General features: G+C 45.1%; 2 protein-coding genes across 2 annotated transcripts in view; one reads left to right on the plus strand and one right to left on the minus strand.

The window, feature by feature from the left end:
* The first annotated feature begins 7,474 nt into the window (after positions 1–7,474).
* LOC141164769 (sodium- and chloride-dependent betaine transporter-like) lies at positions 7,475–48,086 on the plus strand. Its single transcript, XM_073650308.1, has 15 exons — positions 7,475–8,164; positions 29,381–29,575; positions 29,846–29,980; positions 31,632–31,772; positions 32,840–32,921; positions 33,087–33,219; positions 33,610–33,744; positions 38,837–38,940; positions 39,105–39,229; positions 39,514–39,626; positions 40,632–40,769; positions 46,085–46,187; positions 46,592–46,692; positions 47,152–47,322; positions 47,482–48,086. Exons 1-15 carry the CDS (start codon positions 8,077–8,079, stop codon positions 47,629–47,631), a joined length of 1,914 nt encoding a protein of 637 aa, XP_073506409.1. The 5' UTR covers positions 7,475–8,076; the 3' UTR covers positions 47,632–48,086.
* A 22,440-nt stretch (positions 48,087–70,526) lies between these two features.
* Positions 70,527–72,089, minus strand: part of LOC141164770 (E3 ubiquitin/ISG15 ligase TRIM25-like) — a 3,749-nt gene continuing 2,186 nt past the window's right edge. The window contains exon 2 of the mRNA XM_073650309.1: positions 70,527–72,089. This exon is cut by the window's right edge and continues 530 nt beyond it. Within this exon, the coding sequence (XP_073506410.1) occupies positions 70,673–72,089 (1,417 nt within the window). The 3' untranslated portion in view covers positions 70,527–70,672.

Raw genomic sequence — 72,089 nt, forward strand, 5'->3', positions numbered from 1 at the left:
TAATACAGTGAACACCAGTGACATTATACACAGGAGCTCTGAATATAGTGTCAGTGTACAGGTAATACAGTGATCACCAGTGACATTATACACAGGAGCTCTGTATATAGTGTCAGTGTACAGGTAATACAGGGATCACCAGTGACATTATACACAGGAGTTCTGTATATAGTGTACAGGTAACAAAGGGATCCCCAGTGACATTATACACAGGAGCTCTGTATATAGTATACAGGTAATACAGTGATCACCAGTGACATTATACACAGGAGCTCTGTATATAGAGTCAGTGTACAGGTAGTACAGTGATCACCAGTGACATTATGCACAGGAGCTCTGTATATAGTGTCAGTGTACAGGTAATACAATGATCACCAGTGACATTATACACAGGAGCTCTGTATATAGTGTCAATGTTCAGGTAATACAGTGATCACCAGTGACATTATACACAGGAGATCTGTATATAGTGTCAGTGTACAGGTAATACAGTGATTACCAGTGACATTATACACAGGAGCTCTGTATATAGTGTATAGTGTACAGGTAATACAGTGATCACCAGTGACATTGTACACAGGAGCTCTGTATATAGTGTACAGTGTACAGGTAATACAGTGATCACCAGTGACATTGCACACAGGAGCTCTGTATATAGTGTACAATGTACAGGTAATACAGTGATTACCAGTGACATTATACACAGGAGCTCTGTATATAGTGTCAGTGTACAGGTAATACAGTGATCACCAGTGACATTATACACTGGAGCTCTTTATATAGTGTCAGTGTACAGGTAATACAGTGATCATCAGTGACATTATACACAGGAGCTCTGTATATAGTGTCAGTGTACAGGTAATATAGTGATCACCAGTGACATTATACACAGGAGCTCTGTATATTGTGTCAATGTACAGGTAATATAGTGATCACCAGTGACATTATACACAGGAGCTCTGTTTATAGTGTCAGTGTACAGGTAATACAGAGATCACCAGTGACATTATACACAGGAGCTCTGTATATAGTGTCAATGTACAGGTAATATAGTGATCACCAGTGACATTATACACAGGAGCTCTGTATATAGTGTCAGTGTACAGGTAATACAGGGATCACCAGTGACATTATACACAGGAGCTCTGTATATAGTGTCAGTGTACAGGTAATACAGTGATCACCAGTGACATTATACACAGGAGCCCTGTATATAGTGTCAGTGTACAAGTAATACAGTGATCACCAGTGCCATTATACACAGGAGCTCTGTATATAGTGTCAGTGTACAGGTAACACAGGGATCACCAGTGACATTATACACAGGAGCTCTGTATATAGTATCAGTGTACAGGTAATACAGTGATTCACCAGTGACATTATACACAGGATCTCTGTATATAATGTACAGGTAATGCAGTGATCACCAGTGACATTATACTCAGGAGCTCTGTATATAGTGTATAGTTTACAGGTAATACAGGGATCACCATTGACATTATACACAGGAGCTCTGTATATAGTATGATTGTACCGGTAATATAGTGATCACCAGTGACATTATACACAGGAGCTCTGTATATACTGTAAGTGTACAGGTAATACAGTGATCACCAGTGACATTATACACAGGAGCTCTGTATATAGTGTCAGTGTACAGGTAATACAGTGATCACCAGTGACATTATACACAGGAGCCCTGTATATAGTGTCAGTGTACAAGTAATACAGTGATCACCAGTGCCATTATACACAGGAGCTCTGTATATAGTGTCAGTGTACAGGTAACACAGGGATCACCAGTGACATTATACACAGGAGCTCTGTATATAGTATCAGTGTACAGGTAATACAGTGATTCACCAGTGACATTATACACAGGATCTCTGTATATAATGTACAGGTAATGCAGTGATCACCAGTGACATTATACTCAGGAGCTCTGTATATAGTGTATAGTTTACAGGTAATACAGGGATCACCATTGACATTATACACAGGAGCTCTGTATATAGTATGATTGTACCGGTAATATAGTGATCACCAGTGACATTATACACAGGAGCTCTGTATATACTGTAAGTGTACAGGTAATACAGTGATCACCAGTGACATTATACACAGGAGCTCTGTATATAGTGTCAGTGTACAGGTAATAAAGTGATTCACCAGTGCCATTATACACAGGAGCTCTGTATATAGTTTCAGTGTACAGGTAATACAGTGATCACCAGTGACATTATACACAGGAGCTCTGTATATAGTGTATAGTGTACAGGTAATACAGTGATCACCAGTGACATTATACACAGGAGCTCTGTATATAGTGTATATTGTACAGGTAATACAGTGATCACCAGTGACATTATACACAGGAGCTCTGTATATAGTGTCAGTGTACAGGTAATAAAGTCATCACCAGTGACATTATACACAGGAGCTCGGTATATAGTGTCAGTATACAGGTGATACAGGGATCACCAGTGACATTATACACAGGAGCTCTGTATATAGTGTAAGTGTACAGGTAATACAGTGATCACCAGTGACATTATACACAGGAGCTCTGTATATATTGTAAGTGTACAGGTAATACAGTGATCACCAGTGACATTATACACAGGAGCTCTGTATATAGTATCAGTGTACAGGTAATATAGTGATCACCAGTGACACTATACACAGGAGTTCTGTATATAGTATCAGTGTACAGGTAATATAGTGATCACCAGTGACATTATACACAGGAGCTCTGTATATAGTGTAAGTGTACAGGTAATACAGTGATCACCAGTGACATTATACACAGGAGCTCTGTATATAGTGTATAGTTTACAGGTAATACAGTGATCACCAGTGACATTATACACAGGAGCTCTGTATATAGTGTCAGTGTACAGGTAGTACAGTGAACACCAGTGACATTATGCACAGGAGCTCTGTATATAGTGTCAGTGTACAGGTAATACAATGATCACCAGTGACATTATACACAGGAGCTCTGTATATAGTGTCAATGTACAGGTAATACAGTGATCACCAGTGACATTATACACAGGAGATCTGTATATAGTGTCAGTGTACAGGTAATACAGTGATTACCAGTGACATTATACACAGGAGCTCTGTATATAGTGTATAGTGTACAGGTAATACAGTGATCACCAGTGACATTGCACACAGGAGCTCTGTATATAGTGTACAGTGTACAGGTAATACAGTGATTACCAGTGACATTATACACAGGAGCTCTGTATATAGTGTCAGTGTACAGGTAATACAGTGATCACCAGTGACATTATACACTGGAGCTCTGTATATAGTGTATAGTTTACAGGTAATACAGGGATCACCATTGACATTATACACAGGAGCTCTGTATATACTGTAAGTGTACAGGTAATACAGTGATCACCAGTGACATTATACACAGGAGCTCTGTATATAGTGTCAGTGTACAGGTAATAAAGTGATTCACCAGTGCCATTATACACAGGAGCTCTGTATATAGTGTCAGTGTACAGGTAATATAGTGATTCACCTGTGACATTATACACAGGAGCTCTGTATATAGTGTCAGTGTACAGGTAATACAGTGATCACCAGTGACATTATACACAGAAGCTCTGTATATAGTGTCAGTGTACAGGTAATACTGTGATCACCATTGACATTATACACAGGACCTCTGTATATAGTGTATAGTGTACAGGTAATACAGTGATCACCAGTGACATTATACACAGGAGCTCTGTATATAGTGTATATTGTACAAGTAATACAGTGATCACCAGTGACATTATACACAGGAGCTCGGTATATTGTGTCAGTATACAGGTGATACAGGGATCACCAGTGACATTATACACAGGAGCTCTGTATATAGTGTAAGTGTACAGGTAATACAGTGATCACCAGTGACATTATACACAGGAGCTCTGTATATAGTATCAGTGTACAGGTAATATAGTGATAACCAATGACACTATACACAGGAGCTCTGTTTATAGTATCAGTGTACAGGTAATATAGTGATCACCAGTGACATTATACACAGGAGCTCTGTATATAGTGTATAGTGTACAGGTAAGACAGTGATCACCAGTGACATAATGCACAGGAGCTCTGTATATAGTGTCAGTGTTCAGGTAATACAGTGATCACCAGTGAAATTATACACAGGAGCTCTGTATATAGTGTCAGTGTACAGGTAATACAGTGATCACCACTGACATTATACACAGGAGCTCTGTATATAGTGTACAGGTAATATAGTGATTCACCGGTGACATACACAGGAAGCGCCGGTCATCTCCCGTCTGCATCGCCACTGACCTCCGTGCGGCAGATGAACTGCTAACGGCCGCCATCTTTTTCTGAAATCCCGCGTCGCTGATTGGCCGCGGCCTGGACAGAAGGACAGACAGACAGATGGGATAAGACGATTATATATATTAGATAGTATGAGGCAAAAGATTTCACTTCTTACATTACATGAGCGATATCTATAGTAAATTCTACAAAAGCTCAGAAACCGGCGAATCCTCACAGCACACAGTGCTGACCGGACAGTATAGTCCTCCATACAGTATTATGGGCCCCCTATATTGCTCCATGCAGAATACTGGTCCCCATATAATGCTCCATACAGTATTATGGGCACCACATAGTCCTCCATACAGTATTATGGGCACCACATAGTCCTCCATACAGTATTATGGGCACCACATAGTCCTCCATACAGTATTATCGGCCCCATTTATTGCTCCATACAGTATTATGGGCCCCATTTATTGCTCCATACAGTATTATGGGCCCCTTTTATTGCTCCATACAGTATTATGGGCCCCATTTATTGCCCCATACAGTATTATGGGCCCCATTTATTGCCCCATACAGTATTATGGGCCCCATATAATGCTCCATACTGAATAATGGACCACATATAATGCTCCATATAGTGTAATGGCCCCACACAGCCCTCCAAACAAAATAATGGCCCCATATATTGCTCCATACAGTATATCATGGGCCTCATATATTGCTCCATACAGAATATTGGACCCCATATATTGCTCCATACAGTATAATGGGCCCTTTATATTGTTCCATACAGTATAATGGGCCCCGTATGTTGCTCCATACAGTATAATGGGCCCCATATATTGCTCCACACAGTATAACGGGCCCCACATAGTCCTCCATGCAGTATATAATGGCCCTCAAATATTGCTCCATGCAGAATAATGGGCCCCATATATTGTTCCATACAGTATAATGGGCCCCATATATTGCTCCATACAGAATAATGGACCCACATAGTCCTCCATACAGTATAATGGGCCCCATATATTGCTCCACACAGTATAATGGACCACTCATAGTCCTACATACAGTATAATGGGCCCCATATATTGCTCCACACAGTATAATGGACCACTCATAGTCCTCCATACAATATAATGGGCCCCATATATTGCTCCACACAGTATAAAGGGCCCCACATAGTCCTCCATGCAGTATATAATGGCCCCATATATTGCTCCATACAGTATATAATGGCCCCCATATATTGCTCCATACAGTATAATGGGCCCCATATATTGCTCCATACAGTATATTGGCCCCATATATTACTCCATACAGTATAATGGGCCCCATATACTGCTCCATACAGTATATTAGCCCCATATAATGCTCCATTCTTAAAAATATCAAATAGTCACCTCTCCCGTTCCCCGCAGGTCCGGTATACTCAGCGCGTCTTCTCACTCTGTAGTGATGTCATTGCGCTCTCTGCCCTGAGACATCACAGAGAGTCAGAAGATGCTGAAGACACTGGAGCTGCGGGGAACGAGAGAGTGTTTGAGGGGGGACCCCGATGCCAGCGAGGGCCCCATAGCGTGCTGTCGTCGTTCACCTGGGCCCCAGTACTTGAATGGGTGCACTGGGTGGTGACGCCGGCCATAGTCGTCGTGGCAGGTCAGGTCTGCGTGCACGCACCCCTGCCTCCTGCTCTTTTAAAGGGCCCGTGCCCCTAAAATCTTTTTTTTTTCCTTTTCCTTCTTCTCTCTGGGGCCCACCGGGCATTTCACCGGAACCCCGCCTGGCCAGTCCGACACTGCCTCGGAGTACAGGATAAAATCAAGTGATCCATTTTCTGTAAAAGTTTCTCTGCAAATCCACAAATGAAGGTGAAAATCACATGATTGGAGTGACTTTGAAGAAGTTATGGCCAGGAGGGCCAAGTTTCCAAAATCCATCAAACTTGTGGGATGATTTGCTTGTAAGTGGTGTGGAGCATGTAACTAGAAAGGTCTGATTGCTAAAAACATACAGTGAAAGGGAATCTTGTGGATAGAAGCAACTTATCATCAAAAGGGTCAGAGGAGGATGCAAAAATCGGACCGATGAAAAAATCAGAGGAAGATGTTGTGAATTGTTCTGACAGAAGGGGTCAGAGTAGGATGTGAAGAATCATTCTCATGAAAAAAAATCATAGGAGGATATATTTTTTTCACAAAAATGTTACTTTAGACCCAAATTTTTTTATTTTCGCAGGGGTAGCAGGAAAAAATGGACCCCAAAATTTGTTGTGTAATTTCTCCTGAGCACGCGGATAAGCACGCGGATACCCCATATGTGGGGGAAAACCACTGTTTGGGCGCACGGCAGGGTTCAGAAGGGAAGGAGCGCCATATGACTTTTTGAATGTAAAATTTGCATGAATAATTAGTGGACGTCATGTCGCATTTGGGGAGCCCCTGATGTGCATAAACAGTGGAAACCCCCCATAAGTGACACCATTTTGGAAACTAGACCACTCAGGGAACTTATCTAGATGGGTGGTGAGCACCTTTAATCACCAGGTGATACACAGAAGTTTATAACATTGAGCTGTAAAAATAACATTTTCACATTTTTTCCGCAAAAATATTTTTCTGCCCCCAATTTTGCATTTTCATAAGGGTAACTGGTGAATTTGAACCATGCAATTTGTTGTGCAATTTCTCCTGAGTAAGCCAATACCCCATATGTGGGGGAAAACCACTGTTTGGCGCACGGCAGGGCTCGGAAGGGAAGGAGCACTGTGTGACTTTTTGAACACAAAATTGGCTGGAATCAAGAGCGGACTCCATGTTGCGTTTGGAGAGCCCATGATGTGCCTAAACAGTGGAAACCCCCAACAAGTGACCCCATTTTGGAAACTACACCCATCAAGGATTTTATCAAGGGGTATAGTGAACATTTTGAACCCAGAGGTACGACACAGAATTTTATATCATTAGGTCATCATATTGAATTTGTTGTCATTAGTCTTGACCACAAGTGTTCGCTACTTGAGTTTGCATCGGGTACTCGGGTATGCACCATGTATCGCGGGTGCTCGAGTCCCCGCCCGCATGATTCACGGTTGTTGACTCCCAAAAAGAATTTATATATATAAAGGAGTGGAGGAAGGTGTGATGAATAGTTCTGATGAAAGAATCACAGGAGGATACATAGAATTGTTCTCATCAAAAGATCAGAAGAGAATAGAAAGAATCGTTTTCATGAAAAGATCAGAGGAGGATGCAATAATCTGTCTGATGAGAGGATGAGAGAAGGATGTGAAGAATTGTTGTGATAAAAGTATCAGAGGAGGATGCGAACAATCATTCTGATGAAAGGATTAGAGGAGAATATCAAGAATAGTTTTGAAGAACAGACGATCCGCATCTGAATACGACGCTGGTGATCAACATGTGCAGAAGCTCAATTAATCATTCCTGAGCATGAATGGGCTATGGCAGCGGCTCACTGTTCCAGCGCCATTACTGCGCCATTACTGCGGCCATAAAGGGGATTTTTCTCAAAAATTATCATCTACAGTGTCCAATGTCCATACAATAGTGCCACGTGTTGCCACAGTGCATAGATGACACTGACTACAGTGCACCTTGTGCCCGCCATATATCCATATACAGGGCACCACAGAGCGTGTATATAGGGCAGCGTAACATACCAGCCATTGAGTTGTCCTCCACGTATCTCCTCCTTCTTGCTGCCACTGTCGTCTCTGCCCGAGGGAGGAGGATGCATTGCCACCAAACAAGTTTTCAGATGAGCTTAGATGCCGTAGAGATGGCAGCTCCATCTGGGCAGATGACGGGTAATCTTCCAGGTAAGAAGCTTTTCTAGTATATTATATACTCAACATAAATGCCATATAGTGCTGAAATCACAGTGGTAAATAGAAGCATACAGAAAGCACAGAGCAGCAGCATGCAGTGTCTCCATAATGGCACCATATGGAGAGCATAACACCGCCATATGGTGCCTACAGTAAACTACCGCACAAAAAACAACATCTAATGTCTACATTTACTGCAAAATATAGATGGCATAATCGTAGCATCGGAAAAGCATAAAACAGTACAGTGCCTACATAGTGGTACCATAGAGAGCGGTTACCAGTACCATACAGTACGGTACCTACTGTAAAGTGCTATATAGAAAGCACATAAAAGCACAGTGCAGAGTCTACATTATACCGCCTTTACAGATCACATAGATCCTTGTAGAGCATTATCAGTACGACAATACAGAGAGCACATAACAGTACTATATAGTGCCTATATAATGGTGCCATACAGAAAGCACATAACAGTACTATATAGTGTCTTTATAATAGTGCCATACAGAGAGCACATAACAGTACTATATAGTGCCTATATAATAGTGCCATACAGAGAGCATATAATAGTACTATATAGAGCCTATATAATGGTGCCATACAGAGAGCATATAACAGTACTATATAGTGCCTATATAACAGTGCCATACAGAGAGCACATATCAGTACTATATAGAGCCTATATAATAGTGCCATACAGAGAGCATATAATAGTACTATGTAGAGCCTATATAATAGTGCCATACCGAGAGCACATAACAGTACTATATAGAGCCTATATAATAGTGCCATACCGAGAGCATATAACAGTACAATGTAGTGCCTATATAATAGTGCCAGACAGAGAGCACATAACAGTACTATATAGTGCCTATATAATAGTGCCATACAGAGAGCATATAATAGTACTATATAGAGCCTATATAATGGTGCCATACAGAGAGCATACAACAGTACTATATAGTGCGTATATAATAGTGCCATACAGAGAGCACATAACAGTACTATGTAGAGCCTATATAATAGTGCCATACAGAGAGCACATACCAGTACTATGTAGTGCCTATATAATAGTGCCATAAAGAGAGCACATAACAGTACTATGTAGTGCCTATATAATAGTGCCATACAGAGAGCACATACCAGTACTATGTAGTGCCTATATAATAGTGCCATACAGAGAGCACATAACAGTACTATATAGTGTCTATATAATAGTGCCATACAGAGAGCATATAATAGTATTATGTAGTGCCTATATAATAGTGCCATACAGAGAGCACATAACAGTACTATATAGTGCCTATATAATAGTGCCATACAGAGAGCACATAACAGAACTATATAGAGCCTATATAATGGTGCCATACAGAGAGCACATAACAGTACTATATAGAGCCTATATAATAGTGCCATACAGAGAGCACATAACAGTACTATGTAGTGCCTATATAATAGTGCCATACAGAGAGCACATAACAGTACCATATAGAGCCTATATAATAGTGCCATACAGAGAGCACATAACAGTACTATGTAGTGCCTATATAATAGTGCCATACAGAGAGCGCATACAGTACTATGTAGTGCCTATATAATAGTGCCATACAGAGAGCACATAACAGTACTATATAGTGCCTATATAATAGTGCCATACAGAGAGCATATAACAGTACAATGTAGTGCCTATATAATAGTGCCATACAGAGAGCACATACCAGTACTATGTAGTGCCTATATAATAGTGCCATAAAGAGAGCACATAACAGTACTATGTAGTGCCTATATAATAGTGCCATACAGAGAGCACATAACAGTACTATGTAGTGCCTATATAATAGTGCCATACAGAGAGCACATAACAGTACTATATAGAGCCTATATAATGGTGCCATACAGAGAGCATATAACAGTACTATATAGAGCCTATATAATAGTGCCGTACAGAGAGCATATAATAGTATTAGAATCATAGAATCATAGAATCATAGAATCATAGAATGGTAGAGTTGGAAGGGACCTCCTGGGTCATCTGGTCCAACCCCCTGCTCAAAGCAGGATTCACTAGATCATCTCAGACAGATGTCTGTCCAGCCTCTGTTTGAAGACGTCCATTGAAGGGGAACTCACCACCTCTCGTGGCCGCCTGTTCCACTCATTAATCACCCTAACTGTCAAAAAGTTTTTTCTAATATCTAATCTGTGTCTCCTCCCATTTAGTTTCATCCCATTGCTTCTAGTCTTTCCTTGTGCAAATGAAAATAAAGATGATCCTTCTACAATGTGACAGCCCTTGACATATTTGTAGACAGCTATTAAGTCTCCTCTCAGTCTTCTTTTTTGCAAGCTAAACATTCCCAAATCCTGCAACCGTTCCTCATAGGACATGGTTTGCAGACCAGTCACCATTCTGGTCGCTCTTCTCTGAACTTGCTCCAGTTTGTCGATGTCTTTTTTAAAATGTGGTGCCCAAAACTGTACACAGTATCCAGATGAGGTCTGACCAAAGAGGAGTAAAGACCGATAATGACTTCACGTGATCTAGACTGTATGCTCCTGTTAATACATCCCAGAATTGTATTTGCCTTTTTTGCTGCTGCATCACACTGTTGACTCATGTTCAGTCTATGATCTATTAGTATACCTAAGTCTTTTTCACATGTGCTGTTGCTTAGCTCTATTCCTCCCATTCTGTATATGCTTTTTTCATTTTTATTGCCCAGATGTAGTACTTTGCATTTTTCCCTGTTATAAACCATTCTGTTGGTTGCTGCCCACTGCTCCAGTTTATTTAGGTCTTTTTGAATCCTCTCTCTCTCTTCTCTAGTATTAGCTATCCCTCCTAGCTTTGTGTCATCATTATATAGAGCCTATATAATAGTGCCATACAGAGAGCACATAACAGTACTATGTAGTGCCTATATAATAGTGCCATACAGAGAGCACATAACAGTACTATTTAGTGCCTATATAATAGTGCCATACAGAGAGCACATAACAGTACTATATAGAGCCTATATAATAGTGCCATACAGAGAGCACATAACAGTACTATGTAGTGCCTATATAATAGTGCCATACAGAGAGCACATAACAGTACCATATAGAGCCTATATAATAGTGCCATACAGAGAGCACATAACAGTACTATGTAGTGCCTATATAATAGTGCCATACAGAGAGCGCATACAGTACTATGTAGTGCCTATATAATAGTGCCATACAGAGAGCACATAACAGTACTATATAGAGCCTATATAATAGTGCCATACAGAGAGCACACACCAGTACTATGTAGTGCCTATATAATAGTGCCATACAGAGAGCACATAACAGTACTATGTAGAGCCTATATAATAGTGCCATACAGAGAGCACATACCAGTACTATGTAGTGCCTATATAATAGTGCCATAAAGAGAGCACATAACAGTACTATGTAGTGCCTATATAATAGTGCCATACAGAGAGCATATAATAGTACTATGTAGTGCCTATATAATAGTGCCATACAGAGAGCACATACCAGTACTATGTAGTGCCTATATAATAGTGCCATACAGAGAGCACATAACAGTACTATATAGTGTCTATATAATAGTGCCATACAGAGAGCATATAATAGTACTATGTAGTGCCTATATAATAGTGCCATACAGAGAGCACATAACAGTACTATGTAGTGCCTATATAATAGTGCCATACAGAGAGCACATAACAGTACTATATAGAGCCTATATAATAGTGCCATACAGAGAGCACATAACAGTACTATATAGAGCCTATATAATGGTGCCATACAGAGAGCATATAACAGTACTATATAGAGCCTATATAATAGTGCCGTACAGAGAGCATATAATAGTATTATATAGAGCCTATATAATAGTGCCTTACAGAGAGCACATAACAGTACTATGTAGTGCCCATATAATAGTGCCATACAGAGAGCACATAACAGTACTATTTAGTGCCTATATAATAGTGCCATACAGAGAGCACATAACAGTACTATATAGAGCCTATATAATAGTGCCATACAGAGAGCACATAACAGTACTATGTAGTGCCTATATAATAGTGCCATACAGAGAGCACATAACAGTACCATATAGAGCCTATATAATAGTGCCATACAGAGAGCACATAACAGTACTATGTAGTGCCTATATAATAGTGCCATACAGAGAGCGCATAACAGTACTATGTAGTGCCTATATAATAGTGCCATACAGAGAGCACATACAGTACTATATAGTGCCGATATAATAGTGCCATACAGAGAGCACATACCAGTACTATGTAGTGCCTATATAATAGTGCCATACAGAGAGCATATAACAGTACAATGTAGTGCCTATATAATAGTGCCATACAGAGAGCACATAACAGTACTATATAGTGCCTATATAATAGTGCCATACAGAGAGCACATAACAGTACTATGTAGTGCCTATATAATAGTGCCATACAGAGAGCACATAACAGTACTATATAGAGCCTATATAATAGTGCCATACAGAGAGCACATAACAGTACTATATAGTGTCTATATAATAGTGCCATACAGAAAGCACATAACAGTACAATGTAGTGCCTATATAATAGTGCCATACAGAGAGCACATAACAGTACTATATAGTGCCTATATAATAGTGCCATACAGAAAGCACATATCAGTACTATATAGTGCCTATAATAGTGCCATACAGAGAGCACATATCAGTACTATATAGTGCCTATATAATAGTGCCATACAGAGAGCACATAACAGTACTATATAGAGCCTATATAATAGTGCCGTACAGAGAGCATATAATAGTATTATATAGTGCCTATATAATAGTGCCATACAGAGAGCACATAACAGTACTATGTAGAGCCTATATAATAGTGCCATACAGAGAGCACATATCAGTACTATATAATGCCTATATAATAGTGCCATACAGAGAGCACATAACAGTACTATATAGAGCCTATATAATAGTGCCGTACAGAGAGCATATAATAGTATTATATAGTGCCTATATAATAGTGCCATACAGAGAGCACATAACAGTACTATGTAGTGCCTATATAATAGTGCCATACAGAGAGCACATACCAGTACTATGTAGTGCCTATATAATAGTGCCATACAGAGAGCATATAATAGTACTATGTAGTGCCTATATAATAGTGCCATACAGAGAGCACATACCAGTACTATGTAGTGCCTATATAATAGTGCCATACAGAGAGCACATAACAGTACTATATAGTGTCTATATAATACTGCCATACAGAGAGCATATAATAGTACTATGTAGAGCCTATATAATGGTGCCATACAGAGAGCATATAACAGTACTATATAGTGCCTATATAATAGTGCCATACAGAGAGCACATAACAGTACTATGTAGTGCCTATATAATAGTGCCATACAGAGAGCACATAACAGTACTATATAGTGCCTATATAATAGTGCCATACAGAGAGCATATAATAGTACTATATAGAGCCTATATAATGGTGCCATACAGAGAGCATATAACAGTACTATATAGTGCCTATATAATAGTGCCATACAGAGAGCACATAACAGTACTATGTAGTGCCTATATAATAGTGCCATACAGAGAGCACATAACAGTACTATATAGAGCCTATATAATAGTGCCATACAGATAGCACATAACAGTACTATATAGTGCCTATATAATAGTGCCATACAGAGAATATATAACAGTACAATGTAGTGCCTATATAATAGTGCCATACAGAGAGCACATACCAGTACTATGTAGTGCCTATATAATAGTGCCATACAGAGAGCACATAACAGTACTATGTAGTGCCTATATAATAGTGCCATACAGAGAGCACATAACAGTACTATATAGAGCCTATATTATAGTGCCATACAGAGAGCACATAACAGTACTATATAGTGTCTATATAATAGTGCCATACAGAAAGCACATAACAGTACAATGTAGTGCCTATATAATAGTGCCATACAGAGAGCACATAACAGTACTATATAGAGCCTATATAATAGTGCCATACAGAGAGCATATAACAGTACTATATAGTGCCTATATAATAGTGCCATACAGAGAGCACATAACAGTACTATATAGTGCCTATATAATAGTGCCATACAGAAAGCACATATCAGTACTATATAGTGCCTATAATAGTGCCATACAGAGAGCACATATCAGTACTATATAGTGCCTATATAATAGTGCCAAACAGAGAGCACATATCAGTACTATATAGTGCCTATATAATAGTGCCATACAGAGAGCACATAACAGTACTATATAGAGCCTATATAATAGTGCTATACAGAGAGCATATAACAGTACTATGTAGTGCCTAAATAATAGTGCCATACAGAGAGCACATATCAGTATTATATAGTGCCTATATAATAGTGCCATACAGAGAGCACATAACAGTACTATATAGAGCCTATATAATAGTGCCATACAGAGAGCATATAACAGTACTATATAGTGCCTATATAATAGTGCCATACAGAGAGCACATAACAGTACTATATAGTGCCTATATAATAGTGCCATACAGAGAGCACATATCAGTACTATAAAGTGCCTATATAATAGTGCCATACAGAGAGCACATAACAGTACTATATAGTGCCTATATAATAGTGCCATACAGAGAGCATATAACAGTATTATAAAGTGCCTATATAATAGTGCCATACAGAGAGCATATAATAGTACTACGTAGTGCCTATATAATAGTGCCATACAGAGAGCACATAACAGTACTATATAGAGCCTATATAATAGTGCCATACAGAGAGCATAACAGTACTATATAGAGCCTATATAATGGTGCCATACAGAGAGCACATAATAGTACTATGTAGTGCCTATATAATAGTGCCATACAGAGAGCATATAATAGTACTATGTAGTGCCTATATAATAGTGCCATACAGAGAGCATATAATAGTACTATACAGAGCCTATATAATGGTGCCATACACAGCACATAACAGTAATATATAGAGCCTATATAATAGTGGCATACAGAGAGCACATAACAGTACTATATAGAGCCTATATAATAGTGCCATACAGAGAGCACATAACAGTACTATATAGTGCCTATATAATAGTGCCATACAGAAAGCACATATCAGAACTATATAGAGCCTATATAATAGTGCCATACAGAGAGCACATACCAGTACTATATAGTGTCTTTATAATAGTGCCATACAGAGAGCACATAACAGTACTATATAGTGCCTATATAATAATGCCATACAGAGAGCATATAATAGTACTTAGTAGAGCCTATATAATAGTGCCATACAGAACACATATCAGTACTATATAGAGCCTATATAATAGTGCCATACAGAGAGCACATAACAGTACTACATAGTGCCTATATAATAGTGCCATACAGAGAGCACATAACAGTATTATAAAGTGCCTATATAATAGTGCCATACAGAGAGCATATAATAGTACTATGTAGTGCCTATATAATAGTGCCATACAGAGAGCACATAACAGTACTATGTAGTGCCTATATAATAGTGCCATACAGAGAGCATATAACAGTACTATATAGTGCCTATATAATAGTGCCATACAGAGAGCACATACCAGTACTATGTAGTGCCTATATAATAGTGCCATATAGAGAGCACATAACAGTACTATATAGAGCCTATATAATAGTGCCATACAGAGAGCACATAACAGTGCTATATAGAGCCTATATAATAGTGCCATACAGAGAGCACATAACAGTACTATATAGAGCCTATATAATAGTGCCATACAGAGAGCACATACCAGTACTATGTAGTGCATACATAATAATGCCATATAGAGAGCACATACCAGTACTATGTAGTGCCTATATAATAGTGCCATACAGAGAGCACATAACAGTACTATATAGAGCCTATATAATAGTGCCATACAGAGAGCACATAACGGTACTATATAGTGCCTATATAATAATGCCATACAGAGAGCACATACCAGTACTATGTAGTGCCTATATAATAATGCCATATAGAGAGCACATACCAGTACTATGTAGTGCCTATATAATAGTGCCATACAGAGAGCACATAACAGTACTATGTAGTGCCTATATAATAGTGCCATACAGAGAGCACATAACAGTACTATATAGTGCCTATATAATAGTACCATACAGAGAGCATATAACAGTACTATATAGTGCCTATATAATAGTGCCATACAGAGCACATAACAGTACTATATAGTGCCTATATAATAGTGCCATATAGAGAGCACATACCAGTACTATGTAGTGTCTATATAATAGTACCATACAGAGAGCACATAACAGTACTATGTAGTGCCTATATAATAGTGCCATACAGAAAGCATAGCAGTACTATATAGTGCCTATATAATAGTGCCATACAGAGCACATAACAGTACTATATAGTGCCTATATAATAGTGCCATACAGAAAGCATAGCAGTACTATATAGTGCCTATATAATAGTGCCATACAGAGCACATAACAGTACTATATAGTGCCTATATAATAGTGCCATACAGAAAGCATAGCAGTACTATATAGTGCCTATATAATAGTGCCATACAGAGCACATAACAGTACTATATAGTGCCTATATAATAGTGCCATACAGAGCACATAACAGTACTATATAGTGCCTATATAATAGTGCCATACAGAGCACATAACAGTACTATATAGTGCCTATATAATAGTGCCATACAGAGCACATAACAGTACTATATAGTGCCTATATAATAGTGCCATACAGAGAGCATATAATAGTACTATGCAGTGCCTATATAATAGTGCCATACATAGAGCACATAACAGTACTATATAGTGTCTATATAATAGTGCCATACAGAGAGCACATAACAGTACTATATAGAGCCTATATAATGGTGCCATACAGAGAGCACATAACAGTACTATGTAGTGCCTATATAATAGTGCCATACAGAGAGCACATAACTGTACTATATAGAGCCTATATAATAGTGCCATACAGAGAGCATATAATAGTACTATGTAGTGCCTATATAATAGTGCCATACAGAGAGCATATAATAGTACTATGTAGTGCCTATATAATAGTGCCATACAGAGAGCATATAATAGTACTATGTAGTGTCTATATAATAGTGCCATACAGAGAGCACATAACAGTACTATATAGAGCCTATATAATAGTGCCATACAGAGAGCATATAATAGTACTAAGTAGAGCCTATATAATAGTGCCATACAGAGAGCACATACCAGTACTATGTAGTGCCTATATAATAGTGCCATACAGAGAGCACATAACAGTACTATATAGTGTCTATATAATAGTGCCATACAGAGAGCATATAATAGTACTATGTAGTGCCTATATAATAGTGCCATACAGAGAGTATATACCAGTACTATGTAGTGCCTATATAATAGCGCCATACAGAGAGTACATACCAGTACTATGTAGTGCCTATACTGTATAATAATGCCATACAGAAAGCACATAACAGTACTATGTAGTGCCTATATAATAGTGCCATACAGAGAGCACATAACAGTACTATGTAGTGCCTATGCTGTATAATAATGCCATACAGAAAGCACATAACAGTACTATGTAGTGCCTATATAATAGTACCATACAGAGAGCACATAACAGTACTATGTAGTGCTTATATAATAGTGCCATACAGAAATGGACAAAAGTGTTGCCACCCTTGAAATTGTTACAGAAATTGAAGTATTTCTCCCAGAAAATTATTGCAGTTACACGTTTTGTTATATGTACATTTATTCCCTTTGTGTTTATTGGAACAACACAAAAAAAAATAGAAAAAAAGGCAAATTGGACATAATTCCACACAAAACCCTAAAAATGTGCCAGACAAATTTGTTGGAACTTTTCCAAAATTGTGGGTAAACAACTTTGTTTCAAGCATGTGATGCTCGTTCACACTCACCTGTGGCAAGTAACAGGTGTGGGCAATATGAAAATCATACCTGAAACCAGAGAAAAAGAGGAGAAATTGACTCTTTGCATTGTGTGTCTGTGGGTGTCACACTAAGTATGGAGAACAGAAAGAGGAGAGGAGAACTGTCTAAGGACTTGAGAACCAAAATTGTTGAAAAATATCAACAATCGTAAGGTTACAAGTCCATCTTCAGAGATCTTGATGTTCCTTTGTCCACGGTGGGCAACATAATCAAGACGTTTACATCCCATGACACTGTAGCTAATCTGCCTGAACGTGGATGGCAGAGAAAAATTGATAAAAGGTTGCAATGCAGGATAGTCCAGATGGTGGATAAGCAGCCCCAATAAAGTTCCAAAGAAATTCAAGCTGTCCTGGCTCAGGGTGCATCAATGTCAGCGCCAACTATCCGTCGACATTTGAATGAAATTAAACGCTATGGCAGGAGACCCAGGAGGACTCCACAGCTGACACAGAGACATAAAAAAGCTAAACTGCAGTTTCCCAAAATGTATGTGAGTAAGCTAAAATCCTTGTGGGAAAGCGTCTTGTGGACAGATGAGACCATGATAGAGCTTTTTTGTAAAGCACATTATAATACTGTTTACCAAAAATGGAATGAGGCCTACAAAGAAAAGAACACAGTACCTACAGTCAAAACTGGTGGAGGTTCAAAGATGTTTTAGGGTTGGTTTGCTGCCTCTGGGACTGGGTGCCTTGATTGTGTGTAAGGCATCATGAAATTTGATGATTACCAAAGGATTTTGGGTTGCAATGTATTGCCCAGTGTCAGAGAGCTGGGTGTGTGTCCTAGGTCATGGGTCTTCCAGCAGGACAATGACCCCAAACATAATTCAAGAAGTCCCCAGAAATCGATGAAAACAAAGCGCAGAAGAGTTCATTTTCATCCTAAAATTGCTGTGGGGAGAAGGCGCCTTCAAATATGAGAGCAGTTTGCAAAAGAAGAGTCCAAAATTCCAGGTGAGAGGTGTAATAAGCCTGTTGATGGTTATAGGAGGTGATTGATTGCAGTTATTCATTCCAAAGGGTGTGCAAACAAATATTAAGTTAAGAGTGTCAACAAATTTGTCCAGTCCATTTTTGGGGTTTTGTGTGAAATTATGTCCGATTTGCCTTTTTTCTCAGTTTTTTTTGTGTTGTTCTAATACACACAAAGGAAATAAACATGTGTATAACAAAACATGTGGAATTGTGATAATGTTCTGGGAGAAATACTTCATTTTCTGGAACAATTTCAAGTGTGCCAACACTTTCGGCCATGACTGTTGTGATAATGTCACTGACAGAGTGCTGGATGGAAGATATGTTTCACTGAGACTATTAGTTTCAGTGATGTGAAACCTGAAAGTTTTCTCCAGCATGTTAAGAGCTGAGAGGGTTAATCAGCCATTTTGAAAGGGCTTGGTTTTTTGTGAATGGCCATAGTGCGAATGGGAGGCCATTCAGCATATCTCTACCCCAGCCTTTTGACTCAGGTGGGGTTCAGTATCTGGAAGCCAGCTCCAGAGAGAGGAGCTTGTGTTTTGTGCTAATCTGAACCGTGTGTTTTGCTAACCCTGAGTGGCCGGACCCTGGCAGGTGCAAGGACTATGCTGGACATTTTCTTTTGTTTTGCCGTTATGCCAGAAGGGCCTTGTTTATTTTTATGAGTTCTATATTGGTTTTAATAAACCAACAATTTAAAGAGACAACATTCCGTGTTTACTGCCGTGTGCAGCCGAGTGAGCCGATCTACCACAGGTGGTGTTAGAAGTGTGGGCAGCGTTCCCAGCGAACACGTGTCACTGCTACAAGAGGGACTACATGTCCTGGGTGAAGGTGGCAGTGAGCCAGGAAGCTGAGTCAGACAGCATGGGGAACCTTATTAAGCACCTTGTGAAAGCTCAACAGCAGCAACAGCAAGCCCAACAGCAGCACCTACAGCAGCAACAAGACCAGTACTGACAACATATTGAGTTGCTCACAGAGGAGGTTCATGGGAGGCCAGCAGCCCCTCGCCAAGTCCAGGTGGTGACGACACATATGTCCGGAAGGTGGTAAGACGAGTGATGCAAAAAATGACCCCGGGAGATGATGTGGAAGTCTTTTTGACTGTGTTTGAAAGGATAGCCGAGTGGGAGAAGCTGCTGCAGGAGTAGTGGGTGGAGGTGTTGGCCACCTATTTAACTGGTGAGCCCCAGAAGGCTTATTATGACCTGGCATCACAGGATGCCCAGGAATATTCCAAACTAAAAACTGAGATACTTGCACGCTCACGGGTGACTATGTCTGTCCGAGCTCAAAGGGTCCACTACTGGGTGTATTGCAGTGATAAACCCCCTCGCTCCCAAATGATCGATCTGCTGTATCTGGTACAGAAGTGGTTGCAGCCGGAGTCCTCCACCCCAGATGGTAGAGCATGTCGTTATGGACAGATTTATCCACTCCTTTCCCAGGCCGGTGCAGACCTGGCTTGCCCAGGGGGACCCCCGAAATGCAGGCGACCTAGTGGGCCTAGTAGAAAGGTACCAGGTGGTAGACAGGTCCCTAAGGAAGCCGGGCGTTGTTCTATCCCCGTACTGGGGTACCAAGAAGAAGCCCGAATCTCAAAAGAGGGGTAGTAGAGCCACCACTGGGGGGACTTTGAGATCCCAAGGGGTCGCTGAGGGGTTGCCAAAAGCCGCTGGTAAAGAATTGACCTGTTGGAGATGTCACGGTCCTGAACACATAGCCGCCTGTTGTCCTATGTCCTCCGAACAGATGAACTGCAGCATGGGGAGGTGCTGTTCGTATTATGCCTATCCAGCCTGCAGTGTGGACTGTCAGCCCGGTGAGGGGCCACAGGCGTGTCCCGTAACAATAAATGGGATGCAGGTGATGGGACTCTTGGACTCGGGTAGTTTGGTAACTCTGATAAGGGCCACAATTTCCCACCAGTTGATCCCCGGGAAAAACGTGGGCGTCAGCTGTATTCACGGGGATGCCAAAAACTACCCTGTTGCCAGAGTGACTATAAAAACGAATTGTGGCGCTGAGTCCCATCAGGTTGGAGTAGTTAAGTACCTGCTACACCCAGTAATAATAGTGCGGGACTTTAGCCTGTTCTGGGACTTATGGCGGAAAGCAGGCGTACCACGTGACTCAGGAAGGAGCCGGTTCCACCATAGTGAATCCCCAACGCAGTCAGAGACAGATGAATTCCCCCTGTGTGTCCTTGCCGGTGAGGACGAAACGGTGACCCAAGAGGCCGAGATTCCTGAGTTGGGGGTTTCTGGGGGGAATTTTGGTACTGCTCAGATGAAGGATCTCACATTGAAAAATGCATTTGATAATGTGTCTGTAATAAATGGGGTTGCTCAAAAGCCGGGGGCTGACACCAGGTTCCCATATTTCACACTAAATGAGGAACTGCTTTATCGGGTCACTAAACCAAGAGGGGAAATGGTAGAGCAGTTGGTGGTGCCGGAGCCCTATAGGTGTAGAGTGCTAGACTTGGCCCATTCTCATATCTTGGGTGGGCATCTGGGAGTCGAGAAAACCCAAGAGCAGGTCCTGCAGAGGTTCTACTTGCCTGGATGTCACAGAGAGATTGTTAATTACTGCTGGTCCTGCCCCACCTGTCAGCTAACTGCTCCAGTGTCCCACTTCCGAAGCCCTCTAGTGCCATTGCCTATTTTAGAGGTCCCATTTGATCGGATAGCCATGGACCTTGTTGGGCCCTTGGTAAAGTCTGCTAGGGGACACCAATGCATCCTGGTAGTGCTGGACAATGCCACTCGGTATCCAGAGGCGGTACCACTGAGAAACTCCTTCGCTAGGAGTATAGCCAGAGAGCCAGTGCATATTTTCTCCCGGATTGGCTTGCCAAAGGAGATCCTGACAGACCAGGGAACTCCTTTTATGTCCAAGGTTATGAGGGAGTTGTGTAAGGTTCTCCATATTACACAGCTCCGGACGTCGGGATACCATCCACAGGCGGACAGCCTGGTGGAGAGATTCAACAAGACCTTGAAGCCTATGCTGAAGAAGGTCGTGGAGAAGGATCGGCAAGACTGGGATTGCCTACTGCCATACCTGCTGTTCTCCATCAGGGAAGTTCCCCAGAGCTCTACAGGATTCTCACAGTTTGAACTGCTATAAGGATAGCACCCTTGGTGACTTCTGGATATAGCGATGGAGACCTGCGAAGCAGAGGTTACACCCCATCGGAGCATCATCGAGCATGTGACCCAGATGCAGGATAGGATCGCGAAGGTGATGCCGATTGTGAAGTAGAGCCTCCTTCAAGCTCAAGAAGCCCAGGCAAGGCTCTACAATCGGGCCGCAAAGCTGAGACAATTCAGTCCTGGAGACCGGGTATTGGTATGAGTACCCACGATCGGGAGGAAATTTCTGGCCAAGTGGCAAGGGCCGTATGAGGTGGTCGAGAAGTTGAATTACGTCAACTATAAAGTGCACCAGCCAGGAAGAAGAAAGTCGTACCAGATATATCACATCAACCTGCTTAAACCGTGGCTAGACAGGGAACCGTTAGAAGTTACCTGTCTGAGGCCAAGGGTCGAGGATGTCACAGTGGTAGAGACACTGTCACCGGCCCAAAAGCAACAGTGGCGATAACTGCTTCAGTGAAACCAAGACCTGTTTTCATAGTTGCCAGGGTGTTCTCAGATCATGGAGCATGAGATCTTGATGGAACCGCATGTATAGATGAACCAGAGGCCATATTGAATCCACGAAGCCCTCCGAGAGGTGTTCTCCAAGGCGGTGCGGAGAATGTTGAACCTGGGCATCATTGAGGAGTCAAAGAGCCGCTGGTTCAAACCCATTGTTCATGTGCCGAAGCCGGATGGAGAATGGCTCTTCTGTAATGACTGCAGAAAGCTAAATGAAGTATTTAAATTCGACGCATATCAATGCCCCGGGTCAATAAACTTATTGAAAGGCTAGGGCAAGCCAGATACATCACTACCCTGGACCTAACAAAAGGGTATTGGCAAATCCTTTTGTATCCAAGTGCCAAGAAGAAGACGGTTTTCACTACACCCAACAGGCGTTTTCAGTACACCAGGATGCCATTCGGTCTGCAGGGTGCCCCAGCTACCTTCCAGAGGGCTATGGACCGGATCCTAGCCTCGCACAAGAAATAGGCCGCTGCTAACATGGACAACATCGTGATCTTCAGCCCAGATTGGGGAAGGCACCTACAGAAGGTCCAGGCGATACTGAATGCGCTGAGGAAGGCCGGCTTTATCATAAACCTGAAGAAGTGCGCTATGGGAAAAGAAGAGGCGAAATACTTGGGCTACATCCTCGGAAGGGGTGAAATAAAGCACAAGTGAAGAAGGTGGAAGAAATCCAAAAGTAGTCGCAACCGGCCTCCAATAAACAGGTTCGGGCGTTTCTAGGAATTGTGGTATACTATCGGCGATTTATCCCGCCATAATATCCGCACCCCTGACCGACCTGCTTAAAGGGACGAAGACCGCAATGGCCAAGTGGCCTGCTGAAGCGGAGGGAGCGTTCCAGAAATTGAAGCTCTCCCTGTGTAAGTAGCCAGTCTTGATTGCTCCTGACTTCAATAAGGAGTTTGTGGTCCAGACGGATGCCTCAGAGGTCGGGTTAGGAGCCGTGTTGTCCAAAGAAGTGAACGGGGAGGAACATCCTATCCTCTATCTAAGCAGAAGACACTCTGCCTGTGAGAAAAACAACGCCATCGTGGAAAAAGAGTGCTTGGCTGTCAAGTGGGCAGTTGACACCCTGAGGTATTACCTTTTAGGCAGGAAGTTCAGATTAGTGTCAGACCATGTGTAACGAGTCTGGGAGGCGGAACCTCTGAGCAACTATACAAGGGGGCGGTCCTTGTAAGGAAGCGGGTGGCTCCCAGGGAAGACGGGCAGGTAGTCACGGCAAGTGACAGGGACAGTCTCTGGGTAGAAGGGCAGGTAGTCACGGCAAGTGACAGGGACAGTCTCTGGGTAGAAGGGCAGGTAGTCACGGCAAGTGACAGGGACAGTCTCTGGGTAGACTAGCAGACAGGTAGCAGGTGGACGCTCCCAGGTGAGCGGGCAAGAGTCTCTGGACGGGCAGGTGGTCACGGCAAGTGACGGCAGAGCCTCCAGGTAGGCTAGCAGGCAGGTAGCAGGTGAGCGCTCCCAGGTGAGCGGGCAAGAGTCTCTGGACGGGCAGGTGGTCACGGCAAGTGACGGCAGAGCCTCCAGGTAGGCTAGCAGGCAGGTAGCAGGTGAGCGCTCCCAGGTGAGCGGGCAAGAGTCTCTGGACGGGCAGGTGGTCACGGCAAGTGACGGCAGAGCCTCCAGGTAGGCTAGCAGGCAGGTAGCAGATGAGCGCTCCCAGGTGAGCAGACAAGAGTCTCTGGACAGGCAGGTGGTCACGGCAAGTGACGGCAGAGCCTCCAGGTAGGCTAGCAGGCAGGTAGCAGGTGAGCGCTCCCAGGTGAGCGGGTAAGAGTCTCTGGACAGGCAGGTGGTCACGGCAAGTGACGGCAGAGCCTCCAGGTAGGCTAGCAGGCAGGTAGCAGGTGAGCACTCCCAGGTGAGCGGGTAAGAGTCTCTGGACAGGCAGGTGGTCACGGCAAGTGACGGCAGAGCCTCCAGGTAGGCTAGCAGGCAGGTAGCAGGTGAGCGCTCCCAGGTGAGCGGGCAGGCTGGTCCATAAACAGACTGACAGGTGTCGGAAGGCAGACCGTCGGACCGCAGGCTTGCAAGCAGGTAAGCGGATATCAGGCAGGTATCAAGCAGGAATCTGGCAGGTGACTGGCAGGTAACAAGCAGGAATCTGGCAGGTGACTGACAGGTAACTGGTAACGGGACCTGAGGGCTGAAGCAGAGTGAAGGCTTTGCAACAACATTGCTCGGGCACCTCCATTTTGGAGGAGGTGCCTTATATATGGTGAGGTCCTCCGGCCATTGGCCGGGGACTCCTTAGGACGGCGCGCACGGCCCCTTTAAGAGAGGGGGAGCGCGCGCGCGCCCTAAGCACAGTGGCCAGGAAGCAGCGCGCGCTGCCAGCAGAGCGGGAGGAGGACGCCAGGCACAGAGCGGAGAGGTGAGGGGAACAGCGTCCCTGCCTAGCAGGAGGCAGGGACGCCGACGCTACACCATGTACCCCTTAGAAGGATAAGGGGAAGGATGGGGAAAAATTTCCGAGTTACTAGGTGGTTTCCCTAGCGCTCCAGGACTTTAGTTTTCATATTGAGCACAGGCTCGGGAAACTACATGGTAATGCAGGTTCCCTAGCAAGTGAAGGTGCAGAAAATCCACAGTTTTGGGCAGGGGGGGGGATACAGTGGGAAGAAAACGCTTGCCAAATGCAAAATTCAAACAGCTAGGGTATATAAAGAACCAAACAAAAAGAGAAAAAAAGCTAAAATAAAATATTACTTTTAATAGATATTTTAAAAGACAAAATAGTAGTCATATAAATGGACAAAGACCATAAAAAGTGTCCGTGCAACAAGGGGTAAGGGTAAGGGGTATAATAAAATAATGTCATTCAGGCTAACCCTAAATGTCCCTCAAAAAACTGAGAACCTGCTTGACAGTGGACGTTTATCACCCTAGCGAGACGGTTTGGGGGTCCCCGCTCCATGTCGGCTTTCCCTTTGTTGCCCTATTGTACCCCTGCACCAAACACACAATAAATTTAAGATAAATTTGATCAAACCTATGATCCTTTGCAGTGGTACCGCCTAAGCCACAGACAAGTACTGAAACAAATATGACAAGTGCTCCATGAATTTTAGTATCTCTTAAAGTAAAATTATAGAGATGATTCATGGTCTCTCAAAAAAGGTCAAAACGCAGTGAGCTCAAAAAAGCAATAAACAAAAGCATAGAGCGTGCTACAAGAGAGAAATGAACTTATCTGAGGGAAGTAGTAGAATGCTTTCAGGTAGGAACCGGATAGTTCAATTCAAAGTAATTGCTCTGTGGGTTGCAGCAGTGCACAGGAAAAAGTCCCAAAACGATGGCACAAGGAATGCCAATAGTTATCCCAACGCGTTTCACCCTCTCCTCATTCAGGGCTCATCAGGGGACAGATCAGGAGACACACCATAATAGGAGCATGGGCAGTAATGATGTACTTGCTGTGGACCATCAGAGCCCAAGTCACCATTGAAACGGAAATCCCCGTTCATATAGCCGCATATACGCACCAAAGGCCACCCACCAGTCAGAGCCAGGTGTCTTCACATCATGTCCGGGAAGAGCCGTCATACTCGTGTGCCCAGTAACATGATTGGCATACTTCCGCCGCGTCCCGGTGGAACGCACCTGCGCTCCAGTGACGTCACTTCGGTTCACGTCCCAACTGACGTAAACCACTGTGATGTTCGCTATATCCAAATGGAACGCAAGAGTGACGTCACATCCTCTAAAAAGTCCTACTGGCAAATACCATCGTAAGTGGGACGCAATCATGTGCTCCACCAAAATGGCAGGTCCTAGCAAGTTAGCCACAATTCTGTCTCTGAGCTCCTTGGGGAGTTCCTTTGAGCTCATGATTCTCATTTGGTCTGACATGCACTGTGAGCTGTGAGGTCTTATATAGACAGGTGTGTGCCTTTCCAAATCAAGTCCTAATTAAACACAACTGGACTCCACTGAAGAAGTAGAACCATCTCAAGGAGGATCACAAGGAAATGGACAGCATGTGACTTAAATATGAGTGTCTGAGCAAAGGGTCTGAATACTTATGACCATGTGATATTTCAGTTTTTCTTTTTTAATAAATTTGCAAACATTTCTACATTTCTGTTTTTTTCAGTCAAGATGGGGTGCACAGTGCACTTTAATGAGAAAAAAAAATGAACTTTTTGGAATTTACCAAATGGCTGCAATGAAACAAAGAGTGAAAAAAATAAAGGGGTCTGAATACTTTCCGTACCCACTGTATGTGACAATGTCACTGAGAGAATGCTGGACAGGAGATATGTTTCACTGAGACTATTAGCTTCAGTGATATGAAACCTGGAAGTCTTCTCCATCATGTTATGTCCTAAGATGGTTAATCAGCCATTTTAGAAGGGCTTGTTTTTTTGTGAATGGCCATAGTTTGGGTGGGAGGCCATTCACCATATCTCCACCCCTGGGTGTAGTCTGGGTTATAAATAGCCAGCCTTTTGACTCAGGTGGGGTTCAGTATCTGGAGGCCAGCTCCAGAGAGAGGAGCTTGTGTTTTTGTGCTAATCTGAACCGTGTGGTTTGCTAACCCTGAATGGCCGGACCCTGGCAGGTGCAAGGACTATATTGGAGATTTTCTTTTGTTTTGCTGTTATGCCAGAAGGGCTGTGTTTATTTTTATGAACTTTATATTGGTTTATGCTGTTTAATAAACCAACAAGAAATTTAAAGAGACAGTGTTCCATAGAGACAGTGTTCCGTGTCTACCTCCGTTTGCAGCCGAGTGAGACGTTCTACCACACTGTATATAATAGTGCTATACAGAGAGAACATTACAGTATTATTTAGTGCCTATATAATAGTGCCATACTGAAAGCAGATAGTAGTAGCATAGAGTGCCTTCATAGTAGCACAATGCATAATGCACATAATAGTACTATGTAGTGCTGGCACAATAGTGCAATACAGAAAACACATAAAAGCCCTGTGCAGTGCCTACACAAATGTACAAACTCCATGACAGTACAATATAGTGCCTACATAATAGTGCCATACAGACAGCACATGAAAGCACCAGTTTGCATAATAGTTCCATAAAGAAATGACATAACAGTACCGTACACTGCCTACATAATGACACCAGACATAAAGCAAGCAGCAGTACTACACACTGTCTAAATAATAGTACCATGGTATAACTATACTAGATGGTGGCCCGATTCTAACGCATCGGGTATTCTAGAATATGTATGCGGCCGACCGGGCGCAATCAGCAGAGCGGTGTTTAAATTTGGCGCCAAAATCGCTGATTGGTCGCGGCTGGCAACCGCGACCAATCAGCAGAGTGGCCTTTAAATTTGGTGCCAAAATCGCTGATTGGTTCGCGGGCGGCGGCCGTGACCAATCAGCAGAGTGGCCTTTAAATTTGCCGCCCATATAGCTGATTGGTCGCGGCCGGCGACCAATCTCGCTGAATAAGCGAACCGTATTACTGAGGACTGGGCAGCGGCGCCGTCCCTCCCTTCACACATGCCGTCGGGAGATCAGCGGGCCAAGCCGTTGATCTCCCGACGGTAGCCACATGGGGGTCAGCGGCGCCGCTGGTCGGGGTACTTATGCTGCTAGCAGCTGGGAGATGAGCGGCTAGAGCCGCTCATCTCCCGGCTGCATCGCCGCTGACCTCTGTGCGGAGCGCTGTTTAAACTTGGCGCCAATCTCGCCGGCCGCGACCAATCAGCGGACCATATTACTGAGGACCGGGCAGCGACGCCATCCCTCCCTTCACACTTGCCGTCGGGAGATCAGCGGGCCAAGCCGCTGATCTCCCGACGGTAGCCACATGGAGGTCAGCGGCACCGCCCGTTGGGGTACTTGTACTGCCGGCAGCGGGGAGATGAGCGGCTAGCGCCACTCATCTCCCGGCTCCATCGCCGCTGACCTCCGTCCCGCAGATGAGCCGCTAACGGCCGCCATCTTTTTCTGAAATCCCGCATCGCTGATTGGCCGCTGCCGGACCAATCAGCGACGCGGGATTTCCTGGACAGACAGACAGACAGATGGGATAAGACGATTATATACATTAGATAACGGCATATGGAGGCAGCATAATGGTACCATAGAGTGCCCACATAGAAGTACAGCAAAACCATCACATTGCCCCGTACTGACCCAATATGTAACAAATGAATGACTAGGAGAAACCCCTGAGGACTCCATGGCTCGGTGAAACCACACACATGGCATAAGCCTGTGCTGCACCATACAGTGCACAATAATAGTTGGGCCATACAGAAATCCTTGCAATGTCTCCTGTTACATCCTGCTGCTTAGGATGGAGATGGTGATCATCTCTTCTGACACAATTAATGAGGTGACACAATTATTGAGTGGATTACAAAGAGCCGTCATTCCTTTGTTGTGTGATGTGAGAGCCCCACCCTATATAAGATGGCAGAATATTTTAGAAGGATTTCCCCTTTAATTCACACCCTCCGTCTCTTACAAAGTAATAATTGATGTCTGACCCTTCGTTTGTGTCTTCGTCATTAGGTTCTTCGGAGGGTGAACCAGACATCAGTGATCTGCAGACGCTGCCTCCTCCGTGCCAAGAAGTCCCACCGCCTGAGCTAAAGGAACGAGGGCAATGGGGGAGCAGAGTGGAGTTTATTCTGTCTGTCGTGGGGGGAATTGTGGGTCTGGGAAATATCTGGAGATTCCCTTATTTATGCTACAAAAATGGCGGAGGTGAGAGAGAATGATTCAGTCTGATGTGAGAAATGCACAAAAATTAAACCAAAATATTTCACTCCATCCACATCCAGAGCTGTATTCATAATTCTGCAGACCACCACTTGGAATCCACCATCATTGTGCCGACATGTTCTGTAAAGGGTGCAGCAGTAACTTTTGTGGATTTGGCGCCTGACAGCAATATCTGAGTGCAGCTCTGAATGGAAACAGGAATAAAGGTTTTTATTTTATTTTTTTTAATTATTTTTCCCTTTTACTCCATAGGTGCATTTTTCATCCCATACCTTATATTTCTACTTACATGCGGGATTCCCATCTTCTTCCTGGAGATTGCGCTGGGTCAATACACTACTCAGGGACCAGTCACTGCATGGATTAAAATCTGTCCCTTGTTTTCAGGTAAATCCTGTAGGAAATGATCTTTTTAGTGTCCGTGCTGTAATGCATTGTGGGAGATGTAGTACATCATAGACAATGCAATACATCTTAAATGCAGCTTTGGTTGTGACAGGAGGATGATGTAGGCAGTCAGCGCTATATTTAAAGTGAACCTTCTGCTCCAATTTTTCTTCAAACATCTTGGTCTTCCCGTTGAACCGCTCAGTGCGGTTTAGACCTTGGAACGCAGTCAGACTGGTTTTACTGGTGCGGGATTTACTGGGTGTTATCTGCTGCTGCCTTCTCTTCCGGCTAAAAGTACATTGGGGTGTAAGAAGTAGTGTTTCACCGGAGAACCTTCTAACGACGTATCCAAAAGAGATCCAAGCAGATACTGTGGGTGCACAACTGGAATCAGAAATATCCCTTTAAAGAGGTTTTCCCATGTGGGACATATCTGGCATATCCATTGCCGTGACTCAAATATATCTAAAGAAAGGGGTTCGATTGAACAATTAGTGGAGAAGTGGCCGCGCATTCGCAGTTACCTCTTTACTGACAAGGCTCCATTCTCTAGGTACGAGTTATTTTTATAGGAAGACCACTGCTGGGAGAACGGGGTCTCATGGCAAAACCTTGCTAGTGGAACAGTGGCCTCGCATGCTCTAAAATGGGACAATCGAGTAAATGGAGAAAAACTGCTCATTCACAGCTGACTCTACCCTGTCAATGTGCAGTTGCCTCTTTACTGAAAAAACTCCATTCTTTAGGTACAGGTCATGTTTTATGGGATGTCCACTGCTTGTTAAGCAGGAACTCAAGGCATAACCTTGTTAGTGGCCTTGCATGCACAAAAATGGAAATATCATACAAGTGAATGAAGAAAACTGCACATTCGCAGCTGAGTTTACCCTGACAAAGCATTCTTTAAATGTGGTTCATATTTATTGCAAGTCCACTGGTAAGACCGGCATCTACCTTGAGATTGGAGCCCCTTTGTACAACCCTGTCAGTGGGGAAGTTACAGTATATTTGTAGAGAAAAGTAAATGGAGAGAAAAGCACATGCACAGCCTCTTCGCCACTGACAAAGCCACATTCTCTAGATTTAGGTCATTTTTATGCTGGGACCCACATCTATCTCAAGAATGGGGCCCGTAAGGAAATAGTATTGCATGCAGAAAATTGGAATTTTGACACATATAAATGGAGAGAAAAGCAGATGCGCAGCTGACTCCCTAATGACAAGACCCCATTCTCTAGATGTGAGCCATTTTTGTGGGAAGTTTAGTGATGGGACCCACATCTATCTCAATACCGGGGACCAATTGCATAATCCTATAGAGAAATGGCAGCGCGTGTGCAAAATGAAACCAGGGCCCCATTTTATGCCACTGTCAGTGGAGATGTGCACCACATTCTCGTAATAAACGAAGATCTCAGAAATGGCGCTTCCATCTATCAGAGATTTTTCAGATGGTAGTAACCATTGCTGAAGTCAAGTATTTTTCGAGACGTTTGGGACTATGAACACAACCAGGACAGAATGTGAAGAAGGACATTATGTGAATGCAATAAATGCCGGATCCAGAAGCCATTAAAAATTGTGGACACCAATCTCTCTTTGGAGAGGTCGATCTTATGTTGATTTTCTTTCTGTTCTTCTTTTGCAGGCATTGGATATGGCACCATGGTTATGTCATTCCTGGTCAATATCTACTATATCATAATATTGGCATGGTCATTTTTTTACCTTTTCAACTCATTTGTCTCCCGTCTGCCCTGGGCCAGTTGCAACAACACTTGGAACACAGGTATCTACAGCCTATCCTCCAGTCAGTAGTCGCCTGTACTTTTAGCCGAGATGTATCGCTCTCGATTAGTTTCCTTTGAAAAAAAAGAAGAAAAATTCAACTTGGACTGTGATACCTCACCCAGACCCTCTTCTAAGCCTCTTTCTCTGTCTCACAACCAACTCTCGAGGGCACTACCCTCCATCAAGGGTCCCAATTCTTATACCCCTAGACCCAATTATTAGGAATCCTAACTCTACTGTTCCCAGATCCTGATCTTATGGGCAACAACCCTCTTTGTCCAAACCATGATCTCAAGGTCTAAGAGACTTTGACTCCAAATTACTACGATATCTCTAGCATGTATCATAGATCTTACTGGCCCCAGCAATAGGTTCTCCTCTCACCTAGTGGTTCCAGTGGAGCAGATGATCCATACTCTCCTTTATTGGGGGCAAACCTCTTCAATTATTTGCTTCTCCCAGGTTCCTAAACTAATGTAGTCGTCCAACTTCATCCAGAAGTCCCATCACAGTATGGTAGCACGGACATCTTGCAGCTTCTTCTGGACCTACTGCCCAGGCTCCCTGTGCCGCTGACAGCCAAGAAAGCTGCAACATCCTTACCCGTAGAGTATCGCGAACTGAGGTTGGATAACTTGCAAAGAAAACAGAATTAGGAACACAGGACAACATGAAAAATAATGTAAATTATGTATGGGCAGAACTTGTAAACTTCCAAGCAGTTTCTAAGTTGAAGGGGTTGTCCAAGTTTCCAAAATTCTTTCAAAATGCATCTTCTACAACATTTTAAAAAAAAAGGTAAGTTCACTGGTTCTAACCCATTGCTTCATCTCTTCTGGTGGTCTTCTTGCTGCTCTGGTGGTCTCTGCCAGGCTGTATCAGTCATTTGACATAAGAATGGGAGATCATCACATCCTATTCTGGCCTGTTGCGGAGTGATGGTGGTTAGAGCCAGTGAGTTGTTTGCCTCAATCGTACATTTTGGACAACCCTACGTTCCACCAGTAACTTGGTGTTGTCTAATGGTCTTTATGGGACTATTTTAATAAATTTTCTTATTCTCAGAAAATTGTATGGAATTCACTCACAAGGAAGAAAACTGGACCCGCACCATGAACCACACAAGCCCCGAATTGGAATTTTGGGAGTAAGTCAATGACTCCTTCTGGTCCTTCTGCTCAGGCTCCCTCTGCAACTGACAGTGAAGATGACGGCAGCCTCGTCCCGCAGATTCTCACTGTAGTGACCTATATGGATAATGTATGATAAAACTTCATTACTTTAAGTGATTTACATGTCTTAATCTCGTCAGGAGACGGACTCTGGGTCTGACAGACGGCATTGATAATCTTGGATCTATTCAATGGGAGCTCGCTCTGTGTCTTCTACTTGGCTGGATCATATGTTACTTCTGTATCTGGAAAGGAGTAAAAACCACTGGAAAGGTGAGTGCAAAAAAAGTGTAGGGCATGTGATACCCAATATTAGATTACACAGAAGCTGAGCTGCAGTACCCAGGAGCAGCCACTACATGGTGCTGTTCTTCTCTCAATGTTCACATCTGGCTGGTGCTGATGATGATGGTTCGGATCCCCGAAGTCTCCGCTCACGGATCTGATCTTAATGATAGGAATAACTTAAGCTCAGAAAAATCTTTTACATTATAATCTTGGAATAAATCTTCTAGTAAAATCCTGGAATGTTTGGTCAGAACAATCATGTGCAACAAAACATTTGAGGGCGATTGTTACAACTTGCAAATTAGACTTTCCAGAAAAAAAGGAAAAATAATATTGATTTCTTCCATTTTGGCACCTCTGTTCTGCCGTCCGCAGGTTGTGTATTTTACTTCAACATTTCCCTATGTGATGCTCATCATCCTGCTGATCCGCGGCGTCACCCTGCCCGGGGCTTATAATGGCATCTTGTACTATCTAAAGCCAGATACTTCTCGACTAAAGGACCCGCAGGTGAGCAACAACCAAAACCAGGGAGGCCATATTATATGGATCCACATATTGTACTTACTATACACAATGACAGTATTATAGTAGTTACTGTATATAGAGGGCAGTATTATCTACTATATAATCGTCTTATCCTGTCTGTCTGTCTGTCTGTCTGTCTGTCCTGGAAATCCCTCGTCGCTCATTGGTCCGGCAGCGGCCAATCAGCGCCGCGGGATTTCTTAAAAAAGATGGCGGCCGTTAGCGGCTCATCTGCGGGACGGAGCTCAGCGGCGATGCAGCCGGGAGATGAGCCACGACCAATCACCGATCTTGGCTCCACATACACCGCTGCACTGATTGGTCGCTATTTAAATGTGGCGCCAAAATCGGTGATTGGTCGGGCCCAGCATCGGCGACCAATCAGCACAGCGGTGTTTAAATGTGGAGCCAAGATCGGTGATTGGTCGCGGGCAGCGCCAGCGACAAATCACCGGACCTTTGTAACACCATGCAGATACTGTGGGGACATCAGCGGCTAGGGTGTCAAGGGAGGACCGGGGAGCGGCGCTGCGAGCAGTCGCTCATCTCCCGGCTTCTCGCAGCGGAAGTATCCGCACAGGCAGCGGCGCTCCCCGGTCCTAACTAATACAATTCCGCTCCCCGGTCCTCACCAATACGATTCGCTGATTGGTCGCACTCTCCGCACGCGACCAATTAGTGATCTTGGCGCTAAAGTTAAACACCGCTCTGCTAATTGGTCGCGGCCGCTGCCCGTGACCAATCACCGATCTTGCCAACACATTTAAACACTGCTGTGCTGATTGGGCGCGGACGCCAGCCGCGACCAATCAGCGAGATTGGCGCCAAATTTAAACAACGCTCTGCTGATTCGGCACGCCAGCCGCGACCAATCAGCGAGATTGGCGCCAAATTTAAACAACGCTCTGCTGATTGGTCGCGGCCGCCAGCCGACCGCGACCAATCAGCGAGATTGGCGCCAAATTTAAACAACGCTCTGCTGATTGGTCGCGGCCGCCAGCCGCGACCAATCAGCGAGATTGGCGCCAAATGTAAACAACGCTCTGCTGATTGGTACATAGGGGGCAGTATTATAGTAGTTATATTCTTGTACATAGGGGGCAGTATTACAGTAGTTATATTCTTGTACATAGGGGGCAGTATTATAGTAGTTACATTCTTGTTCATAGGGGGCAGTATTATAGTAGTTATATTCTTGTACATAGGAGCAGTATTATAGTAGTTATATTCTTTTACATAGGAGCAGTATTATATTAGTTATATTCTTGTACATAGGGGGCAGTATTATAGTAGTTATATTCTTGTACATAGGAGCAGTATTATAGTAGTTATATTATTGTACATAGGAGCAGTATTATAGTAGTTATATTCTTGTACATAGGAGCAGTATTATAGTAGTTATATTCTTGTACATATGGAGCAGTATTATAGTAGTTATAATTTTGTACATAGGGGCAGTATTATAGTAATTATATTCTTGTACATAGGGGCAGTATTATAGTAGTTATATTCTTGTACATAGGAGCAGTATTATCTACTATATAATTGTCTTATCCGGTCTGTCTGTCTGTCTGTCTGTCTGTCCAGGAAATCCCGCGTCGCTCATTGGTCCGGCAGCGGCCAATCAGCGCCGCGGGATTTCAGAAAAAAGATGGCGGCCGATAGCGCCTCATCTGCGGGATGGAGCTCAGCGGCGATGCAGCCGGGAGATGAGCGCCGCGAGGTGCTCATCTCCTGGCCGGTACCAGCAGAAGGACCTCGACCGCCGGACCCATCTGCGGGACGAAGATGCAGCCGGGAGATGAGCGGCGCGAGGCGCTCATGTCCCGGCCGGTAGCAGCGGAAGGACCGCCGGCGTCGCTGACATCCATGCGGAAGGGAGGACCGGGGAGCGGCGCTGCGGGTCGGGATACTTCTGCTGCGAGCGCCCGCTCATGTCCCGGGTTCTCGCTGCGGAAGTACCCGCACAGGCAGCGCTGCTCCCCGGTCCTCACCAAGACGATTCGATGATTCACCGATTTGGGCGCCACATTTAAATATCGGCCGCGACCAATTGGATGTCAGCGCCGCTCCCCGGTCCTCCCTTCACACCCTAGCCGCTGATGTCCCCATAGTATCCGCATGGTGTTACAAAGGTCCGGACATTTGTGTTAAAAATCTCTGATTTTTCGCTGGCGCTGCCCGCGACCAATCACCGATTTGGGCGCCAAATTTAAATATCGGCCGCGACCAATCACCGATCTTGGCTCCACATTTAAACACCGCTGTGCTGATTGGTCGCGGCCGCTATTTAAATGTGGCGCCAAAATCGGTGATTGGTCGCGGGCAGCGGCCGCGACCAATCAGCAGAGCGGTGTTTAACTTTAGCGCCAAGATCACTGATTGGTCGCGTGCGGAGAGCGCGACCAATCAGCGAATCGTATTGGTGAGGAGCAGGGAGCGGAATCGTATTAGTGAGGACCGGGGAGCGCCGCTGCCTGTGCGGGTACTTCCGCTGCGAGAAGCCGGGAGATGAGCGACTGCTCGCAGCAGAAGTATCCCGACCCGCAGCACCGCTCCCCGGTCCTCCCTTCACACCCTAGCCGCTGATGTCCCCACAGTATCCGCATGGTGTTACAAAGATCCGGACATTTGTCTTAAAAATCGTTGATTGGTCGCTGGCGCTGCCCGCGACCAATCACCGATTTGGGTGCCAAATTTAAAAAGCGGCCGCGACCAATCACCGATCTTGGCTCCACATTTAAACACCGCTGTGCTGATTGGTCGCCGATGCTGGGCGCGACCAATCACCGATTTTGGCGCCACATTTAAATAGCGTCCGCGACCAATCAGCACAGCGGTGTTTAAATGTGGAGCCAAGATCGCTGATTGGTCGCCGACGCTATTTAAATTTGGCGCCAAAATTGGTGATTGGTCGCGCCCTGCGTCGGCGACCAATCAGCGATTTTTAACACAAATGTCCGAACCTTTGTAACACCATGCGGATACTGTGGGGACATCAGCGGCTAGGGTGTGAAGGGAGGACCGGGGAGCGGCGCTGTGGGTCGGGATACTTCTGCTGCGAGCGCCCGCTCATGTCCCGGGTTCTCGCAGCGGAAGTATCCGCACAGGCAGCGCCGCTGACATCCATGCGGCTATGGTGTGAAGGGAAGACCGCGGAGCGGCGCTGACATCCAATAGGTCGCGGCCGCTATTTAAATGTGCCCCACAAATCGGTGATTGGTCGCGGTCTTGGCCCGCAACCAATCACTGATCTTGCCGCAAAAGTTAAACACTACTGTGCTGATTGGTCGCGGACGCTGCCCGCGACCAACCACCGATTTGGGCGCCAAATTTAAATATCGGCCGCGACCAATCACCGATCTTGGCTCCACATTTAAACACCGCTGTGCTGATTGGTCGCGGCCGATATTTAAATTTGGCGCCCAAATCGGCGATTGGTCGGACCTTTGTAACACCATGCGGATACTGTGGGGACATCAGCGGCTAGGGTGTCAAGGGAGGACCGGGGAGCGGCGCTACGGGTCGGGATACTTCTGCTGCGAGCAGTCGCTCATCTCCCGGCTTCTCGCAGCAGAAGTAGCCGAACAGGCAGCGCCGCTCCCCGGTCCTCAATAATACGATTCCGCTCCACGGTCCTCACCAATACGATTCGCTGATTGGTCGCGCTCTCCGCACGCGACCAATCAGTGATCTTGGCGCTAAAGATAAACACCGCTCTGCTGATTGGTCGCGGCCGCTGCCCGCGAACAATCACCGATTTGGGCGCCACATTTAAATAGCGGCCGCGACCAATCAGCGATCTTGCCGCCACATTTAAACACTGCTCTGCTAATTGGTCGCGGATGCCGTCCGCGACCAATCAGCAATATTGGGGCAAAATTTAAACACCGCTCTGCTGATTGGTCGCGGTCGCCGTCCGCGACCAATCAACAGTATTGGCGCCAAATTTAAACCTCGCTCTGCTGATTGGTCGCGGTGGCCAGCCGCGGCCAATCAGCGATTTTGGTGCCAAATTTAAACCCCGCTCTGCTGATTGGTCGCGACCGCCGGCCGCCATCAATCAGCGATTTTGGCGCCAAATTTAAACCTTGCTCTGCTGATTGGTCGCGGTTGCCGGCCGCGACTAATCAGCATTGTTGGCGCCAAATTGCCGGCCGCGACTAATCAGCATTATTGCCGCCAAATTTAAACACCGCTCTGCTGAATGGTCGCGGCCGTGACCAATCACCATTATTGGCGCCAAATTTAAACACCGCTTTGCTGATTGGTCGCGACCGCCGGCCACAACCAATCAGCATTATTGGCACAAAATTTAAACCCCGCTCTGCTGATTGGTCGCGACCGCTGGCCGTGACCAATCAGCGATATGGTCGCCAAATTTCAAGACCGCTTTGCTGATTGGTCGCGGTTGCCGGCCGCGACCAATCAGCGATTTTGGCGCCAAATTTAAACACCGCTCTGCTGATTGCGCCCAGTCTGCCGCATACATATTCTAGAATACCCGATGTGTTAGAATCGGGCCACCATCTAGTAGTAGTTATATTCTTGTACATAGGGGCAGTATTATAGTAGTTATATTCTTATACATAGGGGCTGTATTATAGTAGTTATATTCTTGTACATAGGGGGCAGTATTATAGTAGTTATATTCTTGTACATAGGGAGCAGTATTATAGTAGTTATATTCTTGTATATAGGAGCAGTATTATAGTAGTTATATTCTTGTACATAGGGGGCAGTATTATAGTAGTTATATTCTTGTACATAGGGGCAGTATTATAGTAGTTATATTCTTATACATAGGGGCTGTATTATAGTAGTTATATTCTTGTACATAGGGGGCAGTATTATAGTAGTTATATTCTTGTACATAGGGGGCAGTATTATAGTAGTTATAATCTTGTACATAGGGAGCAGTATTATAGTAGTTATATTCTTTGATATAAGGATTCTTCTGTTTTTCTTTATTACTCCGTATACTTCTTATTTGGGTTGGATATAGATACAGTTTTGCATACATGCCTTTGTATACATTGTAGAGCTAATTTATTGTTCGTTTTTTCCTCTGTAGGTCTGGATAGACGTGGGGACACAGATCTTTTACTCCTTAGCTATCACTATGGGGTTCACCATTGGTATTGGTAGTTATAACTGCTATGATTATAACTGCTATAGGTGAGTGTACGGTGGTGATCCATCTACAGGGGCGATGCTTTGGGGGCCGCGGTGGATCAGGAGCTAAAACTTCATGTAACTTCACAGCTGTATGTCATGAAGCTATTAGAATTTCACAATAAAGTTAGTAATAATTCTTTTTCTTGTTGCTTTTATTACTGCAGGGATTGCGTCCTTTTGTGCTTCTTTGACAGTTTCACCAGCTTCTTGGGAGGTTTTGCTATTTTCTCTGTTTTGGGCTTCATGGCGCAGGAGCAGGGGGTCCCAATATCTGAAGTCGCTGAGTCTGGTAAGAAAGAATTCAACCTTTGTAGGAATCAATAAGAAACAGGATGGCCTACCTGCTATATGGCAGACTGCTTCTTTGTGGTGCACAGACTTTTTTTTTGGCACTTTATGGAGCAGGATGATCCAGAAGACTTTACTTACTGCATTATGATTGCAGCTCTGGATGTGGCTAGTGTTCAAGAGGTGCTGAATGCACGACGTATTCTTTTTCTATAAGTTGCATATGACATGCTCTGTGGAGGCCGGTGGGTTGTACGTGTGGGGTAATTATATGATTCGTTACAGGACCTGGTCTGGCTTTTATCGTGTATCCCAAGGCCGTGTCGATGATGCCGGTGTCCCAGCTCTGGTCCATTCTTTTCTTCATCATGGTGATTCTCCTTGGGCTGGACAGTCAGGTACTTTATGTGAGGGCTCCAGGTATAAAAACAAGGGTCCGAAGAGGCAGGAGTGATATAAGACCCTCATATCTATCCACTTAGATGCTACATTTTTTAAAGAGTTAAATTGCATTGATTGGCACTAGGCACAATGGCAGAAATTGCATATCCCACATTGATTATAAGCCACATGGATGTGTCTCTGTGTCTGCACTCCAGCTTTAAACTGACCTATTACCTCCTGGAAATGTTTATGAAGTAAAAGCAAATGGAAAAATATTATCTATTTCCAATATACTATAGATAATTAGAACTAAAAAAAATGCCTGTCCCTTTAAGAAAGAGAGTTGGGCTCTCAGCTGTCTCACTATTTGACAGCTGTGTGAAACTTCCCGCTCCTCAGCTGTGAGATGTCAATTTGTGGGAGAGAGACTGGGAATGCGCAGCTTGTAAATACCGAGGAGACGGTGTTATCGTCTTACTGGATGTAGTTGGGAAAGAAGAAATGTAAGATTTGTTCCTGTGTGTTATAGAGCAGTAGGAGAAGTAGGCTAGAAACAGCAACTGCGATTTTTTCACAGTTTCTCCTTAGTGTAGCTCAGATTAAACCTTTACAAGCGGCTGATAGCTACTTTTGCACAATAACTCTTTACAAGCAGCTATGTCCTCCTTTTTCAAACCAACCTTTTAGAAGCTGTATTTTCTTCTGTTATGAAAGGTACATTATACAAAGTAACATCTTACTACCAGTCTGATAAATAAAAAGATTCAGTTGTAGGTAAAATTCAGCATCCTGATTGGAGGTTTACTTTTGGTGAATTTAGAATAATAGATGACTCAATTCTCCCATTGCATTCTATGGACCAGTGAGTCGACAAAATGGCAATATCCATCTCAGCAATCAAACTTTAAGTAGAACTTTATTGGCCGTTCCTAAGGACTTAGAAACAATTTAGCATTGTGGGAAGTCGTTGGATCTTTCTGCTTTAGATAAGTTTACACTGACATTTTCTCTTGTTACAGTTCATCTACGTTGAGGCTCTCTGCTTGTCCATCATTGATCGTTATCCCACAGTCCTGCGCAAGGGGTACAGAAGGGAGATACTTATCCTAATTATATCTGTAGTTTGTTTCCTGTTCGGTCTGCCTATTGTTACTCAGGTGATTCACTTATCATCGCCAGTCTACACACTGATTCCCTTGTTTTGAATCGTTTCATGTTTTTTTTCATGTTTCCTCTCATGCTGCACCTACTCTCTAGAAAGTTTATACTGTCAGATTTCCTCTCATGCTGCACCTACTCTCTAGAAAGTTTATACTGTCAGGTTTCCTCTCATGCTGCACCTACTCTCTAGAAAGTTTATACTGTCAGGTTTCCTCTCATGCTGCACCTACTCTCTAGAAAGTTTATACTGTCAGATTTCCTCTCATGCTGCACCTACTCTCTAGAAAGTTTATACTGTCAGGTTTCCTCTCATGCTGCACCTACTCTCTAGAAAGTTTATACTGTCAGATTTCCTCTCATGCTGCACCTACTCTAGAAAGTTTATACTGTCAGGTTTCCTCTCATGCTGCACCTACTCTAGAAAGTTTATACTGTCAGGTTTCCTCTCATGCTGCACCTACTCTCTAGAAAGTTTACACTGTCAGGTTTCCTCTCATGCTGCACCTACTCTCTAGAAAGTTTATAATGTCAGGTTTCCTCTCATGCTGCACCTTCTCTCTAGAAAGTTTATACTGTCAGATTTCCTCTCATGCTGCACCTACTCTCTAGAAAGTTTATACTGTCAGGTTTCCTCTCATGCTGCACCTACTCTCTAGAAAGTTTATACTGTCAGATTTCCTCTCATGCTGCACCTACTCTAGAAAGTTTATACTGTCAGGTTTCCTCTCATGCTGCACCTACTCTCTAGAAAGTTTATACTGTCAGATTTCCTCTCATGCTGCACCTACTCTAGAAAGTTTATACTGTCAGGTTTCCTCTCATGCTGCACCTACTCTAGAAAGTTTATACTGTCAGGTTTCCTCTCATGCTGCACCTACTCTAGAAAGTTTATACTGTCAGGTTTCCTCTCATGCTGCACCTACTCTCTAGAAAGTTTACACTGTCAGGTTTCCTCTCATGCTGCACCTACTCTCTAGAAAGTTTATAATGTCAGGTTTCCTCTCATGCTGCACCTTCTCTCTAGAAAGTTTACACTGTCAGGTTTCCTCTCATGCTGCACCTACTCTCTAGAAAGTTTATAATGTCAGGTTTCCTCTCATGCTGCACCTACTCTCTAGAAAGTTTATACTGTCAGATTTCCTCTCATGCTGCACCTACTCTAGAAAGTTTATACTGTCAGGTTTCCTCTCATGCTGCACCTACTCTAGAAAGTTTATACTGTCAGGTTTCCTCTCATGCTGCACCTTCTCTCTAGAAAGTTTATACTGTCAGATTTCCTCTCATGCTGCACCTACTCTAGAAAGTGTATACTGTCAGGTTTCCTCTCATGCTGCACCTACTCTCTAGAAAGTTTATACTCTCAGGTTTCCTCTCATGCTGCATCTACTCTAGAAAGTTTATATTGTCAAGTTTCCTCTCATGCTGCACCTACTCTAGAAAGTTTATACTGTCAGGTTTCCTCTCATGCTGCACCTACTCTAGAAAGTTTATACTGTCAGGTTTCCTCTCATGCTGCACCTACTCTAGAAAGTTTATACTGTCAGGTTTCCTCTCATGCTGCACCTACTCTAGAAAGTTTATAATGTCAGGTTTCCTCTCATGCTGCACCTACTCTCTAGAAAGTTTATACTGTCAGGTTTCCTCTCATGCTGCACCTACTCTAGAAAGTTTATACTGTCAGGTTTCCTCTCATGCTGCACCTACTCTAGAAAGTTTATACTGTCAGGTTTCCTCTCATGCTGCACCTACTCTAGAAAGTTTATACTGTCAGGTTTCCTCTCATGCTGCACCTACTCTCTACAAAGTTTATACTGTCAGGTTTCCTCTCATGCTGCACCTACTCTCTAGAAAGTTTATACTGTCAGATTTCCTCTCATGCTGCACCTACTCTCTAGAAAGTTTATACTGTCAGGTTTCCTCTCATGCTGCACCTACTCTCTAGAAAGTTTATACTGTCAGATTTCCTCTCATGCTGCACCTACTCTAGAAAGATTATACTGTCAGGTTTCCTCTCATGCTGCACCTACTCTAGAAAGTTTATACTGTCAGGTTTCCTCTCATGCTGCACCTACTCTAGAAAGTTTATACTGTCAGGTTTCCTCTCATGCTGCACCTACTCTCTAGAAAGTTTACACTGTCAGGTTTCCTCTCATGCTGCACCTACTCTCTAGAAAGTTTATAATGTCAGGTTTCCTCTCATGCTGCACCTTCTCTCTAGAAAGTTTATACTGTCAGATTTCCTCTCATGCTGCACCTACTCTAGAAAGTGTATACTGTCAGGTTTCCTCTCATGCTGCACCTACTCTCTAGAAAGTTTATACTCTCAGGTTTCCTCTCATGCTGCATCTACTCTAGAAAGTTTATACTGTCAAGTTTCCTCTCATGCTGCACCTACTCTAGAAAGTTTATACTGTCAGGTTTCCTCTCATGCTGCACCTACTCAAGAAAGTTTATACTGTCAGGTTTCCTCTCATGCTGCACCTACTCTAGAAAGTTTATACTGTCAGGTTTCCTCTCATGCTGCACCTACTCTCTAGAAAGTTTATACTGTCAGGTTTCCTCTCATGCTGCACCTACTCTCTAGAAAGTTTATACTGTCAGGTTTCCTCTCATGCTGCACCTACTCTCTAGAAAGTTTATAATGTCAGGTTTCCTCTCATGCTGCACCTACTCTCTAGAAAGTTTATACTGTCAGATTTCCTCTCATGCTGCACCTACTCTAGAAAGTTTATACTGTCAGGTTTCCTCTCATGCTGCACCTACTCTAGAAAGTTTATACTGTCAGGTTTCCTCTCATGCTGCACCTACTCTAGAAAGTTTATACTGTCAGGTTTCCTCTCATGCTGCACCTACTCTAGAAAGTTTATACTGTCAGGTTTCCTCTCATGCTGCACCTACTCTAGAAAGTTTATACTGTCAGGTTTCCTCTCATGCTGCACCTACTCTAGAAAGTTTATACTGTCAGGTTTCCTCTCATGCTGCACCTACTCTAGAAAGTTTATACTGTCAGATTTCCTCTCATGCTGCACCTACTCTAGAAAGTTTATACTGTCAGGTTTCCTCTCATGCTGCACCTACTCTAGAAAGTTTATACTGTCAGGTTTCCTCTCATGCTGCACCTACTCTAGAAAGTTTATACTGTCAGGTTTCTTCTCATGCTGCACCTACTCTAGAAAGTTTATACTGTCAGGTTTCCTCTCATGCTGCACCTACTCTAGAAAGTTTATACTGTCAGGTTTCTTCTCATGCTGCACCTACTCTAGAAAGTGTATACTGTCAGGTTTCCTCTCATGCTGCACCTACTCTAGAAAGTTTATACTGTCAGGTTTCTTCTCATGCTGCACCTACTCTAGAAAGTTTATACTGTCAGGTTTCCTCTCATGCTGTACCTACTCTAGAAAGTTTATACTGTCAGGTTTCCTCTCATGCTGCACCTACTCTAGAAAGTTTATACTGTCAGGTTTCCTCTCATGCTGCACCTACTCTAGAAAGTTTATACTGTCAGGTTTCCTCTCATGCTGCACCTACTCTAGAAAGTGTATACTGTCAGGTTTCCTCTCATGCTGCACCTACTCTAGAAAGTTTATACTGTCAGGTTTCCTCTCATGCTGTACCTACTCTAGAAAGTGTATACTGTCAGGTTTCCTCTCATGCTGCACCTACTCTAGAAAGTTTATACTGTCAGATTTCCTCTCATGCTGCACCTACTCTAGAAAGTGTATACTGTCAGGTTTCCTCTCATGCTGCACCTACTCTCTAGAAAGTTTATACTCTCAGGTTTCCTCTCATGCTGCATCTACTCTAGAAAGTTTATACTGTCAAGTTTCCTCTCATGCTGCACCTACTCTAGAAAGTTTATACTGTCAGGTTTCCTCTCATGCTGCACCTACTCAAGAAAGTTTATACTGTCAGGTTTCCTCTCATTCTGCACCTACTCTAGAAAGTTTATACTGTCAGGTTTCCTCTCATGCTGCACCTACTCTCTAGAAAGTTTATACTGTCAGGTTTCCTCTCATGCTGCACCTACTCTCTAGAAAGTTTATACTCTCAGGTTTCCTCTCATGCTGCATCTACTCTAGAAAGTTTATACTGTCAAGTTTCCTCTCATGCTGCACCTACTCTAGAAAGTTTATACTGTCAGGTTTCCTCTCATGCTGCACCTACTCAAGAAAGTTTATACTGTCAGGTTTCCTCTCATGCTGCACCTACTCTAGAAAGTTTATACTGTCAGGTTTCCTCTCATGCTGCACCTACTCTCTAGAAAGTTTATACTGTCAGGTTTCCTCTCATGCTGCACCTACTCTCTAGAAAGTTTATACTGTCAGGTTTCCTCTCATGCTGCACCTACTCTAGAAAGTTTATACTGTCAGTTTTCCTCTCATGCTGCACCTACTCTAGAAAGTTTATACTGTCAGGTTTCCTCTCATGCTGCACCTACTCTAGAAAGTTTATACTGTCAGGTTTCCTCTCATGCTGCACCTACTCTAGAAAGTTTATACTGTCAGGTTTCCTCTCATGCTGCACCTACTCTCTAGAAAGTTTATACCGTCAGGTTTCCTCTCATGCTGTACCTACTCTAGAAAGTGTATACTGTCAGGTTTCCTCTCATGCTGCACCTACTCTAGAAAGTTTATACTGTCAGGTTTCCTCTCATGCTGCACCTACTCTCTAGAAACTTTATACTCTCAGGTTTCCTCTCATGCAGCAAAGATTCTCTGGAAACTAGATTTACCCCTTTTTTATTCTCTGCCGTTTCTACAACATTTGCTTGTTTTATCTAAAGGAACATCGGCTCCATTTATCATTCTTTTTTTAGTAAAAGTTTTAGTTTTAGGCATCTTTACTTTTGTGCCAAATTCATTATGGCTTTTGTGCCATTTTCAAGCTCATTTTTCAGTCCTGGTAATTTTTCGGGTTTTCTCGAATTGTTTAATTATCCAGAGGTTTTCAGAAAAATTCATCATTTGCAACTTTCTGAAATGTTTTTTTTCCATCTGTCTAAATTTATATTTCTACGTAGCTGAAGACTAACGTCGCACTTTTTTCAAGGCTCTTGAAAGGATCTGTAAAAAGTCTCAAAAGAGCAAAATGAAACATTTAAATTTGCACAAAATTCAATGAAACTCTTGCACAATTTTGAAGAATTTGGCACAAAGTTCACACCGGGGAAAACAGAAAAAAAGTCAAAAACATGCCAAAATAATGAAAGTGGTGAATCGGGGCCGTAGTCTTCTCTGTCCTACAAGGTATTGGAAGTAAACCAGTATCAGCCACCGATCCCTGCCATGATACAACCCTCTATGTTTTACAGGGAGGGATATACATATTCCAGCTCTTCGACTACTTTGCTTCCAGCGGTATCTGCCTCCTTTTTTTTGGGATAGCTGAGTGTATCTGTATAGGATGGGTGTATGGTGAGTATTAATACTACCCAGGTACCAGTATGGTCAGGGGCCAGGCAAGTCAATCTTAGTGCCGAGGGTCTTCATGAAGCACCCAGCTAGTGGCCAGGCTTCATGGGATGTCATCAATTTCACTATATAGCGCAATTTTCTAGTATTGTAGCAAATAGTACAAACAATTGCAGATTTAAATCCCCTAGGGAGACAAAAAAAGTGAAAATTGAAAACATAAAAAATATTTAAAAAAAAACAGCCCCCATATGGCCATGTGGACAAAAAATAAAAAGTTATGAATCTTGGAAAAAAATTAAATAGCGCAAAAATGGAAATGAGGTCGATGAAATCCACATACAAAATATAAAGATTATTAATTTTTAGTTTTAGCCGTGTATTGATTTTTAACTTTATCTTTGCAGGAGCAAATCGCTTCTATGACAACATCCAAGATATGATCGGGCACCGCCCGTGGCCCCTGATGAAGATATGTTGGATGGCTGTGACCCCGGCTGTGTGTGTGGTAAGAGGCAGCAGTCTTGTAACTTGCCCGTGTGCCTTCACCAACATAGTGAGGATGATTGACAGGAACCACATGTATGGCGGAAGTATTTGGGAGCACACTATGGGATCATTAATTAGGCACCATATGGCTATGTGTTTTGGCTGTTGAGCTGGTATCATTCTGTGTATGAAAGTATTATTTGCAACAATAGAGTGGGGCTCCTCAAAGTCATTGTGGTCCAGGGCCTCCATAGACCCTGCTCTGGCAATGATGAGGGCATGTCTGGCCATTTTCTCAGGTACACTAGATGTCGCAACCTACAGCACCCACAATAGTGTTCATCACCCATGTCATTAACCATAAAAAATAATATACTAGGGTTACAGAGTCAAGATTAGGGGTGGTGTCAATATTTCAGAAAACTCCACCCCCGAGGAGTCACTTTCCTGATTTTTGATTGGTTCTTTTCCTCTACAGGCAACATTCCTCTTCTCATTAATCAGATATGTTCCCTTGAAGTACAATAACTACTACGTGTATCCACCATGGGGTTACGCCATCGGATGGCTTATGGCCATCGCTTCTATGATCTGCATTCCTCTATATGCCATCTATATAGTCCTGAGGACACAAGGGTCCTTGATGGAGGTAAAGTGTTACCATAAAGACATTGTAGTGACTGTACTTTATATAACACAAACTCTGCCTATTGCTTCACCCGTTGTATTATATTCGGTAAGCAAATGAGATAGATAGATAGATATGATTACTTGACTTGACTGATTTCCTGTACTTATTTCTCTGCAGAGATTACGTAAAGTTGTCATCCCAGCAGAAGACCTACCTCAGCCTAAAGTAAGTGTCCGTCCAACCAATACCTGGTCCATCTGTATGAAACGGACTCCCAAGACACATGATATAAGCGGTGAAGCTCCCTCACAGGACACCTGCCAATAGCTTCTGGATTTGGAGGAATTCATCATCTTGTAGGACAGGATAACGCAGGGTTATATTCCCACATCTCCGGGAGAACATCACTCTCAAGATTTGCATTTGGGGAATTGCACTCGGAACTCTCTTCATGGAACATTTAAAAGGTTCTCAGGAAATGTAATATTGATGACCAATCCTCACGTTATATCAATAATATCATCAATGGAGGTCCAACTCATGGCTTTGTGTTGCGGTTGTGGGTGGCACTGACAGTCCAGTTCCATTGACGTGAATAAGACTGAGCTTGCCGTTCCATTCATGACCCCTACACGGTGTACGGAGCTGAGCCTTCTCCAGAGCGCTGTGGCCCCTGCACTTGACTGCTTGGTTTCAGGTTACTGGGAGTCAGACCACCACCGATCTGATATTAATGACATAGTCTCGGTGCTTTGGATTAGATAAAGTCAGCTCCGACCTTAATAAGATATGTATTAATAAATTAGTGAATTTTTCACCTATTTTGGTGAGTTGTGTCATCATTTCAGTTGGTCATCTGTTACGCACACGACCGGGCAGACTAGCGTGAGCGTGATTAGTGATCCCACTGGACCATGAACCGAGGAGTGCCTGGAAGGGCGTAACTAAGTATCATCCCGATCCGACCAAGGTCACACGGATGCTCAGTCGACTCCGTGAACCAGGGAGGAACCGAGCAGAGGGACCAGGTGCTACTCCAGATCAGACCCCGGTCACAATTGTTGACCCACACTGGGGAATGCAGGAACAGGCAGGTTAGGCTGGCATACAGACAGGTTTGTACTGGCAGGCACGGCTGGTATGAAGACAGGTGGATATTGGCAGGCACGGCTGGTAAGCAGACAGGAGGGGACTGGCAGGCACGGCTGGCATGCAGACAGGTGGGCACTGGCAGGCACGGCTGGTATGCAGACAGACGGGTACTGACAGGTAGGAACGCAGGCAGGATAGGGAACAGTACAAACTGGGACACAGGAATGGAGCTGCAGGTGCGGTGGACAGCAGAGCAGAGCGAAACCGCAGATGCGGTGAAGAAGCAGAGCGGAGCAAAACCGCCAATGCGGTGAACAAGCAGAGAGGAGCAAAACCGCAGGTGCGATGAAAAAGCAGAGCGGAGCAAAACCGCAGGTGTGGTGAACAAGCAGAGTGAAGCAAAACCGCAGGTGCGGTGAACAAGCAGAGCAGAGTGGAACCGCGGGTGCGGTGAACAAGCAGAGCGGAGCAAAACTGCATGTGCGGTGAACAAGCAGAGCGGAACAGAGCAGAAGGTGCAGGCAGACAGGACAGGGCTCTGTTCACATGAACAGACAGGAAAATACAGGAAGATGGTTAGAACACAGGAGGAAGATAAGGAGGAAGGGAAAGGGGACAAGCAGAACTAGATACACACAAGGTACTTACATTGAAGTAGTGAGTGGACACAAAACTCACAAACAGAAGTACAGAGACAATGAGTTGGAGTTAGATGCAGGTTCAGACACTGCAGGAAAAGGGAAGGTTCGGACATAGAGACAAACAGGTAACAGGCTAGGACACTGTTCAGACAGGAACTGAACCGGGAACAAGATACAGCAGAGGTCCCCAACCGCCGGTCCGCGGACCAGGACCGGGCCGTTGGGGTTTTTCAGCCGGTCCGCGGCGCCGCTGACAGCTAGCTCCGCGGCCCTGCGCCTGGTCAGAGCTCGCTCTGTGTGGATTTATAATGTTTTCTGCCATAGCCGTGACAGCTCGCAGCTCCCGGCAGAGAACATTATGCAGGACGGGGTGGGGCGTCGGGCGGGTCTTAGTGACGCAGCCCTCCACAGCACAGCATGGTACCTGTTGTACGTCACGGGGCGGGTCTTAGTGACGCGGCCCTCCTGCACAGCATGGTGTGTTCCTGACGGGGTGGGGCGGCAGGCTCTCCTCACTGACACGCCCCAGCAGAACATGTTATGTGGGGCGTGCTGGGGCAGCAGACTGGCTTCAGTGACGCGGCTCCCGGTACCGGTGTTCAGTGTGTAGCGCTGCTAAGCAGCAGCGCTGTATACACTGACGCTCAATGTACAATGCTGCTACTTAGCAGCGCTGTACACCGAGGTCCCACCAGCATCCTCCCCATACAGCTCCACCCCTCCATAACCCCACCCCCATATGACCAAAGCCCCGCCCCCACCCCCACCGGGCCATGGAAAACTGGTCTTGCTTAAAGCCGGTCCCTGGTGCAAAAAAGGTTGGGGACCTCTGAGATACAGGAACGAGCCTGGGAACTCAGCCCCCAGGGTGGCGGAAACAGACTAGAAGTCAGAGATACAGGTAATGGCCCTGGGTACTCAGCCCCCAAGGTGGCGGAAACAGACTAGATTCAGAGATACAGGTAATGGCCCTGGGTACTCAGCCCCCAGGGTGGCGGAAACAGACTAGATTCAGGACAGGACCTGGCAACTGACAGTTGCACAGAACACACTGTAAGCAAGTGTTGCTCAGGCACCTCCTACTGGGTGGAGGGGATTTAAGTATCCAGTGACTCACAGCAATAGGCTGTGGATGCATTAGGACTGCACACACTGTAGCTTGAAGAATCAGGAAGCAACAGCGCTGATGCCCTAAGCCAGCAGACAAGAGACATACAAACAGCAGGTACTGGAGCAGAGTGTGCAGCCTGGCCTGATAGGTAAGATTGCGGTCTTGCATGGTGGGAGATGGTAAGCCATGCAAGCACGCCGCCAGGGATGTTACAGTACCCCCCCCCCCCGCCTTTACGCCCCCTCTTCTGCAACCCAGCAAGGATTTCCTGCAGAGAATTTGGAGGCCGATCCTTCTCTTCAAGAAGATTTCCTCTTCTGTCCACTAGAGGGAACGAAACTGGTCTCACCATCTTGGTGACTAGGATGCTTCCTCCCATCGAGCCATCCTCAGCAACAGAGGAAGTGGGTGAAGTACCAGGAACAGGACACAGGAAAGTCTTTATCCACTTGTTAATATCGGGTAGTACCCCAAAGGATTCACGGGACAACTGGAGGTCCTCCACCAGGTTGGAGGGGTGCAGAAACTCGGGGTTAACCACTGCTTTGACGTACACTTTGCCAAGCTTACTGGATGAAGTGGGCAAAGTACCAGGTACAGGGTGCAGAAAAGTCTCTCCCCATTTCATAGAATCATAGAATGGTAGAGTTGGAGGGGACCTCCTGGGTCATCTGGTCCAACCCCCTGCTCAAAGCAGGATTCACTAAATCATCTCAGACAGATGTCTGTCCAGCCTCTGTTTGAAGACGTCCATTGAAGGGGAACTCACCACCTCTCGTGGCCGCCTGTTCCTCTCATTGATCTCCTCACTGTCAAAAAGTTTTTTCTAATATCTAATCTGTGTCTCCTTCCATTCAGTTTCATCCCATTGCTTCTAGTCTTTCCTTGTGCAAATGAGAATAAGGCTGATCCCTCTACAATGTGACAGCCCTTGAGATATTTGTAGACAGCTATTAAGTCTCCTCTCAGTCTTCTTTTTTGCAAGCTAAACATTCCCAAATCCTGTAACCGTTCCTCATAGGACATGGTTTGCAGACCGGTCACCATTCTGGTCGCTCTTCTCTGAACTTGCTCCAATTTGTCGATGTCTTTTTTAAAATGTTGTGCCCAAAACTGGACGCAGTATTCCAGATGAGGTCTGACCAAAGAGGAGTAAAGACCGATAATGACTTCACGTGATCTGGACTGTATGCTTCTGTTAATACATCCCAGAATTGTATTTGCCTTTTTTGCTGCTGCATCACACTGTTGACTCATGTTCAGTCTATGATCTATTAGTATACCTAAGTCTTTTTCACACATGCTGTTGCTTAGCTCTATTCCTCCCATTTTGTAGATGCTTTTTTCATTTTTATTGCCCAGATGTCGTACTTTGCATTTTTCCCTGTTAAAAACCATTGTGTTAGTTGCTGCCCACTGCTCCAGTTTATTTAGGTCTTTTTGAATCCTCTCTCTCTCTTCTCTAGTGTTAGCTATCCCTCCTAGCTTTGTGTCATCAGCAAATGTAATCAGTTTACCCTCAATTCCTTCATCTAAATCATTGATAAAGATGTTGAACAATACAGGTCCCAGGAGGGAGCCCTGTGGTACCCCACTTGAGACATTCATCCAACTGGATGTGAAGCCATTTACGACCACTCTTTGAGTCCGATCACTAAGCCAGTTATGAATCCACCTAACGGTTGCCTTGTCCATTCCATACTTGGTCATTTTTTCAATAAGGATGGTGTGAGATACTTTGTCAAATGCTTTGCTGAAGTCAAGATATACTATATCTACAGCATTTCCCTGATCCACCCAGTCAGTTTTTCTGTCATAGAAGGAAATTAAGTTAGTCTGACATGACTTGTTAGTTACAAATCCATGCTGACTCTGGTTAATCACTTCATTCTTATCCAGGTACTTACATACATGTTGTTTAATAATTTGTTCAAAGATCTTTCCTGGTATAGAAGTCAGACTCACCGGCCTATAGTTCCCTGGGTCCACCTTCTTCCCCTTTTTGAAGATAGGAACAACAATTGCTCTTCTCCAGTCTTCTGGGACTTCTCTTGTTCTCCAAGAATTTTCAAAGATTATGGAGAGTGGCTCTAAAATTTCTTCTATGATCTCCTTCAGTACTCTGGGGTGTAATTCATCTGGAACTGGAGACTTGAACTCATGTATGTTAGCTAAATATTCTCTCACAATCTTTCTGTTTACAGATAACTTGGATTCTTCTATTCCTTTAATAGGACAGTGAAGATCAGTTGATGTTACATTTTCTTTCTGAGAGAAAACAGATGCAAAATAGGAATTAAAAAGTTCGGCCTTCTCAACATCCTTTCTTACCATTTCACCATTTCATCCTGTAAAAATCCTATAGCATCTTTGACTTTTCTTTTACTTTTGACATCCCCCCAAAATCCTTTTTTATTGCTTTTGACATCTCTTGTAAGCCTTAATTCATTGTCAGCTTTAGCTAACCTGATACGTGCCCTACAGGTTCTGAAGACTGCATTACAATCTTCTTTTGATATGCCTCCCTCTTTCCATTTGATAAACATTTCTTTCTTTCTTTTTAGCATATGTTTAAGTTCTGTGTTCATCCATCCTGGTTACCTTAAATGCTTCCCATTCTTCCTACTTTTCGGGATTGTTAACGATTGTGCTTTGAGAATCTAATTTTTAAAAATTTCCCATCCTTCCTGGACATTTTTGTCCTTAAGGACATCCAGCCATTGGATCCCTCCTATTCTCTTTCTGAGTCTCTTAAAATCTGCCTTTCTGAAATCTAACCTTGAAGTTTGAGTCTTCACATGTCTTCCTCCTCTAGTTATCCAAAATTCTATAATAGCATGATCGCTGCCTCCGAGGGTCCCAGCCACTTTTACCTACTCAACCATTTCCTCCCTATCAGGATTAGATCTAAAGTAGCAGATCCCCTTGTTTTCTCCCCTACCTTTTGGAAGATAAAGTTGTCAGCAAGAGAGGATAAGAATTTGCTTGACCTGTTAGTTTTACTTGAGAGAGATTCCCAACAAATGTCTGTATAGTTGAAATCTCCCATGACCATTACGTCATATTTTTTGTAGAACTTGGTCATTTGATACATAAAGAGTTCATATCTTCAGCTTGCCCAGGTGGCCTGTAGTAAATGCCTACAATGGTGCCCTTTCCGTTGTTCTCTCCTTGTATTCTAACCCAAACAGTTTCCACAGAACTCCCAGTCTCTGAAGCTTCAATCTCTGTGCAGATATTCGCTTTTCTAACATACAATGCGACACCTCCTCCTCGTTTATCTAGTCTGTTTCTTGCAGATAAGTTGTATCCTTTTAGCCTTTTATTCCAATCATGTGTATCGTCCCACCAACTTTCAGTGATTCCAATGACATCATATTCCTTTTCCTGCCTTAGTAGTTCTAGTTCTCCTTGTTTGTTGCCCATGCTTTGTGCATTTGTATAAAAACATTGTAGTTTGTGATTGGTTTCTCTTCCTCCCATATTTTTATTATTTAGATTTTTTTGTCTTTGTTCTTCCTTTCCACTTCCAGTAGCAGAGATCTCAATAGTATTTGTCATTTGTTATCAGGTAGCACCCCGGGGGATTCAGGAGACAACTGAAAGTCCTCCGCCTGGTTGGAGGGGTGCAGAGACTCGGGGGCAACCACCGCCTTGATGGACTTATTGCCAGATTTCTTAGAGATGGAGGATCCTTGCTTAGGGACCAACTTCATTCTGGTTTCTGAGATGAAAAATCTGCGAGACGGGGCGGTGCCTAAAGCCAGATCATTGATACAATCGTCGAGACTGTGTGTGGGGACAATGCCTCCGCTTCCCTTCATTCGGAGACTTCAGCGCACAGCGAGTCAGTGACTAGCAGATCTGGTGAAGAAGAAACTGCTGACTGTCCTGAAGGTATGGGGACTGGACACCCCTTGCACCTCAGCAGTTCCCCAGGAAACACCATGCAGTATCTCCAGACCTGAGCGGGCACTAGATCTCTCGGCTCTGGACGACCTGTGGGTAAACCAGACAGCACCTTGAATGTGAACTTCTTCATGTGTAATGCTCCAATCTGGAGCTTAATTTGTACCGACATATTTTGACTGTTTCTGAGTAGGGCTCGTCCTTCCACTGACAATGCCCAAACCGGCTTCTGGAGTTGTCGGACGGGAATCAGACTCCGACTCTTCAAGGCTTTAAGCCCGAAACTTCCGGTTAATCCGAGGCCTTCACTTGCCAAGGAGACAGTCATGGTCATCTGTGGAGAGGAAACATTAACGCCAAGGGCAGCCTCTCCTACAGGCCTAATGTGTTGGGATTCTCCAACCTTCGCTGGACAAAGACCGACAGGGGATCCCAAACAACAGCAGCGCGCAGCGGGACCGCAATCCGATTTTGTGACCGAGTTCTGGCCTCTGCTTTGCTTGATGAACATAGTCATCCTTCATGGATTCTGTGCGGACAGCTGCCTCTACAGGCCGGGGAACAGAAGGTCTTTGGGAGGATAGAACCTGGCGTGACGGTTTACCTCTATGCCTTGCACGTCTAGACGGCCTCTTGAGGTTGGGAAAGGAAGTATTCTGTAGAGCATTGTCATCCTGTGTGGATTCTGTGTGGGCAGCAGTCTCTTCAGGCTGGAGAACTGGTAGGCTACCTACACACATCACCCATCGGGGCTGCTCCAAGATATTGGGAAGGGAAGCTTTAGCAGAAGCTTCAGGATTAGGGTCATCGAAGACCATTAGAAAGGCCACCAGGAAGGCCTGCAGGTCAGAGATGATAGGATCCCATGCTTCCCATAGGGGGGTTATCCATTTCAAAGCATCACCTGCTAGGTAGGACATCATGAATGCTACTTTAACCCGATCGGTAGGAAAAATTTGAAATGCAGCATGCATTACTCCACAAATGCACGGCTTCGTTTTGGATCCCCAAAGTACCGTGGTGGATCCTCAGGAACGAGTGCTGATAGCTCCATTTGGGCTGGTGCGTAAATCGCCTGGACCTCAGCTTGAGAAAAAATTTTTTCTTGGTGCACGTATTCACCAGACAAGGATTCAAATGTCTCTGAGAGCGAAGGGCCGTGGGGCTCAACGGGAACCATGGCCTGAGCAAACTGTTAAGCATACGGCCGGGCAGACTAGCGTGAGCGTGATTAGTGATCCCACTGTACCATGAACCGAGGAGTGCCTGGAGGGGCGTAACTAAGTATCAACCCGATCCAACCAAGGTCACACGGAGGCTCAGTCGACTCCGCGAATCCACACCGGAGAATGCAGGAACAGGCAGGTTAGGCTGGCATACAGACAGGTGGGTACTGGCTGGCACGGCTGGTATGAAGACAGGTGGATATTGGCAGGCCCCGCTGCTATGCAAACAGGAGGAGACTGGCAGGCAGGGCTGGCATGCAGACAGGTGGGCACTGGCAGGTACGGCTGGTATGCAGACAGGCGGGTACTGGCAGGTAGGAATGCAGGCAGGATAGGGACCAGTACAGACTGGGACACAGGAATGGAGCCGCAGGTGCAGTGGACAGCAGAGCAGAGCGAAACTGCAGATGTGGTGAAGAAGCAGAGCAGAGCGAAACCGCCAATGCGGTGAACAAGCAGAGCGGAGCAAAACCGCCAATGCGGTGAACAAGCAGAGCGGAGCAAAACAGCAGGTACAGTGAACAAGCAGAGCAGAGCAAAACTGCAGGTGCGGTGAACAAGCAGAGCGGAGCAAAACCACAGGTGCGGTGAACAAGCAGAGCAGAGCAAAACCGCAGGTGCGATGAACAAGCAGAGCGAAGCAAAACCGCAGGTGCGGTGAACAAGCAGAGTGGAGCAAAACCGCAGGTGCGGTGAACAAGCAGAGCAGAGCAAAACCACAGGTGCGGTAAACAAGCAGAGCGGAGCAAAACTGCAGGTGTGGTGAACAAACAGAGCAAAGCAAAACCGAAGGTGCGGTGAACAAGCAGAGCGGAGCAAAACCGCCAGTGTGGTGAACAAGCAGAGCGCAGTGGTACCGCAGGTGCGGTGAACAAGCAGAGCGGAGCAAAACTGCAGGTGTGGTAAACAAGCAGAGAGGAGCAAAACTGCAGGTGAGGTGAACAAACAGAGCGGAGCAGAACCGCAGGTGCAGTGAACAAGCAGAGCGGAACCGCAGGTGCTGTGAACAAGCAGAGCGGAACCGCAGGTGCGGTGAACAAGCAGAGCAGAGCGGAACCGCGGGTGCGGTGAACAAGCAGAGCGGAGCAAAACTGCAGGTGCGGTGAACAAGCAGAGCGGAACAGAGCAGAAGGTGCAGGCAGACAGGACAGGGCTCTGTTCACATGGAACAGACTGGAAAATACAGGAAGATGGTTAGAACACAGATGGTAGATACGGAGGAAGGGAAAGGGGACAAGCAGAACCAGATACACACAAGGTACTTACATTGAATAAAGTGAGTGGACACAAAACTCACAAACAGAAGTACAGAGACGAGTTGGAGTTAGATGCAGGTTCAGACACTGCAGGAAAAGGGAAGGTTTGGACATAGAGACAAACAGGTAACAGGCTAGGACACTGTTCAGACAGGAACTGAACCGGGAACAAGATACAGCAGAGGTCCCCAACCGCCGGTCCGCGGACCAGGACCGGGCCGTTGGGGTTTTTCAGCCGGTCCGCGGCGCCGCTGACAGCTAGCTCCGCGGCCCTGCGCCTGGTCAGAGCTCGCTCTGTGTGGATTTATAATGTTTTCTGCCATAGCCGTGACAGCTCGCAGCTCCCGGCAGAGAACATTATGCAGGACGGGGTGGGGCGTCGGGCGGGTCTTAGTGACGCAGCCCTCCACAGCACAGCATGGTACCTGTTGTACGTCACGGGGCGGGTCTTAGTGACGCGGCCCTCCTGCACAGCATGGTGTGTTCCTGACGGGGTGGGGCGGCAGGCTCTCCTCACTGACACGCCCCAGCAGAACATGTTATGTGGGGCGTGCTGGGGCAGCAGACTGGCTTCAGTGACGCGGCTCCCGGTACCGGTGTTCAGTGTGTAGCGCTGCTAAGCAGCAGCGCTGTATACACTGACGCTCAATGTACAATGCTGCTACTTAGCAGCGCTGTACACCGAGGTCCCACCAGCATCCTCCCCATACAGCTCCACCCCTCCATAACCCCACCCCCATATGACCAAAGCCCCGCCCCCACCCCCACCGGGCCATGGAAAACTGGTCTTGCTTAAAGCCGGTCCCTGGTGCAAAAAAGGTTGGGGACCTCTGAGATACAGGAACGAGCCTGGGAACTCAGCCCCCAGGGTGGCGGAAACAGACTAGAAGTCAGAGATACAGGTAATGGCCCTGGGTACTCAGCCCCCAAGGTGGCGGAAACAGACTAGATTCAGAGATACAGGTAATGGCCCTGGGTACTCAGCCCCCAGGGTGGCGGAAACAGACTAGATTCAGGACAGGACCTGGCAACTGACAGTTGCACAGAACACACTGTAAGCAAGTGTTGCTCAGGCACCTCCTACTGGGTGGAGGGGATTTAAGTATCCAGTGACTCACAGCAATAGGCTGTGGATGCATTAGGACTGCACACACTGTAGCTTGAAGAATCAGGAAGCAACAGCGCTGATGCCCTAAGCCAGCAGACAAGAGACATACAAACAGCAGGTACTGGAGCAGAGTGTGCAGCCTGGCCTGATAGGTAAGATTGCGGTCTTGCATGGTGGGAGATGGTAAGCCATGCAAGCACGCCGCCAGGGATGTTACAGTACCCCCCCCCCGCCTTTACGCCCCCTCTTCTGCAACCCAGCAAGGATTTCCTGCAGAGAATTTGGAGGCCGATCCTTCTCTTCAAGAAGATTTCCTCTTCTGTCCACTAGAGGGAACGAAACTGGTCTCACCATCTTGGTGACTAGGATGCTTCCTCCCATCGAGCCATCCTCAGCAACAGAGGAAGTGGGTGAAGTACCAGGAACAGGACACAGGAAAGTCTCTCTCCACTTGTTAATATCGGGTAGTACCCCAAAGGATTCACGGGACAACTGGAGGTCCTCCACCAGGTTGGAGGGGTGCAGAAACTCGGGGTTAACCACTGCTTTGACGTACACTTTGCCAAGCTTACTGGATGAAGTGGGCAAAGTACCAGGTACAGGGTGCAGAAAAGTCTCTCCCCATTTCATAGAATCATAGAATGGTAGAGTTGGAGGGGACCTCCTGGGTCATCTGGTCCAACCCCCTGCTCAAAGCAGGATTCACTAAATCATCTCAGACAGATGTCTGTCCAGCCTCTGTTTGAAGACGTCCATTGAAGGGGAACTCACCACCTCTCGTGGCCGCCTGTTCCTCTCATTGATCTCCTCACTGTCAAAAAGTTTTTTCTAATATCTAATCTGTGTCTCCTTCCATTCAGTTTCATCCCATTGCTTCTAGTCTTTCCTTGTGCAAATGAGAATAAGGCTGATCCCTCTACAATGTGACAGCCCTTGAGATATTTGTAGACAGCTATTAAGTCTCCTCTCAGTCTTCTTTTTTGCAAGCTAAACATTCCCAAATCCTGTAACCGTTCCTCATAGGACATGGTTTGCAGACCGGTCACCATTCTGGTCGCTCTTCTCTGAACTTGCTCCAGTTTGTCGATGTCTTTTTTAAAATGTTGTGCCCAAAACTGGACGCAGTATTCCAGATGAGGTCTGACCAAAGAGGAGTAAAGACCAATAATGACTTCACGTGATCTGGACTGTATGCTTCTGTTAATACATCCCAGAATTGTATTTGCCTTTTTTGCTGCTGCATCACACTGTTGACTCATGTTCAGTCTATGATCTATTAGTATACCTAAGTCTTTTTCACACATGCTGTTGCTTAGCTCTATTCCTCCCATTTTGTAGATGCTTTTTTCATTTTTATTGCCCAGATGTCGTACTTTGCATTTTTCCCTGTTAAAAACCATTGTGTTAGTTGCTGCCCACTGCTCCAGTTTATTTAGGTCTTTTTGAATCCTCTCTCTCTCTTCTCTAGTGTTAGCTATCCCTCCTAGCTTTGTGTCATCAGCAAATGTAATCAGTTTACCCTCAATTCCTTCATCTAAATCATTGATAAAGATGTTGAACAATACAGGTCCCAGGAGGGAGCCCTGTGGTACCCCACTTGAGACATTCATCCAACTGGATGTGAAGCCATTTACGACCACTCTTTGAATCCGATCACTAAGCCAGTTATGAATCCACCTAACGGTTGCCTTGTCCATTCCATACTTGGTCATTTTTTCAATAAGGATGGTGTGAGATACTTTGTCAAATGCTTTGCTGAAGTCAAGATATACTATATCTACAGCATTTCCCTGATCCACCCAGTCAGTTTTTCTGTCATAGAAGGAAATTAAGTTAGTCTGACATGACTTGTTAGTTACAAATCCATGCTGACTCTGGTTAATCACTTCATTCTTATCCAGGTACTTACATACATGTTGTTTAATAATTTGTTCAAAGATCTTTCCTGGTATAGAAGTCAGACTCACCGGCCTATAGTTCCCTGGGTCCACCTTCTTCCCCTTTTTGAAGATAGGAACAACAATTGCTCTTCTCCAGTCTTCTGGGACTTCTCTTGTTCTCCAAGAATTTTCAAAGATTATGGAGAGTGGCTCTAAAATTTCTTCTATGATCTCCTTCAGTACTCTGGGGTGTAATTCATCTGGAACTGGAGACTTGAACTCATGTATGTTAGCTAAATATTCTCTCACAATCTTTCTGTTTACAGATAACTTGGATTCTTCTATTCCTTTAATAGGACAGTGAAGATCAGTTGATGTTACATTTTCTTTCTGAGAGAAAACAGATGCAAAATAGGAATTAAAAAGTTCGGCCTTCTCAACATCCTTTCTTACCATTTCACCATTTCATCCTGTAAAAATCCTATAGCATCTTTGACTTTTCTTTTACTTTTGACATCCCCCCAAAATCCTTTTTTATTGCTTTTGACATCTCTTGTAAGCCTTAATTCATTGTCAGCTTTAGCTAACCTGATACGTGCCCTACAGGTTCTGAAGACTGCATTACAATCTTCTTTTGATATGCCTCCCTCTTTCCATTTGATAAACATTTCTTTCTTTCTTTTTAGCATATGTTTAAGTTCTGTGTTCATCCATCCTGGTTACCTTAAATGCTTCCCATTCTTCCTACTTTTCGGGATTGTTAACGATTGTGCTTTGAGAATCTAATTTTTAAAAATTTCCCATCCTTCCTGGACATTTTTGTCCTTAAGGACATCCAGCCATTGGATCCCTCCTATTCTCTTTCTGAGTCTCTTAAAATCTGCCTTTCTGAAATCTAACCTTGAAGTTTGAGTCTTCACATGTCTTCCTCCTCTAGTTATCCAAAATTCTATAATAGCATGATCGCTGCCTCCGAGGGTCCCAGCCACTTTTACCTACTCAACCATTTCCTCCCTATCAGGATTAGATCTAAAGTAGCAGATCCCCTTGTTTTCTCCCCTACCTTTTGGAAGATAAAGTTGTCAGCAAGAGAGGATAAGAATTTGCTTGACCTGTTAGTTTTACTTGAGAGAGATTCCCAACAAATGTCTGTATAGTTGAAATCTCCCATGACCATTACGTCATATTTTTTGTAGAACTTGGTCATTTGATACATAAAGAGTTCATATCTTCAGCTTGCCCAGGTGGCCTGTAGTAAATGCCTACAATGGTGCCCTTTCCGTTGTTCTCTCCTTGTATTCTAACCCAAACAGTTTCCACAGAACTCCCAGTCTCTGAAGCTTCAATCTCTGTGCAGATATTCGCTTTTCTAACATACAATGCGACACCTCCTCCTCGTTTATCTAGTCTGTTTCTTGCAGATAAGTTGTATCCTTTTAGCCTTTTATTCCAATCATGTGTATCGTCCCACCAACTTTCAGTGATTCCAATGACATCATATTCCTTTTCCTGCCTTAGTAGTTCTAGTTCTCCTTGTTTGTTGCCCATGCTTTGTGCATTTGTATAAAAACATTGTAGTTTGTGATTGGTTTCTCTTCCTCCCATATTTTTATTATTTAGATTTTTTTGTCTTTGTTCTTCCTTTCCACTTCCAGTAGCAGAGATCTCAATAGTATTTGTCATTTGTTATCAGGTAGCACCCCGGGGGATTCAGGAGACAACTGAAAGTCCTCCGCCTGGTTGGAGGGGTGCAGAGACTCGGGGGCAACCACCGCCTTGATGGACTTATTGCCAGATTTCTTAGAGATGGAGGATCCTTGCTTAGGGACCAACTTCATTCTGGTTTCTGAGATGAAAAATCTGCGAGACGGGGCGGTGCCTAAAGCCAGATCATTGATACAATCGTCGAGACTGTGTGTGGGGACAATGCCTCCGCTTCCCTTCATTCGGAGACTTCAGCGCACAGCGAGTCAGTGACTAGCAGATCTGGTGAAGAAGAAACTGCTGACTGTCCTGAAGGTATGGGGACTGGACACCCCTTGCACCTCAGCAGTTCCCCAGGAAACACCATGCAGTATCTCCAGACCTGAGCGGGCACTAGATCTCTCGGCTCTGGACGACCTGTGGGTAAACCAGACAGCACCTTGAATGTGAACTTCTTCATGTGTAATGCTCCAATCTGGAGCTTAATTTGTACCGACATATTTTGACTGTTTCTGAGTAGGGCTCGTCCTTCCACTGACAATGCCCAAACCGGCTTCTGGAGTTGTCGGACGGGAATCAGACTCCGACTCTTCAAGGCTTTAAGCCCGAAACTTCCGGTTAATCCGAGGCCTTCACTTGCCAAGGAGACAGTCATGGTCATCTGTGGAGAGGAAACATTAACGCCAAGGGCAGCCTCTCCTACAGGCCTAATGTGTTGGGATTCTCCAACCTTCGCTGGACAAAGACCGACAGGGGATCCCAAACAACAGCAGCGCGCAGCGGGACCGCAATCCGATTTTGTGACCGAGTTCTGGCCTCTGCTTTGCTTGATGAACATAGTCATCCTTCATGGATTCTGTGCGGACAGCTGCCTCTACAGGCCGGGGAACAGAAGGTCTTTGGGAGGATAGAACCTGGCGTGACGGTTTACCTCTATGCCTTGCACGTCTAGACGGCCTCTTGAGGTTGGGAAAGGAAGTATTCTGTAGAGCATTGTCATCCTGTGTGGATTCTGTGTGGGCAGCAGTCTCTTCAGGCTGGAGAACTGGTAGGCTACCTACACACATCACCCATTGGGGCTGCTCCAAGATATTGGGAAGGGAAGCTTTAGCAGAAGCTTCAGGATTAGGGTCATCGAAGACCATTAGAAAGGCCACCAGGAAGGCCTGCAGGTCAGAGATGATAGGATCCCATGCTTCCCATAGGGGGGTTATCCATTTCAAAGCATCACCTGCTAGGTAGGACATCATGAATGCTACTTTAACCCGATCGGTAGGAAAAATTTGAAATGCAGCATGCATTACTCCACAAATGCACGGCTTCGTTTTGGATCCCCAAAGTACCGTGGTGGATCCTCAGGAACGAGTGCTGATAGCTCCATTTGGGCTGGTGCGTAAATCGCCTGGACCTCAGCTTGAGAAAAAATTTTTTCTTGGTGCACGTATTCACCAGACAAGGATTCAAATGTCTCTGAGAGCGAAGGGCCGTGGGGCTCAACGGGAACCATGGCCTGAGCAAACTGTTAAGCATACGGCCGGGCAGACTAGCGTGAGCGTGATTAGTGATCCCACTGTACCATGAACCGAGGAGTGCCTGGAGGGGCGTAACTAAGTATCAACCCGATCCAACCAAGGTCACACGGAGGCTCAGTCGACTCCGCGAATCCACACCGGAGAATGCAGGAACAGGCAGGTTAGGCTGGCATACAGACAGGTGGGTACTGGCTGGCACGGCTGGTATGAAGACAGGTGGATATTGGCAGGCCCCGCTGCTATGCAAACAGGAGGAGACTGGCAGGCAGGGCTGGCATGCAGACAGGTGGGCACTGGCAGGTACGGCTGGTATGCAGACAGGCGGGTACTGGCAGGTAGGAATGCAGGCAGGATAGGGACCAGTACAGACTGGGACACAGGAATGGAGCCGCAGGTGCAGTGGACAGCAGAGCAGAGCGAAACTGCAGATGTGGTGAAGAAGCAGAGCAGAGCGAAACCGCCAATGCGGTGAACAAGCAGAGCGGAGCAAAACCGCCAATGCGGTGAACAAGCAGAGCGGAGCAAAACAGCAGGTACAGTGAACAAGCAGAGCAGAGCAAAACTGCAGGTGCGGTGAACAAGCAGAACGGAGCAAAACCGCAGGTGCGGTGAACAAGCAGAGCAGAGCAAAACCGCAGGTGCGATGAACAAGCAGAGCGAAGCAAAACCGCAGGTGCGGTGAACAAGCAGAGTGGAGCAAAACCGCAGGTGCGGTGAACAAGCAGAGCAGAGCAAAACCACAGGTGCGGTAAACAAGCAGAGCGGAGCAAAACTGCAGGTGCGGTGAACAAACAGAGCAAAGCAAAACCGAAGGTGCGGTGAACAAGCAGAGCGGAGCAAAACCGCCAGTGTGGTGAACAAGCAGAGCGCAGTGGTACCGCAGGTGCGGTGAACAAGCAGAGCGGAGCAAAACTGCAGGTGTGGTAAACAAGCAGAGAGGAGCAAAACTGCAGGTGAGGTGAACAAACAGAGCGGAGCAGAACCGCAGGTGCAGTGAACAAGCAGAGCGGAACCGCAGGTGCTGTGAACAAGCAGAGCGGAACCGCAGGTGCGGTGAACAAGCAGAGCAGAGCGGAACCGCGGGTGCGGTGAACAAGCAGAGCGGAGCAAAACTGCAGGTGCGGTGAACAAGCAGAGCGGAACAGAGCAGAAGGTGCAGGCAGACAGGACAGGGCTCTGTTCACATGGAACAGACTGGAAAATACAGGAAGATGGTTAGAACACAGATGGTAGATACGGAGGAAGGGAAAGGGGACAAGCAGAACCAGATACACACAAGGTACTTACATTGAATAAAGTGAGTGGACACAAAACTCACAAACAGAAGTACAGAGACGAGTTGGAGTTAGATGCAGGTTCAGACACTGCAGGAAAAGGGAAGGTTTGGACATAGAGACAAACAGGTAACAGGCTAGGACACTGTTCAGACAGGAACTGAACCGGGAACAAGATACAGGAACGAGCCTGGGAACTCAGCTCCCAGGGTGGCGGAAACAGACTAGAAGTCAGAGATACAGGTAATGGCCCTGGGTACTCAGCCCCCAGGGTGGCGGAAACAGACTAGATTCAGGACAGTACCTGGCAACTCACAGTTGCATAGAACACACTGTAAGAAAGTGTTGCTCAGGCACCTCCTACTGGGTGGAGGGGGTTTAAGTATCCAGTGACTCACAGCAATAGGCTGGGGACGCATTAGGACTGCGCACACTGTAGCTTTAAGAATCAGGAAGCAACAGCGCCGACGCCCTAAGAAAGCCGACAAGAGACATACAAACAGCAGGTACTGGAGCAGAGTGTGCAGCCTGGCCTGATAGGTAAGATTGCTGTCTTGCATGGTGGGAGATGGTAAGCCATGCAAGCACGCCGCCAGGGATGTTACACCATCAAGTGGCGGCATCAAAGTATTATGGGGTTTTATGGCTTTGTACATTTTGCTATATTATAAACATGAGGTCTAAATATTATGGCAATAAGACCGACCCTAATGTGCCGCCATATTGGACAGGATTTATGAATATTTTTGCTGATTTTCAGTGCAGTCCTCAGATATTCCAAACACAGCCATAATGATGAGAAATAATGGCACTGTGGAAGGAAATGCTGGAGCGGAAGCTTATGATATTATGTATAAGGGTATGTGCACACGATGCAGAAATGCTCAGGATTTTTTCCTGAGCGTTTCTGCATCTCTCTGGCAGGAAAAAACGCACGCGGATTGTACATGCGGTTTCCTGCCACGGACATGCGGAAATGAAGCGGTCTTCACTTTCATTTCCGCATGCGGGTTGACAAGCGCTTCCCAAGCGATTTTAGCATCACTTGGAAAGTGCTTGTCAACTTCACACTATATAAATCCATGCAACCGGCATGGATTTATATAGTGTGTGATGTCAAAAAATAAAAAATAAATCTATACGTTACCATCTGATGGCCCCCGGTGTCCTGCTTCATCGGTCCCGGCTGCCGGCAGTGAAGACTGTAGGACCTTCCGACGTCAGCGTCACGTGACCCGTCACATGACTCTGACGTCAGCGAAGGTCCTTCATTCAACCGCGAAGTGCGCGGGAAGCCGGCAGGACGCAGCGCGGGCCGTCAGAAGGTGAGAATATATATATTTTTTATTTTATTCTTTTTTTTTTTAATGGTACCTGGGTCTGGATGAGAGTCCTCTCCTCCACACCCGGGTACCATCCGCACATTAGACCGCATGAAAAGCGCATCAACATATACAGTGATGCGGATTCCATGCGGTCTAATGCAAGTCAATGGCGGCAAAAGAGCAGCGTTTCCGCAAAATTAATTGACATGCTGCGGATTTTTGACCGCAGCGTTTACGCTGCGGAAAAATCCGCATCATGGGCACAGCACATGCGGATTTCCATTGGGGAACATTGCTGCCCTTCTACCATGCGTTTTTCATGCGTTTCCGCGGCGTTTACGCAACTGCAAAAACGCCGCGGAAACGCATGAAAAACGCATCGTGTGAACTCAGCCTAAATGTAGAGATAAATATACCCAATCTGGCTGATTTTTACTTATGAAGTCAGAGGTTCAATGAGTAAAACATCATAAAATCTGAAAGGTCCCTGAGTCATCCATTTCCATCCAGTTGTTGAAAATTCTGTTCTTCAGATACTTAGGTATGTTTTTTTCTGGAAAACAGTGGCCTACCTCCCATAGAGTTGAGTGTCCATTAGTCGTAGTTTCGGTCCTACTCGGCCCTTATTCACATTTACGTCATTTGACACTTGGAAAGGTTTTAATACTAGAGGTTATGACCATCTCTAATAGGGTCACCTTGACGTGGTGGGATGGCTTTCAAATTTTTTTTTAATCAAAATAATGTTTACTAAGTACCCTGTTATTTTCATGCACTATTGCTATTTATTTATTTACAGCGTGTAAGTTTTTATCTTAGGTTTTAACTCTCATAGAGGGAGAATAGGCACCTGCTATGGTCGGTGCGGCCCAACAAAATATCATTGGTCTCGGCTGTTGGTCATTACTTATGAGAAGGTCTTGTGAGGTGTTATGTTACACCCCCTTGTGGACTTTATTCCTATACAGACAAATTCTGAATTAAAGACAGTTACTTTGCTTATTCTAAAATATTATGTCATCATCTTTGTCACGGGGTCCTTCTCCGGTATCACACAATCAACAGAGCAAGAGAAGAGTGAACAATCCCAAGACCAGATGATAAATAGCAGCTATTCATCAATTAACAAATATCAACTTATCCTACAAGAGAAGTCAACATTAGAGGGAAAGCACAGAGGGACACAGAGTAACAAGAGAACCCTATGAAAATCAGTAAAATATGAATATAGACCAAATGAAACCCACACACCGTATCACACCATCACAATCTCTATATGTACAAACCTGCTCCTCGTGGGCAGAGTCATTGAGACTGTCACTGTTAGGCTTAGTTCACGCGAACGTGTAAAAAAAATCATGCGAGTTTTATCCAGAAAACTTTGACGATTTTTTTCTCATTTGTCATCCATATACAATCTGTGTGCAGTCCATGTTTATACATCAGCAGTTATTAAAAATTTACAAGGCTCAATACAGCTTCCTGTGTTAAAAAATTGCAACGTAAAAATTGGATGCTGTACAGTGGCTCCATATGGAATCCAATTTTTTGCAATCCACAGACTTGAATGGGTGAGCTGCATCCGACACACGGAAGAAAATAGTCCATGCTGCAATTTCTTTCACACGCAGATTCAGACTGTGAAAACAATCGCTCATCTGCACTGCACTATTGAATAACATTGTCACGTGAGCCCCCGGAGTCCCAGCGCTGACACTGCTGGTATGGGAGATGAGTATATGATGGTTTTATTTTATAAGGGGGACTAATTTATTTAAAAAGGAGTTGTCCAGGTAGTGGATAACCTCTAACTTCTCTCCTGGAATGTAACTACTGCACACCTCTTATTATAGCAGATGATATGTGTGACATCAGCTCCGCATCCCTATTACCTCCATCATGTCCTCCCGTGTCCTCATCACCTCCATCATGTCCTCCCGTGTCCTCATCACCTCCATCATGTCCTCCCGTGTCCTCATCACCTCGATCATGTCACCCTGTGTCCTCATCACTACCATCATGTCCCCGTGTCCTCATCACCACCATCATGTCCTCCTGTGTCCTCATCACCTCCATCATGTCCTCCTGTGTCCTCATCACCTCCATCATGTCCCCCATGTCCTCATCACCTCAATCATGTCCTCCTGTGTCCTCATCACTACCATCATGTCCCCGTGTCCTCATCACCACCATCATGTCCTCCTGTGTCCTCATCATCACCATCATGTCCCCCTGTGTCCTCATCACCACCATCATGTCCCCCTGTGTCCTCATCACCACCATCATGTCCTCCCCTTGTCGTCATCACCTCCATCACGTCCTCCTGTGTCCTCATCACGTCCATCATGTCCTCCTGTGTCCTCATCACCACCATCATGTCCCCATGTGTCATCCTCACCATTATGTCCTCCTCTGTCCTCATCATTTCCATCATGTCCCCGTGTCCTCATCACCACCATAATGTCTTCCTGTGTCTTCATCACGTCCATCATATTCCCCTCTGTGCTCATCACCTCCATCATGTCCTCCCGTGTCCTCATCACCTCCATCATGTCCCCCATGTCCTCATCACCTCCATCATGTCCCCCATGTCCTCATCACCTCAATCATGTCCCCCTGTGTCCTCATCACTACCATCATGTCCCCGTGTCCTCATCACCACCATCATGTCCTCCTGTGTCCTCATCACCTCCATCATGTCCTCCTGTGTCCTCATCACCTCCATCATGTCCCCCATGTCCTCATCACCTCAATCATGTCCTCCTGTGTCCTCATCACTACCATCATGTCCTCCTGTGTCCTCATCACCACCATCATGTCCTCCTGTGTCCTCATCATCACCATCATGTCCCCCTGTGTCCTCATCACCACCATCATGTCCCCCTGTGTCCTCATCACCACCATCATGTCCTCCCCTTGTCGTCATCACCTCCATCACGTCCTCCTGTGTCCTCATCACGTCCATCATGTCCTCCTGTGTCCTCATCACCACCATCATGTCCCCATGTGTCATCCTCACCATTATGTCCTCCTCTGTCCTCATCACCTCCATCATGTCTCCCCGTGTCCTCATCACAAACATTATGTCTCCCCGTGTCCTCATAACCTCCATGTCCCCCCGTTTCCCCATGACATCACCACCACTGTCATGTCACCCCGTGATCTCATCACCACTACCATAATGTTCCCCCATGTCCTCATCACCATCATGTCTCCCCTCATCTTCATTACCACCATCATGCCCCCCCTGGGTTCTCATCACCTCCATCATGTCCCCTTGTGTCCACATCACTTTCATCATGTTCCTTCTGAGCCTCGTCAACCCCATCATGTCCCCGTGTCCTCACCATGTCCATCATGTTTATTGTGTCCTCATCATGTCCCCCTGTGTCCTCATCACCTCCATCATGTCGCCCTGTGTCGTCATCACCTCCATCATGTCCGCCTGTGTCCTCATCACCTCCATCATGTCTCCCCTTGTCCTCATCACATCCATCATGTTTTTTGTGTCCTCATCACCTCCATCCTGTCCCCGTGTTCTCATTACCTTTATTCTGTCCCCGAGTCCTCATCATCTCCATCCTGTCCCCGTGTCCTCATCACCTCCATCATGTTCCCCTGTGTTCTCATCACCTCCATCATGTCCTCCTGTGTCCTCATCACCTCCATCATGTCCCCCTGTGCCCTCATCACCTCCATCATGTCCCCCTGTGCCCTCATCACCTCCATCATGTTCTCCTGTGTCCTCATCACCTCCATCATGTCCCCCTGTGTCCTCATCACCTCCATCATGTCCCCCTGTGTCCTCATCACCTCCATCATGTCCTCCTGTGTCATCACCTCCATCCTGTCCCCCTGTGTCCTCATCACCACCAACATGTCCCCCTGTGTCCTCATCACCTCCATCATGTCCCCGTGTCCTCATCACCTCCATCATGTCCTCCTGTGTCCTCATCACCTCCATCCTGTCCCCCTGTGTCCTCATCGCCTCCATCCTGTCCCCCTGTGTCCTCATCGCCTCCATCCTGTCCCCCTGTGTCCTCATCGCCTCCATCCTGTCCTCCTGTGTCCTCATCACCTCCATCATGTCCTCCTGTGTCGTCATCACCTCCATCATGTCCTCCTGTGGCCTCATCACCTCCATCATGTCCTCCTGTGGCCTCATCACCTCCATCATGTCCTCCTGTGGCCTCATCACCTCCATCATGTCCTCCTGTGGCCTCATCACCTCCATCATGTCCTCCTGTGGCCTCATCACCTCCATCATGTCCCCCTGTGTCCTCATCACCTCCATCCTGTCCTCCTGTGTCCTCATCACCTCCATCCTGTCCTCATCACCTCCATCCTGTCCTCCTGTGTCCTCATCACCTCCATCATGTCCCCTTGTGTCCTCATCACCTCCATCATGTCCCCTTGTGTCCTCATCACCTCCATCATGTCCCCCTTTGTCCTCAACACCTCGTAACAGACCCAGATCAGCTCTGCAATGCAGAGGTTGAATTTGCCTAGTAATTGGGGGCAACTTGCCAGCCACAGTTATAGGGAAATCTGGTACAAAAAAATAAAGTAACTTTTGTTATGCCACCCAAAAGGTATTTTCTTTATTTTTAGCTCTGTCATCAGGACACACAGACGCCATAAAGCCTCGGCTGACAGGACAGATCATCAGGATTCACGAGTGGGTTTGTGAGGCTGACAGCTGAGGGGCTAACAGCAGCAATTGTTGCTAGCTCTGATCGCTGCTGTTACAGGTAGATGTCGGCTGTATAACACAGATCCTGTACCCATGATGCAGCATTAAGCGGTTAATGAAAACCATCAACCAAACATTGTCTTGTGGTTTATACCAGCCGAGCCCAAATATCCCTGGTATTTTCTTGTTCCCTTTCCCTGATTCAGTAATGTAAGAAAGAAGCAGCCGCTGTAAACTCCACGACACAACAAAGACAATGTTTCTCCATGTGACAGATAGGAGTCAGACGTCTCGATGGCGATGTCTCTGGAGGTCCTCCTCGCTGGAGGTGACATAACGTCCTGATCATTGGGTGCAGGGAAGTTTCATGTGGAAATTCCAGAAAAGATCCGAACTTCACAGGTGATTCCAATAAAAGGAACATTTATTTAGAATGAAGTTACAATGAATAGATGATATATAAAAGGCCTATATGAGATCCCTATGAATATGAGAGAGGGATCCGCCCTGGAGCGCAGGTATGAGAACGGAATATGAACATCGAACATCAGTAACAATGAAACAATTCACAAGAAAAACAGAAACAATTATCAGTTTTCAAGGATGATGATGTTTCCTCACAGCTGCTCCTCCGATAGGTTTATAGAACCATTACATACAGATAACACAGCATGAAGGGGCTCGGTGAAGGCGGCAGTGAAGGTGTGTAAGTGTCTGATGGGGTCACACAGCGCATAAAAGGACAGCTGCCCGGCCTCATAATCCAGACATATCCTGACTCCATCACTGGAGATCTGGTGAGGCAAAGGGATCTCTTCACTGTCATGTCTCACTGAACACTGATTATCATACAACAGGCCTCCATATAAACCCCAGGACTTGTTATTATTTCCAATGTATGACTTCTGCCCCCTCCTGTCTATACTGGGGTAACACATCCCCACACTCCATAATACTGACCCCCTGATCTCCACATCCCAGTAATGTCGTCCTGAGGTAAATCCCCTCCTGCTCATCACCTGATTATACTGGAATCTCTCTGCTGTTTCTGGACGATTCTGTATATTCCATGTCCAGGTCGCAGTCTTCAGGTCGTCTGATATCAGGATATTATTACCAGCCGTGTTTACATCCAGTAATATGTCTGCAGGATCCTGCACATAGAAGATCACATTTATACCTCTTATCATAGCAGATAATGTGTGTGATAGGTGTGAGATCAGCTCCGCAACCCAATCACCTCCATCATGTCCCCCTGTGTCCTCATCACCTCCATCATGTCCTCCTGTGTCCTCATCACCTCCATCATGTCCCCCTTTGTCCTCATCACCTCCATCATGTCCTCCTGTACCCTCATCGCTTCCATCATGTCCCCCTGTGTCCTCATCACCTCCATCATGTCCTTCTGTGTCCTCATCACCTCCATCATGTCCTCCTGTGTCCTCATCACCTCCATCATGTCCTCCTGTGTCCTCATCACCTCCATCATGTCCTCCCCTGTCCTCATCACCTCCATCATGTCCTCCTGTGGCCTCATCACCTCCATCATGTCCTCCTGTGTCCTCATCATCTCCATCATGTCCTCCTGTGTCCTCATCACCTCCATCATGTCCTCCTGTGTCCTCATCACCTCCCTCCTCCTCAGGATCACACAAGTCACCGGTGTCCGGTTCCTGTAAGACAGTCAGTGGATCAGTCATGTTACACAGCTCCTCCATGTGTCTCATCTTCCTGGACAGCTCGTCCTTCTTAGTTTCCAGCTTCTGGATCACATCAGACAGTGGCAGTGACACCTTCTCTTCCTGCCTGGAGATCTCACTCAGGACCCTCTTCTCCAGGTCGTCCACCCGTCTCCTGATGTCTATGAACAGGGCAGTGACTCTCTCGGCTTCTCCAGATGCTTTTTCTTGAGCTTTTCTCCTTTGCTCCTCCAGACTTTGGACTCTTTCCTCAGTCTTCTTTCTCTTTGTGATCAGTTTCTGGAGAACATTTCTCAGTTTCTTCTTCTTCTTCTTCTCAGAGGCCTCATCCAGC

The sequence above is a fragment of the Phyllobates terribilis genome, unplaced genomic scaffold, assembly GCF_046119375.1.
Source record: "Phyllobates terribilis strain yellow unplaced genomic scaffold, ASM4611937v1 Scaffold_10__3_contigs__length_209671492, whole genome shotgun sequence".
Classification (NCBI taxonomy): Eukaryota; Metazoa; Chordata; class Amphibia; order Anura; family Dendrobatidae; genus Phyllobates; species Phyllobates terribilis.

Coding starts and splice junctions, on each gene's coding strand:
- LOC141164769 (XM_073650308.1), top strand. CDS start 8,077: ATGCATTGCCACCAAACAAGTTTTCAGATGAGCTTAGATGCCGTAGAG. Junction 33,745..38,836: donor CTCGACTAAAGGACCCGCAG/GTGAGCAACAAC, acceptor TTTCCTCTGTAG/GTCTGGATAGACGTGGGGAC. Junction 40,770..46,084: donor GTCTGCCTATTGTTACTCAG/GTGATTCACTTA, acceptor TATGTTTTACAG/GGAGGGATATACATATTCCA.